The sequence below is a fragment of the Cicer arietinum genome, chromosome 3, assembly GCF_000331145.2.
Source record: "Cicer arietinum cultivar CDC Frontier isolate Library 1 chromosome 3, Cicar.CDCFrontier_v2.0, whole genome shotgun sequence".
Lineage (NCBI taxonomy): Eukaryota > Viridiplantae > Streptophyta > Magnoliopsida > Fabales > Fabaceae > Cicer > Cicer arietinum.
The window spans coordinates 5,761,195-5,820,913 of NC_021162.2; the positions used below are offsets into that span (position 1 = coordinate 5,761,195).

At 26.9% G+C, this 59,719-nt stretch overlaps 2 protein-coding genes and 1 long non-coding RNA gene across 5 annotated transcripts in view; all 3 read left to right on the top strand.

Annotated features, from left to right (window-relative positions):
• The first annotated feature begins 3,962 nt into the window (after positions 1–3,962).
• Positions 3,963–5,882, top strand: LOC101510215 (uncharacterized). The gene is made up of 3 exons (XM_004491837.4): positions 3,963–4,115; positions 4,593–4,681; positions 5,166–5,882. The coding sequence occupies exons 1-3, from the start codon at positions 4,092–4,094 to the stop codon at positions 5,311–5,313; spliced, it is 261 nt and encodes an 86-aa protein (XP_004491894.1). The 5' UTR covers positions 3,963–4,091; the 3' UTR covers positions 5,314–5,882.
• A 31,030-nt stretch (positions 5,883–36,912) lies between these two features.
• Positions 36,913–42,229, top strand: LOC101510551 (cytochrome P450 85A). Of its 2 annotated transcripts, XM_004491838.4 has the most exons (9): positions 36,920–37,597; positions 38,202–38,523; positions 38,828–38,977; positions 39,306–39,554; positions 39,644–39,730; positions 40,340–40,418; positions 41,062–41,168; positions 41,260–41,384; positions 41,858–42,229. In XM_004491838.4, the coding sequence occupies exons 1-9, from the start codon at positions 37,410–37,412 to the stop codon at positions 41,943–41,945; spliced, it is 1,395 nt and encodes a 464-aa protein (XP_004491895.1). In that variant the 5' UTR covers positions 36,920–37,409; the 3' UTR covers positions 41,946–42,229. The 2 variants fall into 2 exon arrangements, 1 of the variants encoding a protein (XP_004491895.1); XR_012162189.1 differs by lacking the exon at positions 41,858–42,229 and having other exon boundaries at positions 36,913–37,597; positions 40,340–40,429.
• Positions 42,230–59,197: 16,968 nt separating this feature from the next.
• The window catches only part of LOC101510873 (uncharacterized), a 2,895-nt gene continuing 2,373 nt past the window's right edge, over positions 59,198–59,719 (top strand). For both annotated transcript variants that reach the window (XR_012162412.1, XR_012162413.1), the window contains exon 1: positions 59,198–59,423. This is a non-coding gene — a long non-coding RNA (uncharacterized lncRNA). The remainder of the gene's footprint in view (positions 59,424–59,719) is intronic.

Sequence of the window (59,719 nt, forward strand, 5' to 3'; positions counted from 1 at the left end):
CTATTACTGGCTTGGTCCCGTGGTTGTTTACTTCTCACATTGAGAAGGTTTTTCCACGTTAAAAATTATTGTGTCATTTGTGATGGTGATTTTAGTTGCTGTGATTATTTGTTGATTGCTCCTCACAGATTCTTGCAAGTTTGGGAAATTGATTATCCGCTGCATATTGCTCTGTTAGAGTTGTTATTATATTTGTTGTTGAATTTCCCATCATAGAGATGAATAACAATTTTAATAGTAAAAAATAAAAATGGTATTTTGTTATTTTTGATAACTTATTTTTGGGATAAAAAATTGTCCCATGGTTTAGTGAGAAACGAGAATTCCTATTTTTATTGAGTCTCATAACCAATTTATGAATCAAATAGAGTACAAAAAATATTGTTGTCTCCATTCCCTTAGTTTTTAGCAAATCAAATGTATCTTTAGTTTTTCTTAAAAGGAGTGTCTTTGGAATCTGCTTGCCATGGTTCTGAGTTTTTAAAGTTAATTTAAAAAAAATATGTTTGTATAAAATAGAATTTAAATGATTTTTTCTCTTAATTTGAAAACAATTCTACGCCAAAATCTAAAACTATTAAAATAAATATAATTATTAATTTTATTTTAACTCTCACATGTCATCACCAGGAGACATCAACCACCACTTTTACTATCGCTGACCATCACTCCTTATGTCATTGACAATCACTATGTTTGTCACCTTCTACCAATTTAGACTTTGTTGACCACTACTTCGATCCACTCTTAACTACTCCCTCTAAACACCATTGCTGCCACTAATAAATTACACTCCACTTTTATCAAAAAAAATGATTGAAGTTGTTAGGTAGAATATCATATCTTAAAACTTAGCTCAATTGAAAATTGTTGAAATTATTAGGCAGAATACCATATCTTATATTCGAATCCAAAATCCCATAATTATATGCAATTTTTTTACCATTTTATTAAAAAAAAACATAAATAATCACTTATTTTGAATAACATTACTTTATTTATAAATTCACCATTTTTTTTATCACGACTATTAATTCTTAAGACTGTAATTTTCTCAATTACTACTACTAATTAATACAACAACACACACTATTTGGTTTGTTTACTTTGTCCAATATATAAACTACAACATGTCGTATTCCACAAGTATTATTTGGGGTTGAATGTTCATTTGTTATCTGATTTTATCTTTTCACTCTTAAATAAAAAGATTAAAGAATTAGATAAATATTCATGTTATTTAGAGTAGATGGTCCAACTCTTTTTATTTTTTTGAAATAGAAGGTCCGACTTTTAGAGCCCAATAAAAGAAGTACCATTGCGAAAATGGGTCAGTCCATTTCGATATTGCTATTTGCATCCTCATTTTTTTCCGAACGCACTTTGATGACTCTGATTTATTCTTTTCACAAAATGCTCACATTTTTATTGTTTGGGAGTAATACAATGAGTATCACATTTAATATAAAAAAGAGAGAGTATTATAAATAAATAAAAAAAAGACACAAGGCATAAAGACGAATAATCACTTAACTGATTTTTACAATTTAATTCTTTAACTTATTAAACTTATTAAATTTCATTCTTATACTGTCATAAGATCTTAAACTCGTGCGATGCATCGGAAATTATATTAGGATTAATAATTAATATTTTAATTGAAAATAAATTTAAAACTTGGTAAAACTATATAACTAAAAGAGATAAGCACCAAAAATTTGATACCGTTTAATGGACAAGATAAGATAGAGATAGAATATGATAAGAAATAGGATATAGTCAGGATATGATATACACATGATAAGAAGTTATCGTATCATTTGCTTGATGTGCACATGATAACAAACTTGATAAAATTAGTTTATCATATTTAATGTTTGATACACAACAAATTATAACCAAATGATATGATTTATATTATGATAAAATGACAAATATGTTTTTATAATCTATTTAATTTTTTTCTTTTAAAATAACATTCATATGATTTTTTTATAAATAAATAAAAAAGTTCTAAAAAAAATGTAAATAATTTAGGAAATAATTTTATATACTTGAAACATCAATCAAAGTTTATTATTAGTAACTATATAAAAAACAAATTAACATAAAACTCAAATATAAAAAATGATAGAGAAAAAGGGCAAATATGAACAACAACAAAACAATCAGAAATCCTCTAAATCAAAGTTTCTTTTTTCAACCTTTCAATATGAATACAATCACAAAACAATCATAGTTTTTATCCTATTGTAAAATAAAATAAATCATAAAACAACAAAAAATATCGACAAATATGAAAAGAGGAAAAAATGGTCCCTTGGAATAGGGCGACGGGTGGAGAGTACCTTAACTTTTTTTTAACTTTTATCATATGAAAAATGGATTATTTTAACCAAACCTTAAAATAAGAATTATGAAATAAAGGTGAAGCAGTATATGTACAAATTTTTTGATTAATGTATCATCTCATATTGCTGCATTAATTAAAAGATTAGAGTACGATAAAATAAGTGTACCAATCGAGAGATGGTATTCCTCTATATTATACTTTTTGTGAAGCAAACCAAATAGTGCATATATGTACCCATCAAGGTCTATATAACCAATTTATCCAATTGTGTTTTTTAGTCCTATGTTTGTTTATTATTTGATGATGGTTATTCTCTTACCAAATTATAGTGTTTTCTCACATATTTAGATTATTTTTTAAGTTGTTACTTTAAGTATCATTTGAGTTTGTAATTTACTGTGTTTCATATTTTTCTTCATTTTTACTCTTATTATATTAATTGAAAATTATTAAAAATTAAAATATTTTTATGTCATTTTATTAATTAATTTAATGTACTAACAATTTCATTAAACACTTCAAACTCGACCAACTAATTTATCTGTTATAAGTTAACTTATATACTATCTGTTAAAAGTTTATTTGCGGATATCAACTAACTTCTCCGTTATACGCTGTATTTTACTAAACATAGCTTAACTGTATACTAATCAAATTATTTAGACAATTCATATATAATGAAAAAAATAAAATAAAAAATACACCAAACCAATGTAAGAGTCAAAACCAAGGAAAAAAACTCTTCCTCACTTCAAACTCTTTAAACCTCTAGTCAAATTTGACATGACCAAGTTATACAAGTTGGCGTTTGAAAATAAAAAATATTCTTAGAAGAAATTTCCTGTCCATATCATTCGAGAATATTTTGGTTATCAAGAGTTTGGAATTTGTGGTGTATGAGGAAAAAATTATTTTCAATGAGGAAGTTGGGGAGACCAGCAGCGTCATTAAAAGAGTTAAAACCCTTGCTTGATATTGGTTAATTATTTTAATTAAATAAAAGTTTTAATTAATCTTTCTTTAAATAAAATAATTAAAAAAATTACATACAATTTTTTGAGTTCAAACTAAAATATAATATTTAGTATAATAATATTAATATTTTTCAATTAAATTAAATTTTACATATTAATTTATCCTTCTCTTATTGACTCAATGATCCACTAAAATGTGTATATAATGATTAAATTCTCTTGATGTAATAAATTAGAGTATTCCTTGTATTCTTATTAATAAATTTTGCTTATAGAAAAACACAAGAACATATTATATATAGGCTTCAGTCGGTAAAAATAAGCAAGAGTATCAGTTAAATAAAAAAAAATTAAAAAAAAAAAAAAAAAAAAAAAAAAAAAAAAAAAAAAAACTATAGTTGTCGTGAAGTTGACATGATGTTTGGTCATTTGTTTTTCCTAGATTAAAATAAAGAAAAACAAGTGGCTTGCCCCTTGTTTTTGCTACAAGTCAATACTTTAAATTTAATTTCCATAATGCTAGCCATTAGCCCATTGTAAAGGTTACCATATCAATGTATGCTAAGTCCTGTAATTAGTCATCCAAATTCTATCTTATCAATTACTTTACTATATATATACAAATAGCACACAGAATCATAGGCCATATAAGAAAATTAAAGATCAAAAAATCATTGTTTGTAGCAAAAGCGAAACACATTTTTTTTTTAATTCAAGAAGCTAACAACCCTCTTTTTCATAAAAGAAACAACTTTTCCAAATTAATGGGGCGCTGGATGAAACCAGAGGTACCATACTTTTAATTTAACTGTTTTAAAATCTCATGTTTATTTTTTGTCAAAAAAAAAATCTCATGTGCTTATTTATGTTATTAATTATGTGCATGTTTTTTAACACTTAAAAATAATATTCATTAGTTGTTACTTTTTAAGAGTTTAATTATATATATAAAAAATATAAAATAATTTATATTGTTGTGTAAGTCTAATTAATAAAATTTTTTAAAAATAACCATCAGATACTTTATCTATTTTTATTGATTGTCAATATAAAATTATTTTACGACGATATATATTCTTTTTTTTTCTTTGTTTAAACACTTTAATTTTAATTTTTCACTCTTATTAAATTAATGTGCTTAAACTCAATCTGATTTTATCAGTTTTTGTAAAGTTTATTTTTTATTTTTTATTTTGAGTTCTCTTTTATTTCGTTAATTAAATTTGCTTATAAATTTTTTTTTACTTTTATTATCATGTATGTAGGTTTACCCTCTATTGGCTGCAATGACCTTTGTGACAAGCATGTGTATCTTCCAGCTAACAAGAAACATTCTAGGAAATCCTGATGTTAGGTAACATTCACTCACATGCAATTAAACATTAAACTAGACTAGGCTCAAATTCGTGAATTGAATCTTATGAAGAAAGGAACATATGTGTACATTGATGCAATTAAGATAATCAAAAGAAAGACTCACTATCTTTTAATTAAATTTTAATAAAATTTTATATTTGTTAGTCATATTTTATGATTATAAAATATATTTATTTTACTAAAAATAAGAAAGGTATACACCTTTTAACTATTTTTTTGGAGGTCTATATTATTAAACAGAGCACATATAATTGAACATCTCTTAGTTTAAAAAGTTTTACGTTGTCGACATGTTTATAAATAGTTATTGTCGATGTCAAATTTTTTAATGATTATGATTGATTGAGGATGTATATGAATAACATCATACAATTAATGGATAAATATTGTGTGTCCAGTTTTTTTTTTTTTTTTTTGGTTTGATTTACTATTCTTTTTTATGTATTTGCAACTTACTATAGGATAAGCAAAAGTCGTCGTACTAAGGGAGTGTTTGATAACAAAGAAGAGGGAGAGAAATATGCTGAGCATGGTTTGAGGAAATTCCTTCGTACTCGACCACCGGAGATTATGCCTTCCATTAATCACTTCTTTAGTGAAGATAAATAAATTAATGAAGCTTTCTACACTAAAATAGTTCAATACATGAAAGAGTTTAAGTGTTGATTTGTGTCATATATATAGTAGTAGTAGTTTTATTTGCATACATGAGAATTTTCTCATCACGTGTTAATTAATTGGTGTTTGGCATCTTGTAATTGTAGCAATATCACATAAGAAGTAAAAGAAGCTGTTTGTAATACTCTTTTATGTACAAAATAAGTGTTTTAGGCATTCTTAAGAAAGAAGATAACCTTAGTATGAGGGTCCAATTGTTTGATCATGTTGTCGGGAGGTCGAGAGAGGTAAGGGTTGGATTTGAGAAGCCTCAAAGGAGAAGAAGTTGACATGCAAAAGTTGAGAATCTCACGTGCTAAGATCTTGCAAAGTTAATAGAGAAACATTATATAAATCAGAATTAGGTGGCTTAAAGGACCGTATATTGTACCCATTTTGGAGCGGCAACCATTATCCTCTCCCATATATTGTACCCATAGCCTACCAAGTACAAAAGCACTTTCAAAATTGTGAATGATGCAAAGAAAATTAAAATCATATGTAAGATTATTAGATAAAAATGAAGAACTTTATTTATCTATTTTCCTAATAACTTTTATTTTAGTTATAGGAAATAATCTTATTCTAATAAAAGACACATAGAGATTCCTAGTAACTCAATTAAAAATTGAATTTTTCTTATAAACATATACTAATGGTTAATATGTTAAGAGAAAAAAAAAGGTAATAATTCGAATCAAAACTCTGGAATTCATTCTTTGTATTCCATCAATATTCTAATCTAAATTGTTGGACTAATGACTAAAGAGGATGTTGGTGATTGTTATTTTAAACTTTTTACTAGATTCTAACTTCCTTTAATGTAAAATTAAATAAAATACTAATACATTATCGAATCTTAATTTTTGTAATATATTTGGAGCTGGTAAGCAAGCATGAAGACGAATGAGCAACCTTCAAATATGTTTATTATTATATTTGCAATGGTTATTTTTTTCTTTTCGATCTCATGAATTATATACTTAGGCCCATATATTATTAAGAATTAGATACATGGTCTTATTTTACACTTTTTTTGCCGATTGCCCATATCTCAAAAATCAAATTATACCCATTTCAATAAGCCCAAATAACCTAGTACTAAACTTGGACTTGCTGCACCTATCCATATTGATCATAGGACAAAAACTCCTCATTATATTAAAATACAATCCATACCTACAAACCTCTCCCCTCTGCCAATTATATTTTAAAAAAAAAAATCACACTTTACTGTCTACACTTTTCTTTTTCATTTGTTTTAATTGACAAAAGATTTTTCGGTTCAACCGTGGAAAAACATTTTAAAATTTTCATATTTTAGAGTTCTTCGTAATACAATTTATTTAAGAATGTCAAAAAAATTATTTTAAAAAATTTAAAATTTAAAATTTGAAAATTTCAAAACTTTTTTTTAAAAAAAAGTAATATTTTACCGATAAATTAAATTTCTAATTTTCTAAAACAAAATAGTAAAATTTAAGTTTGAGAGAATAAGAAAATTATTGTGAACAATGAACAGTGTTTGGTATTTCATAGGATTTGTGGGGTTAGAGGGATGTGTGTGGGGGGTTTGTCATTGAGTAAATGGGCCCAAATTGTCTTATCAAGCCCAGTGTTTATTTCTATACTATGTACAATTTTTTATTCGAACACCATCTATAGATTTTTTTTTAATTCCAAATTTAACAACAAAAAACCAAATTAAAATTAAGAATTTACATAAAAAAAAAGTTAAAAAATGATGGCTTCAGTGATGTCAAATAAAGTTCCACGTGCATCAGAACTTGCTGGGAAAGAAGCCCTTGAAACTTCATATAAAGAGAGCAATTGAAAATATATTTTGAATCCTAATTGTTTATGTTTATGATAATATTGAGATGCTTATCAATTATAGCTTAAGATACATTTTTATGCTTCTCCCATGTTGTGTTGTATGAATAATGGGCTGCAACTTAAGTATCTGATTTAAAGCAAAAAGTATATACATATATGATATATGAATATCCATTTCAAATCCAACACCATTTGCTGGCAATGGCCACTAATTTGGTTGCCCTATGACCCTACATAAAGGCTTTATTAGTTTTTAATATTGAAAATCATCAATGGATATGCTTTTTGTGGCTTAAATTGATAACAACTTAGTTGTATTTCACCATCCAAATCTAAGGTTTTTAGTTGTACTCTTATTAGTTTAGTTCCATCCTTTTTAGTGTGTTTTTCTTTTTCTATTTATTTATTTATTTATTTTATTTCTAGATAAAAAATTGAAATAATGTTGATCAAATGAAATACACTGAATGAGAGTGTTTAGATGAGATGGAAAGGTCTTTACTGACTTAATCAATAATCTTGCGTTTTGCTAAAATAATTGAGAGAAACATTTGCAACTATGTGATTTTTTATTTGATTTGATCAACTAGTGTTTACTTTTACATACATATATACTAATTTTATACTTAAAAAAGTGTAGAACAAGACCCAATTTAGATTCAAATGTAAGCAATGAAAATGAAAATAAATAATTCTCATTGTACCCTTTTTTACCAACAAGAAATTTTGTAATGTTTTGTTTTATAGTTGTATGTGTTTTCTCGCATTCTATGTTGTATGGTTATGATATTCTCCAATCTAGAACTTGTAAAGTTAGGTGAAAGTGTAGTTTTTAAGATTGTCATGAGTTTGATTCTTGAAGACTGTAATGTTAGACATTTTTTATGGTTATTGAATCGACAAACTCTTGATATTTTGAATTAATTGGATTCTTAACTTTTATTTCACGTCTACCATAAAATTAATCAGATAATTGATGCTTCTGCCAAATATTGTCGTCTTTATATGAATAATTCAAATATAATATTTAATGTAATATCTAATTTTATCTTCTTCGTTATGTTGACCGATAGGAGTTATGTTTTCTTTCTCAAAAGATTACTAGTCTTTTGTTTTGTTGTTGAAGTTTAGCCACATTTTTATGAAAAATGTGACCATGAAAAATAATGTAATTTGTTTATTTTCCAAACACACATTATAAGTTAGCTTTAGTCGAAGCCAATTTGATGCTCTCCAAAAGCAAAATTAAACATGCTAATAATTGCATGTGAAATATATAGCTTTCAATGAGTAATCATTTTCTACTTTGGATCAATCAAGCATGATGACTTGTGAGATATGCCTGATAATTTGATCGAAGAAACAAAATGAGTTGATAGTACAAGTTCTTTTTCAAATAACAATTTACGAACCAATGGACACTAATTTGTACTACAATTCGATTTAATTGGAAAGTAGCATTTGCAATTGAGCATGCCCAAATTTATTGGGTCCATCCCTTCAAAAGGTCTTTAACTTACATGTGATACTTTGGGATAGTCATTCTCATTCCTTTCATAATGTAAGCATGGAAAATGAAAAATTAGTGTATAGACAAAATAATCTTTTAAATTATAAGCTACACTTAAATTAATCTTCGAATTTTATAAATTGATAAATAGATCGTTGAAATTGTAAAATAGTAATCAAAACAATCTATATTTAAACTTTGAACATTTGAGATTATAATGTACTATGTTAATCGAATATTTGACCTCTTCACATTGAACTCATATCAATATCATCAAAACTCACTAATTTTTCTATGAAATTTAAATATTTCATGCACTAATTTGTCAATAAGTAGTCAATAGACAATTACAATTATCACAAATAAATTTGTGAGATGACTAAATTTCATTGGTAACTTTGTCTTAAAGAAGATGATATTGATGTAAGATGAAAGTTGCTAAGCTGCGTATGCAATTACAATGTCACATCAAATATTTAACAACAAAAGTTTACATATGAACTATTTTGATTAATATTTTACAATGTTAGATATGTATTTGTCAATTCACAAAATTTAATGACTAATTTGACCGACGTTCATAATTTCAGAGACTAACTTACATATTTATTCCATAAAAAAAAAATTAAATTAGATGTAATGTTGTATGTAGTCAAATGCATATCGACTATTTGATCAAAATCAGACAATTAAAATTTTATGATAAATATTTTTTTTTTAAATTCAATTATAAAATTTAGATAATTTAATCTTATTGAAAAGAACAAATTGATATCACTATGTACACATACCATAGATTCAAAATGCATCTACAATACAAACACAGAGAACCTTACAAGATTTTGAGAAAAAATAATGAGGAAGTCAACGCTGAACTTTGTGCATATACACTTATTCAAACACACATTTCAATGTCTATGACTTCAATTAGTACCAATAATATATAATCAACATTAACCTCGTCGGCAGTTAATTAGTTACTCTCCACCCTATGTATTTTGTTATGAAGCATGTGATTAGGTAGATTTAGAAAGTACCTTACACATGCTGCAATATTATATAAGAGTTGAAAAAACACAAAATATTATCTTTAAACTCTTAACTTTATTCTGAAATATACTCATAAATACAGGATCTGATGATTACCCTAATGTTTGCTTTCTTTTCCAAGATGATGCCATTGCTTTGTGCCAAAAAAGGGGCTTCATGTTATTAATATTCAAAGCATTATAATTTACTCCATAAAAGAAAGACAGAACAAAAGAGCTTATGAATGTGATTAAAAAATTTCAGAGACTACTATATGATTTTGAGTGATAATAAATTTTTTATTTTGAATATAATTTTAGTCTCGACAAATATTTGATTTATTTTTTATTTTTTTTTATAGATATGTAAGTTTACACTTTTTATTTTTGGTCTTTGATTTTTTAATTTTAATCTTTGAAAATATTTTTTTCTACTTTTGGTACATGTAAACTTGTTTAGTAGAACTAAAATCAAATATTTTTATATATTACAGAGACAAATTTCAATTCGAATAAACTTTACAAAAATAAAAAATGTAAATATCAATGACCAAAAACAAAAAATTATACATTTGTAGAGGTGAATGCATAGGTTTCTTAGTTTTTCTAATCTAGGTTTATCTTAGGTTTTGATGATTGTCCCTACTCATTTTGAAGGTTTGAATCAATTCATTGTTGATAAAAAAAAAAAATTCAAGTAAGAGAACTCTTTGAATTGATTCAATGTTTAATTGATCCAGATCAAATTTGAAATTTTCGCTCCTAAGATTTCTTTGAATCAATTTAAACATAGTCTGAATCAATTCAATTCGTTAGAAATCATATTTTTAAGTATTTTTTTCCATTGTTATTTTCTCAAATATAAATGCTCATCTCATAACTTTTTACAAATTGAGCATTCTAAAATTTATTTGTATATTCGTATACTCTCAAGTTAATTTTTTTTTTGTTCTTGAACTAAGAGTAGTGTGAATCTTTGTGGGTGAAAGAGATAGAAAAATATTTCTACTATTGGAGTGTTCATCTAAGAAGAAGCTGTTGGTGAGGGATGGGTTCACAAATTTTTCTTAAGTTGTGATTTGGGATTGAATTCTCAAGTGTCTACAAAGGATTTTCTAGAGGTAGTTGAATCTTTATCTTTTAATGAGGATTTTCTTTCTGAAGATTGAAAATCATTGATTTTGGAATTGTCCAAATCTTATATTAGAAGTGAGTGATTCATAAAAAAGAGGTTTTGTTTGTAATTGTAATATCTCCTACGATCTTGTAATTGTTGCACACATAATTAATGGAAGCAACTCTCATTCAAATTAGATGCGAAAAATATGTACCCAAAGCGATGACGTAATGGGAATTTATGTAAAAATTTGATATTATCTTTTTATTCTATCTTTCTTTCTTTAATTTTCGTACGTAATTAAATTGATAATTTTGTGAAATTCATGATTATCACGTGGTTGAAAGAATACGTGTTAAACATCACATCCTAATTTTACATGTTCACTCATGTCTTATTTAACATTTAAACTCAAAATCTTAATGGTATGTTACTCCATTTACATGGGATGATTCTTAAAATTTAGGGTTGATGTAATTCAATTTCTACAAAATTAACTTGTAAGATGGAGATTATCATCACCTATAAATATATTTTCAAATTTTTCATATCATATAATACGAGACTCTTAAAATAATCTCTTCAAACTCAAGACTAAACATATGGAGCGAAATCTAAGTATTTCGATAACAAATACTACTTTCATTCATTTTTATAAGAGGCATCTGACTCAAATATCTCTTATAAAAAGAAACTAAGATATCTAATAGTAAGTGGTCCAATTAATCTTAGATTGGTACAACATTAATTTAAAATTTAGATTAAATTTAAATCAACATTTACAAAAACGAATCATAAAATAAATGATGTTTTCATTGATAAACAACCTTTCATCTTTAACTTATCTAATGTAGGACTTCTCAACAATGCCAGTAATCAACTTAAATGATGTTGGAGTCCATTGATGGAGATGTCAACATCAAGGTCTAAACTTCAATTAATATATCAAGATTGAAGAGAAGAAATTATAGGATAGTATATGCATTTATTCTATTTAGAAGAAGAAGAAGAAGAAGAAGAAGGGGCTAATAGCTCAAAAGTTAAGTGTGTGGTACTTGTCAATGGGTTTGTTTTTGTACCAAGGGGTACAATATTCCCACGAGGGGGTAACATGCAATCAAACATCATTTTCAATTGTTGTTTATGTGACACAAAGAGGAAGCCCCACAAGTTTTTTTTTAGCTTCACTCTCAATGTGACCAAGCAAACACCGGATCACATGGGTTTTGGTACTCTTTTTCTAACATAAGGTTACCTAATGTGGGTTGAAAGCTAAAGAATGAAAGATTTTAAATACAAATTGCATTAGTGTGGAATGAAAGAAACAAAAGCTAAGACAAAAGCACCTCTTCAAGTATCAAACAAACTTATGGGGGGGCCTTCAACACATGGGGGGTGGGAGTGGGGTGTTTTGATATAATATAGTGGAGCCACCATCCATAAAGCTAAGAATAATATCTGTTGTAATGTTTAGATTATTTATTGGATGAGGAATATATATATGTGTCATATAATGAGTATATTTATAAAATAATTCTTGATAATTATATGTATAGCAACTCTAAAATTGGGTAGGATTACTTGAAGAACAAAATTCTCTCTTCAAAATTTTAACGCTGCTATATTTTCAATATTTTTTAGACCTTCAATTGAATAAAAAAAAATAGTTCTAAATATTTATTTTAAAAAAAATCAAAAAAAAAATCAAAAGTTATGCACTATATATTTTAATGTACAAAGTTAGTAATAAGATCGAACAATTCAGATTTTAATGGATTTAGAATACAAATTTAAAATATAGGTCATCCGTTTTAGATTAGATGGTCCAACAAACAACTTAAATCCATCATAGACTATCGGATTGCAATTTAATTTGCAACATTAACTTTTTTAAAATATTTATGCAATAACAATACTAAATTTTTTTATGTTTAGTTAATTACACTTTAAATTTTTGCTTCTACATTAAGTGAGTGTATGGAATTTTAGGACATGTTTAGTCACTCTATTAAGTGTGTCTTTATTTTATTTTTTTTCACAAACCGATTTGCTAATTAATATTGAGTTACTAATAAATTTTAAGTTACTATTTAAGTGGCTTTGATTAACATAGGTTTATGTGTCGTTACAACTCAAGGAATACATGAAGTACATTATGTCATTCATTTAATCGAGATTAAACGATCTAATTTTATGAACGATCTACCTTAAAATTTATTTCGTCCAATCTTTGATCGAACAACTGATATAAATTTAACAAATACTGCAAAATTTATTTTATTATATTTCAACAACATTAATTTTTTAAAATTTCATAAATAACTTTATGTAATTACATTACACTTGTTACTAATTAATATTGTCCTTAGAATTAAGTAAGATGTTATTCTATTTATTCATAAAAACTAAAAGTATGATGTTTTATTTTTTGACAACAAAAAAAGTTAGATGTCATTGGTCTTTGGAATAAATTGAAAGGAGAGAGGTTGCATAATAAACTCTAAGCTCTGCACAAAATCAGGTACCTTTGGATTATGGTCCACAACCGCACGTGAAACCCTTCAATCACTTTGCCACTTAGCCAAGTGCCAAAACATCGTAGTAAATATATAAATACTTTTGTTTTATTATATAGGATATCGCTCCTATAAAGTTATAATTTAAATGAGTAGATGAATTATTAATATTATAATTATGATTAATCATATATATATATATATATATATATATATATATAATTATAATCATATATTTGACGATTAATTATTTACACTATTAATTTTATTTTTTTAAATGAATTGTTTATTTTAGGTGAACCAAATCTAATTATTTAATGGAGAAATGAAAATTCTGATATCATATATGGTATAATTTTTCTTGTTTTTCCGTATGTTTTTAAAATGTATGTAATTTGTAAAATATTAACAGTAAATTTTTTGATGCAAATATTTAAAGTAAATGATTTAAAGAAATACTTCATCTGATAATAAGTATAATCAAAAATCAAAAAATATATTGCTTAAATTTTAAACTAAATACATCTTAATTTTTATTTATATTTGTTATCGGAAGAATTAAATATTTACGATATGTTAATTAAAATAACATTTATGATATTATATGTGATGTTTATATAATAAAATTATTTTCAAACACAAACAATCTAAAAGCCAAATTAATTATGTTATGAATGAATTGGACATTGCCTTCTATATAAAATTTATGCTAAATATCACCTGTGATCCTTTAACTTAATTTAGTTATGAGTTTTCTGAAATTTGCATTATATTGATAATTAATTTTATGGGTTTTGTTTGAAATTTTTGATGAATTTTTTGAATTTTTGCAAAACAAAAAAAAAATAACATTGTTGACATTTTAAAACATAAAAAATCAAATTGTCACTTAAAATTAAAATAAATCACCAAATTGGGAGGAAAAAAAAAAGATAAAAGACTAAAACGTTAACTGAAATTAAGTTAAGTGATCACATGTGCTATTTTGCCTAAAATTTATATTCTTAATTTTATTTTAGTTATTGTGCTTTTAAATTGCATTTGTGAGATCATAAAACCTAATTTAGTTTTCCATAAGATTCATGAGTATATCTCAATGTTAGAGCCATCAATATCTATTGCAACTCGAAAATAAATACATTTTAGTGAGTCTTGGGATGCAAAAATAAACATTCACCATGTCAGCAACATACAATTAGGGGTGGACAAAGTTCAGTTCTGAACTAGAACCGTTTTAAAATTAAATCAAACTGGTTTTTAGTTTGAAAAATTCGAACCAGACTGCTTTTCAGTTCAAAAAACTAAACCGAACTGTTTTATAAACTGGTGAACTGGTTTATTACTTTGAATCGAACCGAACCTGTTTAACTTACTTTTTTTGCTTATATAGACAAAGTTTTACATAATTACCCCTAATTAATTCTAAAAAAACAAATTTAGTTCAAGTTTTTTTAAATAAAAATTGGTTCGATTCAATTTTTTCGAACTGTAAATCAATTCAGTTTGGTTTTTTCAAACTGAAAATCAGTTCGGTTCAGTTCTAGTTTTAAAAAATCAGTTCAAAAACAGTTCGGTTCTCAATTTTTATAAATCAGTTCAATTCAAAAACAGTTCGGTTCAGTTCTGCAGTTTAGTTCAATTTTTTGTTTTTTTTAACACCCCTACACACAATGAGCTAGCCCACTCAATCCTCAAATTGAGATAGTTTGTTTAAAAAAGTCATTTTTTTTCTTTCTAAATCAACAATAAAGCTATTAATCATCAGGGAATGGTTACTTGAAAATTTATCTTACTAACATATTTTAGAGTCCAATTCCCACACTTTTCAATTTCCCTATCAAACCTTTTCAAAGATTTTGACATAATCTCTAAATCTATAATCTCTTACATTTTATCTCAATGTTGCAAATCTTCCCATTAAATATGTTCTAATTCATTCAAACATGGTAATAACTAGCTTATCTCTTTGAAGAAAATAGTTGCATCAAAAGACTCACGTGGATTACTTATAAATTAAACATATCACATATAGAATAAAAAGGAAAGGAATGCTTAAGTCAACTCTTTGTAGAAGAAGTTGCTAACCAGTCATAAGAAGCTTTATTAACCTGTTTTATCTGCAATATTTTCTCCTCTCATGCTTCAAAATATGTTGAATTAGCAGTTGCATCACCAAGCCCCTCAACAGTATTTTTCGACTAAATTTCTTCTTGAAATTGATATACAAATGCATCAAGCATAATCTATGTTCAATTCTCATAAGTTGTTCTTCAAATAATTGGACCCATCTATATCAGAATTCAAAATCAAATTAAATATTATAATTAAATTACCTACTGTTGGTCAAATATAAAACATTATCGTCTAATAAGCTAAAACTTATTTGTTTTTATAACTTTGTTTGATGTTTTTAATTCGTTTAAAGTTCTATTTTATTACTTTTTTGTGTTGTTTTAATTACAAGGAGAACTAATGGAATAAGTTAAGAATTTTGGTGCAAAAACCTCAAGTCAAGTGGTGCAATCGTTACCCATCAAGAAAATTAAATAAAATCAAGTTCCAACAAGAATTAGCGTCTAATCGTAATGATCATTACAACCGTAAGGGTTGGATGAGAAGAAAAAAAAGCAAGAATATGTCACTCCAATATAGCAATGATTATTGTTTGCAGTAACAGTCATTACGGCCGTAATATGTTCATCTTCTACTATTGAACTGTTTTGTTTTTGTTTTTTGTGAAATTCTAATGATTTATTGTAATTAAAACTCATGAAAGGAACTAGGGCTACAAAGGACAAAAATATTCAGTTTTAGACACAATTGCTACTCACAAACTTAAGTTTCTTTACTTTTGTTCTCGTAATTATCTTAGTAAATTTTTAGTTTTAATAATATTCAGTTTTTTAATTTTATTTTGTTCCTCTATATTTCCAATATCTATATATTTTAGCTTTAAATATATTATGATCATGAGTAAGTATAATTCCATTGTCTTGGGATTGTAGGATTTCCAATGATGGATCTCTAACAATTTTTATTTCTTTCCTTTTGTCGTGGGTTCTTTTAAGCTAATCTTTGTAAGAATCATGTTCATACTTGGATATCAAATAATATACCGAAAACTGGATTTGATATTTGACCCATAAGATTGGATAAGAGAATCAAATCATAAAAATAGATTTTGATTCTCTTGAAATCATGAAAGATATATTTTTTTAAAGAACTTTGCTACTACATTAATCATGAGGATAAATTGGTTATTAGTTTAAAATACACTTTTGCTCTTTGACAAAAGACATCAATTATAATTATTTATATGATTTTTAAGAGTTTAACACCCATAATCTAGAGAAGATTAGTTTTATTGTATACATCATTGTGAAAAACTACAATCTCTAATTTTTATTTCGAATTTTAATCAAAAATCACTATCAACATTCACCCTTTTAACTAATCATAATAGTAAAGAGAGAATGGTACTCATAATAGAGTCATTGTGGGAATAATAATTATTACCTCTTTCATGACTATTTCAATTTTTACATTAAGGACAATGTTTGATTCAAACATGGGGATACACTTTCTTGATTGTTTGCTTTCTTAGTGTGTTATTTTTTCTTCTTCTTGTTTTAAAAAAAAATAAACAAATAATTTCTCCTTACTTGAAAGGAAACCTTTTGATATCCTCGACAGAGAACCATACTTTTAGTGTGCGTTGTTGTTAAATTGACAATTAACTCACTTTCAGAAGCCACACTTTCAGTTAGATAAATGAGCATATTCCTTGATTGCATGTTTTCATTAATCTTGCTACTAAATGTGAGTTTTGGACTTATACAAGTGCTTGTGTTTCATCATCAAGTATTATGCTCTTTTCTTTGTTTTGAGTGATTATTCACCATTGATTGTGTTCTCTAGAACTTGATTTGTAACCATCTTAAGGCTAAATTTTTTTGTGATCATATTTGAAGAAGAAGCACTATAGGATCTTTTTTTCAGACCTTAAGACCTGTTATATTTTATTTTATACTTTCCACTAGTTGTCTACTTTGAGCCTTACATGAATTATCTTTTTTTATCCCTTGCTTTATTAATAAAATCATTTGTGGGTCATTTTTTAATATAGTGGAACAACTTAAATAATAATAATAATAATAATAATAATAATAATAATAATATAAATAAAAAATAAATAAAATAAAAAATAAGAGAATTTTTGTTAGTCCTTATTTGAAAGGACATAATAAAGTGGTACTCGGAGTAACATATTTGACTGATGAATGAAGTTTGGGCTGATGAGTGATTATTTGAATGCGATAAACTCCGATTATTCAAAAAGGTTACCTGCAATCATATGTTCATTTTTCCTTTTCAAGATCCTTTTTCCCCCCGCCTATTGTCCCTTGGCCCCGTTACAACCTTGAAAAGTAATTTTGATTCATATATGCCCTCATGAGATAGATAGTGGAGATTTGGTTAATAGTCAAGCCTATGTTACGAGACTCTATATTGGTGAAATTATGAGTGAATGCCCAATGCCCTGAAACACTGAAAGAATTTGAGAGTTGAATGTCCTATTGATGAGAATTATATTTTTAGAGGAGCTTAATTCACTAATTTGAAACCGAAGTTGGTTATCCTTTGGTTTTTGAATTTGTCTATTGTCTGCACTTGAACTGAATGTTGAGCTTCGTTGTCATGGTGTCTGCTTGTTCATAACTTTTACCTGAAGCAATTGCTTGAGGACAAACAATGACTCAAGCATTGGGTAAATTGAAAAGCTAGAATTTATCTATTTTTGTAAATTTGTTTAATAGGTTAATCTCATGTTTTTAATTTGGTTTTAGTTCTATTTTACTACTCATTTGTTTTGTTTTGATTGCAATGAAAAATGATGGAATAAGTGAAGATTTTTTGTGAAAATAGCCCTAAAGTCAAGTGGGGTAGTCATGATCCATTTTGATTAAGAAAATGAAATAAAATCAAGTTCCAACAAGAATTACCGCTTGGACGTAATGGTTGGACGAGAAGAAAAAAAAGCAAGAATTTGTCACTTAAAGACAACAAGGATTACTGTCTGGCAGCAATGGCCATTACGGCTGTAATCTGCTTATCTTCTACTGCTGAACAATTTTTCTTCTGTGAAATTATGATGGTTTCTTGTAATTAAAGCTCATGAATACACCTAAGGCTATAAAACATGGACGAAAATACTCTGTTTTAGACATAGATTCCAACTCACAATCTTTTGTTGCTTTTGCTTTTGCTTTTGCTTTTGCTTTTGCTTTTGATCTTGTGATTTTTTTAGAAAAATTCTAGTTTTAATAATTTCCAGTTTTCTAATTTTATTGTGTTCCTCTATATTTCTAATGTCTTTATATTTTAGCTTTGAATCTATTATGAACACGAGTGAGTAGATTTTCCTTGTCTTGGGATTGTAGGATTTCTAATGATGGATCTCTAACAATTTTTATTTCTTTCCTTTTGTCATGGGTATTGATCTTTTAATATAATCTTAGTAAGAATCATGTTCATACTCGAATATCAAATAATATATCGAAAGGTGAATTTGATATCTGACCCATAAGATTGAACAAGAGAATCAAAACATGAAAATAGATTTTGGTTCTTTTGAAATCATGAAAGATATTTTGTCTTAAAGGATTTTACAATTACATCAATTATAAAAAATAGGTTGATCATTAATTTAAAATACACGTTTCTCTTTGAAAGAAGACATTATTGTGAAAAACTACAATCTCATAGAAGGTTAGTTTTATTGTATTCATCATTGTGAAAAACTACAATCCCAATACTTTATTTTTATTTCGAATTTTAATCAAAAATCACTATCAATATTCACCGATTTAGCTAATCATTATAGTAAAGAAAGATTGACACTCATAACAAAATCTTTGTAGAAACGATAATTTTTACTACGCGATAATACAAAGCACTTGATTCTCTTATCATCTTCGCTCACCAATGTCTTCCAATAGTAAATTCATTAACCAGTACAATTTCCAAACCAGCAAAAAATAGAGGAATGTATTGATCATTTAAGTATCTTTCTACAACCATAAATAAAATTTCATCATACGTATTCTTCAAATGATATCCATTTAATCCTACAAAAGATATGCGAGCGTTCGCTATATCCTTTTTACAACAATCAAAATAGACGCAATACCATTGTTTTAGTGATGAGAATTCAATACCATCTTTGAAATTAAAACTTTTACTCATTTCATCTTCTTCAGTGAACCTCACTATTGGAGGTCTACGACCATCAACAACAAGAATCACTGAAATATGATTTGCATTCAAAACGTCATCAAAGCCATCATCCTTTCCTACCATCCTCTATTATGACACTATAATTGAGCGAAAATGGACCACAAATAATATGATTTAGTTATCATTTGAACGGAGATTTACGCCTAAAACCAATCAAATCCGTCTAATCAGTCCTGTTTAAAAGGGAGTATATGCTTGTACATCTAATGGTTGAAATTGAAAATTGATAATAATTATGTCTTTTTTTTATTCAATGTAATTTATAATTTTTTATTTGTAGGTAGTATAAATATATTATTTAATTTTTGTTTTTTATTCACTGCCACATGAAATCACCTATTATATATAGATGTAACAACAAATAACATAGTTACTATATTTAAAATATATATATATATATATATATATAATCATTATTTAAATTAAAAAAAATTAAATCGATCGAAAACAATAAAATTCAAAGTCTCTAAAATCGAAAATGATAAATTTGTCAATAAACTCATAATATCTAACTTAATAACACAAAACAACAAAATATCTATAAATATGATAAAAATAAAGTATTCGAAGTATCAATGTTTTAGAAACTGTAATGTTGTCAAAGTCAAAGTCATTGATTAAATATGACCACGATCGAAGTCAATATGAATCAAACAAGTATCGCTATAAGACATAAAACTAAAACAATGACGCAACAAGATGATAAACAAAAATCGTGATTTGCCATATTTTAAATGATGTGTTATACCATATTGCAATGAAAAATCATCTAGATGCATTAATTATTTATATATCATTAATTAAATTAAAAAATTGAATAATTTCATTAGTTAAAACTGAAATTTTTAAAGAGATTAATTATAATTTTATAGATATTAATAATTCGACATCAATGTATCAAATGTCATGCCGTGTAAAATATATCACATCACAATTTTTTAGATAAAAAAAATCTAACAAAGTGACCAAAATTGTTTGACTGTTATTTTTACAAATTGGTGAAAATAAAGAGATCAAAATTACAATTAAGAAAAAAATATATATAAACTAAACTCAAAATCCGTTATATTCTCTCTATTTATGGATAATACATGAGAAGTGTGAAATTACACTTGAATAGTTACACCGAAAATTACACTCATTTAATAACATAATTTCAACAACAACAAAAATTAAATCAATCATTTTCTATATCATATAGATCATAATCTACAAATTGGATATTAATCTATGATCATTTTCTATATAAGCAAAATTAACGTTATATACAATTACATTGTTAGCATTAATCATAACAAATCTTGTTCGCATAGAAAATTATTATCAATTAATCAGGTCCAAATTTGTAGATAATACAATCATTATTTTCAATTCAACGGTTGATTTTAAAATTACCCTCTCTAGTTCAATTTATAAAAAACAAAAGACAAAATCCCAAATTTTAAGAAACAATTTCAAACAAGTTAATGCTATTTTTTTTGCCAAAAATGCCCTTCATCATTAAATAAAATTTACTTTCATAAGAAAGATGATTTCCATGTGAAATAAAACCCACATTAATTTAATAGTATAAATGAAAGATTAATAATTAATAAACTTATAAAATGTACAATATTTCTTATATTATATTTATGATAAAAATTACTAAAATATCTCTTATAAATAGAATCATAAAACTTTTACCCAAAAATAAAACAACAAGAGATATTTATTTGATATAACTTTATTGAATTATTGTAACAGTTAGTGTAACACTTTTGAATATGATTTATTATACCTTCTTTATATATAAATATTTAAACAATCTTGCGGTTATTTTTTTATAACCAACCAAACATTATTTTTTTAGGCTAAATACCACTTGTGATCCCTTAACTTAATTTCAGTTAACATTTTAGTTCTTTATTTTTTTTCTCCCAATTTGGTCATTTATTTTAGTTTTAAGTGACAATTTAATATTTTATGTTTTAAAACGTCAACAATGTTATCCTTTTTTTACTAAAATTCATTAAAATTTTAAACAAAATCCATAAAATTAATTATATTTTGTAATATAAAACAAATTTAATCAAATTCGTAACTCAAATATTCAAATAAACTCATATTTGTCATTCTTTATTTGATGTTGTTGGAGATAAAAATATGAGTTTATTTAAATATTTAAGTTATGAATTTGATGAAATTACATTATATTGAGGATGATAATTAATTTTATGAGTTTTGTTTGAATCTTTTTATGAATTTTTGAATTTTTGCAAAAAATAAAGATAATATTGTTGACATTTTAAAATATAAATTATCAAATTGTAACTCAAAATTAAAATAAAAGACCAAATAAAAAAAATGAAAAAATAAAAAAATAAAAGACTCTAACGTTAACTGAAATTAAATTAAAGGACCATAGATGATATTTAGTCTTTTTTTAATTAAACCACTCTAAAAATAGGAAATGATAAAGGTAAAGTAATGCTTGCACCATTCGAGAAAAGATCTGGAAGAAAATAAATATATAAGCGAAATATATATCAAAAACAAAAAACGACAATATATCAATATCAGTGAATACAATCAGGTGCACGTGGATACGATTTACCGCACGTGTACTCAATCATCATATGATCGATTACTTATTTTACTATATATATATATTATACTATTTTCTCCTATTTACGAAAAGAACATCGATATTCAAGAATTCTCGTATAAAATACATTGATATTATTATATGTTGGTGAGGAAAAATTATATATTATACAATGTTGATAGTCAATATTCGATGTCCAAAAACATTTTTATAATGAAAATCAATTAATTTATAGAGCATTTCACACGAGTCCTCCAATTTTAATATTTAATTTTGCTATTTTTAGAATTTAATCTTGCTGTTTTAAAAAATAAAACTAGTACTAATACTCCCTTCATTCTTTAAAAAAATAAAAACTAGTAAAAAAATTTACGACATACCTTTATATTTATATTTTTAGTCTATATTTTATACAAATTATCTATTTTAGAAAATTTAAATTTTGTAATTTTTTTTCAAGTTTTCTAATTCATAAAGGTGCATGTTTTAAAAAAATTTAATTTTGTGTATCAGAATTTTTTTTAAAATTTTTTGAAACAAATTTATATACCAAAAACCTTAAAAAATATTTTATGAAATACAAATATGTTTCTAAAATATTTGAAAAAATATTTATCAGATCACAAATGTTTTCAAAAATTCAAATTTAATATTTCAAAAAACTTTTGTTTTACACATTTGTTCCAAAAAACTACATGCACCATAAAACATAGAATTTGACATTTTTTAGAAAAAATAAATAAAAATTCATTACAACGTAGTGTTGGAGTATAAATTTGGGAGTATAGAGTAAAATATTTAAACTAGTACTATTTTTCGACTCAACATAAATAACTTATTTATACTAATGTTTATTTATCTCAAAATATATATTTCTCTCTTTTTATTTTTTTATTTTTGGTCAAATAATCTAGCAGCTAGACTCACATTTGGAGAACTAAAAAATTGTAAGTTCGAAGAGAGGCCGTAAATATAACTATGTTCTTACAACTACCAATGGAGTTGTACTTTCGGAGCATATGTTTATTTATATTTCTAATAAAATATTAATTATTTTTATTAATATATCCTTATTAATTTATAGTACCTTAATTTATTTAACTAGTCGGTAAAAAATGATTCATCTAACTACTCTAATAATTACTACTTTTAATATAGAAATATTTTGATAAAGAAAATTTATTTTATCATAGAAATCAACATAATTAATTATTTTCTTAAAAAAATTGCTAAACTCAAATGTAAACTTATAATAAAATAAATTCAGTAACATATATCAATCTATTATATAATCAAATATCAACTATTTTGGTCTTGCATTGTCACATGTATAAGCTCTTGAATTACAAAAGTTTATCTAAATATGTCTTTTGATAATTATTTTGGTCATTTATTCTATTTTTAATAAGTTAGTTTAATCGTCGAATATATTTTTGTTAGTTTATTTTGTCTATAAAATTATTGAAAATATATTTGTAATTTTGATATATGTAGATATTATAATAATGAGATGTAACAAATTCAAAATCAAAATAACTAATTACCCCTTTTTCTTAAGCTATCACGTGAAACAATATTGACCATTTAATGTGTAAATTGATTCAAACAATTGTGATTTATGAGTCAATATTAAATATTCAATAGTTAATTTGTAAGTTTGAAAATAAATTGGTTTAAATTTATATATTTTTATGTAAAAGTAAATTGAATTATAAGTTTTAAGAGGAAAAAAAACTAAACCTTGAGTCTTCAAATTAGAATAAGTTTTTACAATAAAATCAATTTTTTAAAAAATAAACAAACATGTCAAAATTAATTTCATATATATAAGATCAATTTTGAATTTTTTAAAAGTAAAATTAAATGTACACTTTTTTTAAATACAATTCAAATGAAAAAAGTATTCAAAATTTCTAAGTATATATCTATCTTTGATGGTAAATTGACTTTCAAATCAATCATACACTTGTTTGAACATAATACAAAGATTACTTCGAATTAAAAATTTAACGGTCTGTTTGTTATAAATTATAAAAAAAAAATATTTTAATTTTTATTAAAACATAATCTTTTTTATATTTAAAAAAAATTAAATTGTTTTATGTTTATTTATCGTAATAAAATTATAATTTGTTTAAAAATAAATAAATTATAAAAATGATATTTTTCATAAGAAAGTGATAAAAAATTGATATGTTGTATGATTCATGAATTGATTGATCAAAATGAATCTGTAACAGTGAAAAGCGAGATCAAGCAGGGTACCACATGATTCAGAAAAGTTTGATAGCATCGGGATTGGTTGAATAAAACGGAATGGGATGGTTCATGAATCATCACAATCGAACAAAAATACAAACAATCGTGCATATTTTAAAGCAAAGAAAATAACAAAAGTTAACAATTATAGTACAACTATTCAATTAAAATGAAGAGCTTAAATTTTTTAAATTTCTAGAAAGGCACTAATCGATAGAATCAGCCAAAAATAGAGCCGTGATCAAAATGCCATGCATTGGCTTTTAGATAAAATGCTCTTACATGGGATCCAATACACACACATTCACGTAATTAAATTACGTACAAGTACATAGTACTAATAGAACCATCATGATAAGACTAAACTGTTATAACATGAAAAACTAAAAATTTAACTTTAATAAAAAAAAGTATTTATATTTAATGTTTACATACGTCCAATAAAATTATACTTAGTGGAAGAAATTTATAAGAATAAAAAATAAATTAATTACATATAAAGTGAGATTATTTATTATGTGGCTTTATGTGGAATTAGATATTTTGGTTAAATAAGTTTATAATTTTTATAAAATTTTGAAGTTTTGTCTGTAAAAAAAAAAACTGCATTTTTTAGTCTCTGCGTAATTTTCTCGCAAGTAGTTTTAGTTTTTATTCAAAAAATATATATTTAATTGTTCTTGAGTTTTTAAATTTTTGAATGATTTTTTATAAAAACGTTTAAAGCATTACAAAAAGGTTCTCCATAAAAATTTTAAATTTTTTAACTTAAAGTATGTTTGGATGAAAGAAGTTTTTGAGGAAATGTAATTTTTTAAGGGAATTCAAATCCTTCAATCCAAATTAAGTTGTTTGGATAAAACATTTAGAGAATTTTTAAAATGAAGGGATTTCATGAAGTATTTTGTCAAAATTAAATTAAGAGAAATTTAAATACCACCTTAAACTTAAGAATTTCAAATTTCATTTTTACTTTATAAAAATATGAATCATTAAATGGTCCATATGATTTTTTTAAATTTATAATTTTGATTCTATATGTTTCAAAAAAATTATATTCGTCTATGTATTTTTATTATTATTTTGCAAACTTGTACCTAAAATTTTTAAATTTTGCAAATTGATCCTTAAAAATTTGCAAATTAGTTCCTCAAATTTTCTAAATTTTAGTTTTGGCCTAAATTTTATTTTTATTTTTACCCAAAAACTTTTAAAATATATAAAAGTAGCCCAATTTAAAAAAAATTAATTTATTTATCTAAACAATAAAATTTATAAAAGAAAAAATAAATTAATTGAAACATTTGAATCGCTCACAATTCTAATTTTCCTAGAATTTTGAATTACTCCATCCAAATACACTCTTATAATAAATTAAATATGATTTTTTTTTAAATGTTATAAACTCATTATAAAAGTAACAAAAATATAGACTTAAAAATCAAACTTTAAATTCAATTTTTGTGGAAGAACATTTTACAATGTTGTAAACATATCTAAAAAAAATATTCAAAAATATACGTCGACATTATAACACAAACTAAATATGTTTGCATAATAACTTTATAGGGACTAAAAAAATGTTAATTTATTACAAAGATTAAAAATAAAAATTTCAAAATTTTAACATATTAAAAACTTATTTAACTTTAAATTTGATATATAATGAAATAAAATAAATGTTCAATAATTACAGTTTAGATGGTAAAATATATTGGGACATGACTTCGAACTTGTACTACTTGGGCCATATATTTAGTATGTGGGTTTTGTACATTATTAGACTTTTTGAAACCAAAAAACAAAAATGAAATGAAATGGAATATAATATTTCATTGTTTAGAATTTAAAAAAAAAAGTGATAAAATAAAATGGAAAATGACAACATCCACTAGATGAGTATTTTTCATTGTTTGGTATACCTTTATCCAAAAAAAACAGATACTTATCTATTTGATGAGTAATTTTTTTTAACTATACACATATTCTCTCTAATTATATGAACGAGAAGAGTGACTCGCAGGTCAACTCAAATCTAATCATTCATTTAATTAGATTAAGTTTCTATCATTACGTTTGTTTATTTTTGGTTAGAAACAAATATAACCAATTATTTATGAGCCAAGACAAAAAAGTGAGACAATCCAAGTTTTGTACACATCTAAGAAGAAAAAAATGAGAATAACTAAAATAAAATAGTTTATTATAATCAACATCTAAAATAAAATTAAAATTATTTGTGGATCAAAATGAGAGTTAACAGACATGTCAAGTTTTGTATGTCCCTTTACAATTGAAATTTTCCGCATTCACAAAGTTGAAATATCGTTGATCGTTTGGTGGAAATCGAATAGTCCAAATTTAAACCTTAATACTTTTAATTACAAAATGAAGTCATCAATGGAAGAATTCAAAGAGAATCAAAACTCCATTTAATGAACAATAATAATTAAGATAAAAATGTTGCCCCAATGATTTTATATAAACTTTGTGCAAAAAAAAAAATACGGGAGAAAATGAAAAAAAATATATTTGATAGCAATAAGCAAAATTTAAAACGATTGAGTCTCTTTGTTTAAGATTTTTTTTAAATAATTTTAATTTAAATTTTATATTTTTAAAAATGCTTTTTATGAGAACTTACTTAAAAATAATAGAAATTGTTTTATATTCATTTATTACTTATTAAAAAAAGTTGACATTCAATAACTTAGATATTTATTATTAAAGATTGTAACATAAAAAAAATCACATTTTCAAAAAAAATGGTATTGTTCAAAAATGATTTCTATGAGTAGCTTCTCAAAATCACTTTTTCATTTGAATCATTTTTTGAAATTTTATAAGCCAAAAAAAATTATATTAAATAGATAAAATACTTAAAATGATATTTAAGATAAACTATTTAAATCATTTTTTCATTTGAATTTTTATTTTTAATTTTTCTTAAAATGTTATAACAAAAAAAAAAGAAAATATTATAAAAATCATTTTAATTTTTTTTTTCTCAAACGAGTCTAATATCTTTGATTTTTGTTAAATACGGAGGAAAAAAAATATAGGTAAAGTTGATTTGAAGTCTTTTATTTTATTTAGCTGTAACACTATTTTTTTTATTTTTTATGTTGTTTAAGTTTTTTATCTTTTAAAACATGCACACGTTAATGTTTTTTTTTCTTCTTCATATTTTATTTAAAAAAATGTTGAAGTGGCAAACCATCATATTATTATTTTTAATAAAAAATGAAAAAAAATTACTAGCCTGTACACATTTTAATAATAAATATTTTAAATTGAATTAAACAATAAGTAGTAGATGTATTACAACCAAATAAAATAAATTATTAGATATAACTTTGCAAAAATATATATGTTTGAATAATAATAAATTTTTTCTGTTTGTAAGTTTGTAACTCAACTGAAAATTACTGATATTGTTAATTGGATGTCATTGTTCCAAATTCGAACTCCAAATCTCGTCGTTATATGTGTTTCTTGTGGAATGCTTATATCTCATCTATGGACAAAAAGAACTCTCACTTGTACTACTTGTTAGGGGTGTACAAATGATTAGTTAAATCGAATTTTGTGTAGCCCTTACTCGATTCCATCATTTGGTCGCACCGATTTTTAGACTATAATTTGTCCTTTAGCTCGACCAAACACAATGAGTTGTGAGTTCAATAAAAACGAAACAAAATAAAGACGAAATTAAATTGGTCACAAGAAAAGTTGTCAAATAATAATTTTAAATATTTTTTTAGGAAAAAAAATCAAACATAAATTAACTCATAGCATGTCACATATAGTTACCATTTATCAATTCATTCAAGAGTAGTAATTCATAATATTATTTTATAAACTACAAATTACAAAGTTAGTGATATGATTGATAATCTGTTAACAAAAAGGAAATCAATAAAACATAAAATAATCATTTATCTTTAAAATAATTTGATATTAGACAAATAACTTAAAAAATAACACAAATCTAATCTTTTTTTTTATCATGTTTTAATTTTTTTGAAATTAGATCACACTCAACTCATTACTTATAGTTCAAAACGAATTGTAAGAAGCATAAATTTCGGATCATTTACATAGGCTAGTTGTAAATGTGTTATGTAGTGAATGAATGAATTAGAAGATACGATTGCATATATGATAGGACATAGGTGGATGAGATAAGAGATTCACGGAACTGAATTATTGATAGGAAATAGAGAAGCACGTTATAGGGTGAAAGCAAGGTATCAATAATTAGTTTGGTTGGGGGAAAGAGAGAGAAAGAGGGGGCCCAAGCTAAGGTTGCAGAGGAGGTGAGGAATGTCTACCCACACACACGAATGAAATTCATTTATGCCCTTTTCTTTCTTTTTTATTTTATTTTATTTTATTTTATTTTATATTATGATTTAAACCAAACTTTGTGATGTACACTGAGGTATACAGTTTGCACGAGAGTTTCTATTTTGTTCTTTTGCGATTTTTCTCTACTAGAAACCACAAATTGTGTTGTCAAAATAAATAAACTAAAAACTGTGTTTTCCTTCATCAACCACGTTGTAATATTCATCATCTAATCGTTTAATATTTTTTTATTTTTATATATTTTTTTTGAATTAATTTAAATTTAAGTTAATTTTGTTTTTGAACTATTAAATACAAAATAAAACTTCAAAAATTTATTTATTTCTTAGTAATTACAATTCAAAAATTTATTTATTTTCTTAGTATTTATAATTGAGTAATATTGTGCTAAGCTTCCTTCTTGGAAAATATTAGTAAATATTCAACTTTGCTGGAAAAAAAACCAATGTCAAACTGCCAACTCAATTATTAATTCAATAGTGGGCTCAGAAGGTCTAAATTGTGACTTGCGAGATTACCTTAGAGTTGCATATAACTGGTCAAAGATTCTAATTACAACAAATAAAAAATTATACTTTGAAAACCATACAGAGTATCTGTAATAATTGACATCTTGCAAGAGATGTAATCATTTTATACACAATGATTTATAATCGAACATTTAATCACATATTTAAGATACACAATTCTATCTATAAATGTTGAATTTAATCACCCTTATTTGACAAATAATATGATTGAAAGATAATTAATTTTCACCTTTCTTCAATTACTTTACTTTGTTAAAAAATTTTGAAATTTACGATTTTAAATATTTATAACAAAATAATTTTTTACTATATTTTTGTAATAAAGCTGTATAAGATATTAAAGACACACATGAAATAAGGGTATAAGAAACTCACATGTTATACGTTTTCGATACATGTAAAACGTATTTTAGTATTCTCCTAAATGAAGAATCGAGTTTCTGTGAGACAAATATTATGATCTCGTCTTGGAGCTACACATGAAGATTTTCTCTTGTCTCTTATATAAAATATGTTGAGTTCAAATGTGAGTGTTTAAGACACACGTTGATTAAGAATGAATTAAATGTTAAAAATATAAGAGTGGTGATCCATATACCTAAAGTCTTAAGGTTTTAGATGGACATGTGGTGTCAAAGTGTCTCAGGGATCCTTGACGTTTTGCATATGCTGCTTTCGACGCTCCCCAAACTCCCCCACGATTGGTATCAGAGTCATGGTTCGACTTGGTGTGAGAGCGGAGGTGAATCCTGGTATTGAATCCTTGTATCAAAAGTCTTCCTAACAATATAGTCAAGAGACAAGTCTCATTGGTAACAACGACGATACAAATAGTAGGGTGGGAGACTCATACTTGAGATATAGATTGTTGGGTTCAAGGGTGAGTGATTAAGTCCCATATTGACTAAGAATGAGCTAAATGTGGGATATATAAGAGTGGTGACCTCATATATCTAATGTCTTAAGGTTTTGGATGGATAAGTGGTGTCAAAGTCTTGTAGAAATAAAATAACATGGAAACTCCAAATCCAGAGAAAAAATCATGATCGTTGTCTAATGGCAACCAAATAGAAACATTATGTAAAAACTGTTACAACACATATAATCTTGAGCTCCCAGTACACCCAAAATCTCAAAGAAAATATTCAAACTACTTCTTAGAACATTATATCACAAGAGTTGAAGAGAAAAGAATTAAATACAAACATTGAAAAACTAGAGCCATATATATAACCTTGAGCTCCCTTTTGCTACAAAATTCTAAGCAATGTGAGACTTCTTCAATATTCTCCAATTTCAACCAAACCCATCAAAATAAACTCTAGCCGTGGGATCTTCTATGTGGAGATATCTCCAAAGTGATATTTCCTTAGAGGTGCAAATTGACATTGCTATGTGACAAAAAACGTACAAGAAAAACTTATGTTAAAATATATTATTAGATAATTATGTTAAATACATGACTCTTTTAATATATTATTATTTTAAAAAAATACTTATGTTAAATATAGGACTCTTTTAAATTCTTGTTTTCTTTTTTATAAAACTCCACCTAAAATATCAACTGTGCAATTTATATTTTAACTGAGTTATCCATAATTATTGGATCTTTTTTAGAAATAAATATTATGGTGGAAGAGTAACATTAATTATCTCGTTTAAAGAGAAAATTAGTAGAAAAGAATTAACAAAATTAATACCATATTTAATGTATCTCATTAGATATTCGAAGCCTATTTAGTTTAACATATGTGTTTAGTATTTGGTTAAAGAAGACGTCACATTATATCTCAGGATCAACTTTGTTCTCCAAAGAAGGAAGAATAGTTAGGCATTAGGAGCTTATATGATGAAGCTATTATGGCAAATGATCACTTATTCCAACAAACTTTGGATGAGAATCTTGAAAGCCAAATTCTTCTAACATCCACATTGTTCGAACCTTTAGGCACTACCTCCACTAGTGTTTGGAGGATAATGGTTAATGCATGGGATGATATGGATGATCATATCTATTTGGTGATTAGAGATGAACACACAATCATGTCTATTGTGGATGATGTTGGTTGTTGTCATTCCTCGAGGGGAACATGAATTTTCCATCAAATTTAATAAAATTTATGTAATAACATTTCCCTCTTTAAGTGATATTGCTTTTCCTTAATGGAATCTTAGTTCAAATGAAGCTTTCACCATCAAATTAGCCTTTGAAGCTATTAAAATCCCCACATGATCCAACTGACTATCCTCTTTCTACTTATGGTGCAATTTGGAGTTGACCTAGGCACAATAGGTACAAATACCACATGAGAGTCGTGAAAGTTAGGTATTCTTGTGGCATCCACAATGTCCCAACCTTTAAGCATAAACCTTCATCCTCTAGTGTTTTGATGCTAATGTTTGGGATGAAATGGATATTCATATGTGTTGGGTGACTAAAGATGTGATCATTAATAGATTTTGGAATGACCCTAAGATCCAAGGTAAGTTTATTCCTTGTAGATAGATTGGTTGCTATCATTTTTCAAGGGGATCTTGAATTCCCCATTTCTCATTATGCAATGAATGAAACTTGAAATTGGAGGAGTATTCAGCGTTTGTTCCTGAATAGTTTTGGTGTTGTTGATTTTCCTTGTTTCAACCTTAGTTCAAATAAGGCTTTTACGATTATGTCATCCAAGAAAAACTTCTCACTAATGATGTTGGACATTCCCACAAAATGTCTAATTCTAATGCGTTCCCTAAGAGCCAAATGTATCATGAGACATCCATGCATTTTCTTAGAGACTACAAGAAAATCAATGACTTATAGGATGTTGTCATTAACTGAGAAGAACACAATACTTGTCTACAATTTAGACTTGTATTATTGGATTCTACTAAGATTTTTGTATATGTCGTAAGGAAAAAGGCTATAATCGCTACTATTTGATATAACACTTAAAAATTATTTAGAAAGATCAGAATTTGTTGGTCTTTTTGTTAAGGTAAGTGTGAGTGATTAAGTCTCACATTAATTATAATTGAGATAAATGTTGAATATATAAGAGAGGTGACCCATATATCTAATGCATTAAGGCTTTGAATGAAGATGTGTCAAAGCATCTTGTGATCTTGGAATATTTGTCCAGTTGTTGCTCTCGTACCCCTAGACTTCCCAACAAGTGATATCAGATCCATGGTTCAACTTGGTGGGTAGCGAGAATGGATCTTGGTATATGATCGTTGTATGAAAAGTTTTCTTGACGGTGTAGTCAAGAGGTATGTCTCGTTGAGAATAATGACAATGCAAGTATAAGAAGTGGAAAACTCACACTTGAGAAGGAGATTGTTGAGTTAAGTGTGAGTGGTTAAGCCCCACATCGACAATAAATAAATTAAATGTTGGATATATAAGAGAGGTGACCCATATACTTGATGCCTTAAAGTTTTTGGTGGAAATGTGATATCAAAATATATTGTAGTCATAGAACAATTGACCCGTTGTTACTCTTGTACCCCTAGACTCCGTAAGACTTTTCTCATCAACGAACTTATTGCAATTCCATGCTCTTTGGTGCAACAAATCATATAAGATTTATCTTTTTTTAAAAGTTTCTATTTTTCTTTGTGTAGAGTTGTAGATTATGTTCGAAATAGATTCAAAAATGACTATTGATGTCTTCTAATCAATCAACTCATGATGTCTTCCAACCTCTTTATCATGAGGTTGCTACTCTCCAAAAATTGTCCAACTAAAAAACATCAATTATCATTGTGCGGATCTTCTTGCTAATAAGGGTCACTCAAATTTTGATGGAGTTATTCTTGAATCATGTTTTTCTACTCTTAGTCTTTTTTTTATGTCTCTAAGTTTTATTAATTATGATGATGCAAAAGACATTGATTTACCACCTAACTTATTACAAGTTTATTATCCAAAAAAATTATGTAAGTGTTGAAGTAATAAAAATCCATATATTAATACGAACTCTAGTTCACTAAAGTAATAATATGACGTAATTATACACAATACGAAAATTAATTTGATATTAGATAGTTTAAATTATATTTACAAAATAAACTTTAACTAATCTCGTCCGTTGATTAAAATCGAACGGTTTAAAAATTGTGTATTTTAATACTACTATATGGTATTTTTTTTTTCTTTTTGCATAGACACGATTTATTTTATAGACAATTATTAATAATTAAGTTAACATCATTATACCTTAGTTTAAATTCTAATCTTTTGACTCTTTCATTGATCAACCCCTAGCCTTGCATGGACATGATTGAGACTTTTCTTGCTGTAATTGGTTTGTGATTTACCTATTCTGAAATGCCACTAGGCTGAACAGTCTAAAAAGTCAATAGTACAGTTAATGTTTCTCTTAGGAATTAAAGTTTCGTCACAATTTAAAAATAGCAACAAAGGGAGGTCTAAACTTTGAAACTTTGCACTTGGAATTTTAAATTGGAACCGAATTTTCATACATAGGATCCTCATGGTAACCGAAGGAAACTACTGTCGTTTGACCAAATCTTGTTGACAGACATGTGAAGAACTGGGGCTAGCTATTACTACATTTTATTTTAGGTTCTATGCATGTGCCTTTTCTTTAAAATTATTTACCTTTTCCTCTGTAGATTCAGGATATATTATGGATATCCTTTTCTATCCTTATATGATAAAATGGTAAATTAATATTTTAATCTTTAAAAGTGGAGAAGGATATTATTTTGATATTTGCTTCGTATGAAAAATGGTTACTCATTCGATGAATATAATATTAATGTTTAAAAATTGTTTAAAATTTTAACAAAGATCAATAATATTTTTAAAAATTAAAAATTTATAATATTTTCTATTCTTACAGTTGAGACATTAATCTAATTAACATTAATTAGATAAGTTTAATTTTGAAAAGTATATATTTATTTTTTTCTTATTTTTATGACTCATACATCACTCAAATTGTTATTTAAAAATTAAAAAAAGATTATAAACTTTTACTTTTATAAAATAATATATGTAGTTGAAATTGTAAACAATTTTAGATATCAATTCACAATATCCCATTTATTAAATATCCGTCCACCCTTAGAACTTATCATCATATTATAAATAAAATTTTATTAATGGAAACAGATCAATTAATGTCCAATAGATCAACACAAATACTTAATGTATTATAATTGTTTTAAACTTTTACAAAAAATTACAATACTTAATTATAATCGAACCTGATTATTTTGATCTCAAAGTTTCTTTTTCGATTAATTAAATAATTGTATCTTAAAAATTCAGCAAATATAGTTCTACGCCATCAATTTTATTTCACTTCAAACCCTTAAAAGTCATATTATTATTGAAATATTTTGATGTTTGATGATTTTTTTTAAATAGTATATTTTAATAATTAATTGTTAATTTTATTAAAGGTGAAAGTTGAATTATGATCTTCTTGCCATTTAAAGTCTTCTAAACCATCTTAGGATTCCTATTTGATGATGAATTTGAGTTATTAAATAATTGTAAAAGTTTAAAATGTATGAAAATAGATAAGATTTAAAAGATTTTGTAGTGTGTGAGATTAAATTTTAAAGAGAATTGTTTTTAGATTTATTTTTAACTTAATTATGTGAATTTATTTTTAGATTATTTTTTAACTTAATTATGTCGGTTTTTTTTAACTTAATTATTTTTAAAGAGATTAGATTTTAAAGAGAATTATTTTTAGATTTAGTTAGTGAGTTTTGTATAAAATAATGTTTAAACTAATTCAATATGTGAATTTTTTAAATACATTGTGAAAATCTGAGATTACCAAAGAAATGAAAAGCAACGAAGGGACTACTTAATTGTAACAATTAAAAAATTGAGAAACTAATGTATCTTCCAAAATAATTAGGGAGTTAAAATTACACATAACCTAAATTATTGGGGAAAAAGTATAACAAAGCCAAAGTACAAAACTAATCTATTATATTGACCTTTATTTTCATTTTAGGTGACATAAACATCCAAAGAATTACACATAACCTAAATTATTGGGGGAAAAGTATAACAAAGCCAAAGTACAAAACTAATCTATTATATTAACCTTTATCTTCATTTTAGGTGGCATAAAATCCAAATATAAGAATAAAAATAAAATTATAAAAAAAATAAAAATTAGTGAATATTTTTAATGCAATAATTTAGAAAGTGGTCAAATATTAATTTTATGTACATCTATAGAGTTTTTATAAATCTTGTAGTAAACATACAAAAAGTCAAAATATTTTAATAAATATATTTATTTAATATATATTTTTTTTGTAAAATTAATCATTTAACTTTAAAAGATATTTATATGGAGGAACAAACTTTCACTCTTAGTTATTTATAGGCTAAATTACATCTGTGGTCATTTAACTTAATTTCAGGTAACGTTTTAGTCCTTTATCTTTTTTTTTCCTGATTTAGTCCTTTATTCCTAAAAATATCAAATAAAGTATGAAAATATGAGTTTATTTGAAGATTTACATTACGAATTTGATGAAATTTGTATTATATTGAAGAATATAATTAATTTTATGAGTTTTGATTGAATTTTTTTTTGAATTTTTGTATAAAAAAGGATATCATTGTTGAAATTTTAAAACATAAAATATCAAATTGTCACTTAAAATTAAAATAAAGGACCAAGTCGAAAAAAAAAAAAGATAAAAGACTAAAACCTTACCTGAAATTAAGTTAAAGGACCACGAATGTAATTTAGCCTTATTTATATTATAAATATGTACACAAGTTATTGAACAAAAAAAAAAAAAAAGTTCTAACTTGACACCACAATTATATCTTGTTGACAAATAACGAGGTTATAAACTCATAATCTTAAATAAAAACTAAAAATATTCATATTAATTTTGATTGATTAGAAATTGTAACTTTGGGATTTGCAAGAGGTTAAGTAGTATAGTATTTCAGAAGAAAATAAAAAGTATATATAAAAATAATAGCAGTAGATGGTCATATTTTCGGGATGCGACATTCTATTAAGGATAAAAAAAATTTGCTTCACATCGTTGCATCTCTAGATTGCGATCAACAACCGGATCTAAAAATATATGACATTTCTGTATTATTTTTTCGAAGTTTGATATTTTGATAAAAGAAAATATAAAAAAAAAGTCACATTATTAAACTATTATTTGGATATTATCATGATGAATTGGTGATGTAATTTACTTATTTTTTCATTGATCAAGTAAGACTTTTGGCAATATACATATATGAAATATGTAGTTTGGTCCATTGTGAGTGTTTTTAAAAATAAAAGATGAATTAATCTAACACAAAAGATAAAAAAAAAAAAGTTTTGTTTAAAAATGAATTTGTTTGAAGCGAAATAGTTAATGATGAAAAAAGTGTTATTTTAATATATGATAGTGTGAATGATACAATACTAAATATGAAATTGTCCAATAGTTTTCATAGATAACCCCAACACCTTGTACAAAAAGAACAGGAGCAGTAAATAGCTTGCCGTATCTACTTCATTGAGCAATCATCTATCACCATCCATACAACCAACCCTTCACCCCATTTCTCTCCCTTCCCTCTCTATAAAAACCAATCAACAATATCATTTCCTTCTTAATTTCTTAAACTTTCCTATTTCCTTTTTCCTATATACCTCTCTACCAATTCTTTATATTATTAATACATTCTAAAATCTTTTTCTTTTTCTTTTCTCTACTTGTTTTCTGCACCTCCCCTCAATTCCTCCCCAAAAGCCAACTCCTTTTTTTCTTCCAATCTCTTTAATCCATTTTTGGGTCTTATTTTTTTATTTTTTATTTTTTTCAATCTCCAAGAAAACAATAGGGGGGATGCTACTACCCTTATAGAGTGGCAGTTTTTGTCCACTATCATGTGCAAATGGTAGCTCAAATTTTTTCCTATAAATATATATATAAATGTCTTATTGTATAGGAAACTGAATTAGTATCATCTTCAAGTTGAAGCAACAATGGCAATCTTCATAATAATTCTTGGTGTTGCTTTTGTGTTCTGTTTTTGCTCTGCTTTGTTAAAATGGAATGAAGTAAGATACAGAAGAAAAGGTTTGCCACAAGGGACAATGGGGTGGCCTGTTTTTGGAGAAACAACTGAGTTTCTTAAACAAGGTCCTAACTTTATTATAAATCAAAGGTCAAGGTAAATAACAACATCATCACATGTTTTATTTTTATTTTTATTTTTTACATCATCAATGTTTTTTCACTTTTGTGCATGTTTGTTTTATATGTCTTCTTATGTTCTTGTGTGATTTTTTTTTTTTTTTTTAATTTTCTTTCATTGTTAAAAGAAACTGTTTTATTTATCAACTCCCCCCTGCATGGCACTGTGATTTATTACATTAAATTAATTTTTTTGAGTTTTGAAAATCTTTTGGTTTTAGTTGTATAATTAGTCCTAACATCTCACATTTTAAGGAGAAAAAAATTGTTTGGAAAAATCAGACATAAATAGACAAACTAGAATTGCCAAATGAAAATGGTACCAATTCAATCCATCTCTAGTGTTGAAAAAAAAATTATAAGTCGATTTTGCAAGAATGAATTAGTCGAAATATAAAAATTTACAGTCTTTGTAGAATGTGATTGATATGAAAAAGGAATGCTTATTGGAAAACACATTTTGTTAATATGATTTTGTGAAACTAGTAAAAGTAAATGTGAGGTAAATACTGTTCATTGATGTATGTACTTTTAGTCAATTACCCTATTGGTTATAATTGTAACATTTTTATTATTGACAGGTATGGCAGTTTTTTCAAATCACACATATTGGGGTGTCCTACAATTATATCAATGGATCCAGAACTTAATAGATACATATTGATGAATGAATCAAAAGGGTTTGTTCCTGGATACCCTCAATCCATGTTAGATATCTTAGGAAAATGTAATATTGCAGCTGTTCATGGCTCCACTCACAAGTACATGAGAGGGACATTGCTTTCAATCATTAGCCCCACCTTGATCAGAAATCAACTTTTGCCTAAAATTGACGAGTTCATGAGATTTCACTTATGTGATTGGGATCACAAACTCATCAACATTCAAGATAAAACTAAAGAGGTTTGTAACTTTCTATTTTCATTTTTTATATACAAAGCATTAACACAGACATATGCACCAGACACGACTCTGATACTACTCTGATACTGACAAAATATATTGGTAATAATTTGAAAAATATGAATTAATTGACTATAACCATATGTGTCGGACACAAGACACGACATTGACACTAGACATACCTTCGATTAGAGGTATCAGTGCTACATAGGTCATTAGTATGTTATGTTAGTATCAAAGATGAAAATTTATCAGAAAATTTTCTACTATAAGTGCTAATTGTAAAATGGTTTTTTTTAAGCAGATGGCATTTCTTTCATCCTTGAAGCAAATTGCTGGTATGGAATCAAGCTCAATATCTCAGCCTTTCATGACAGAGTTCTTTAAGCTTGTTTTAGGAACTCTCTCCCTCCCTATTAATCTTCCGGGCACAAATTATCGCCGTGGATTACAGGTATAGATATAATTATAGCACAAAAAAAAAGTGTTGAAATAGACCTTTAAGTTGGTCCAATTCAAAAAAATGATATTCTAAGGCATGACAATTTAAGTTGCTTGAAAAATCGACTTAAAGTGTCATGTAAAAATCAACTTAATAGATCTTTTGTAACTTCTAATCCGCGGTGATTTTGGTGTTTTTTAAGCTCAAACTAAAATACATTTTTTTAAAATTTAGATCATGTGTTTTGTACAAATAAAGGTGCTTGATACATTTAATTTGTTGATGATGCTACTAATTTTGTTTAATTAGATAATAATATAAAGTTGATTGATTCTTGTAGGCAAGGAAAAATATTATAAGCATTCTAAGTCAATTACTAGAGGAAAGGAGAAAATCAAAAGATAGCTATGAAGACATGCTTGGTTGCTTGATGGGAGGAAATGATAATAAAAAATGCAAACTAAGTGATGAAGAACTTATTGATCTAATAATTACAATTATGTATTCTGGTTATGAAACTGTTTCAACTACATCAATGATGGCTGTTAAGTATCTCCATGATCATCCTAAAGTTCTTGATGAAATTAGAGTATGTGCAAAAGTTTTGGATTATTGTTTTTTTTATTGAGTTTTTCATTATTTTAAGACTATGGTAACATATGATATTGAAACTTGCAGAAAGAGCATTTTGCGATAAGAGAAAGGAAAAAGCCAGATGATCCTATTGATTGTAATGATCTCAAGTCAATGAGGTTTACTCGTGCGGTAAGTAACAAGTTTACTATTATTAATAACTTTTCGCTGTCGATTTGGTCCTTAAACTTGTAACACGATGTTACAGTAGTTTAGAATATATCAAAATTACAAAAATATATTTCTTCAAGAAAGAAATAGAGTATGATACATAACTTTTAAATACATTTTTGTTAATATATTTCATTCAAATGAAATGACTAAATACCAATACTTCTTTTTGTTAATCATTTAGTTATGGAATGTACATTTCTTTGTTATTTCCATCTTTAGATATGTATTCTAAATTTTATAATTTTAATATATTAGAAACTATAATTAGAATGTCTCACATGGTTAGAGATGATTTTGATTCGATGCATTGTAACTGAATGCAGTTACACATCTAGATTGTTCTATCAAAGATGTATCAAAATATATTTTAAAAAATATTTTGATTTTCTTAACAATAAAAATTTCAATTTTAAAATTTAAATTGTCGGATCTTCATCAAACAATTGAAATAGAGTCACCGCATGCGCTAACAAGCTTTATAAGTTCACATAAACATAATCAGTCTTCTAAATTTTGTTTTTGCATTGAAGTGTGTGGAAAATTAATCTTAAGCTATGTGTTTTGCAGGTGATTTTTGAGACATCAAGATTAGCTACAATAGTAAATGGAGTTCTGAGAAAAACAACACATGACATGGAACTAAATGGTGGGTTTTTTGTGAGTGGCCTATTTCATTTCTCTAGCACTTATGTTGTATTTATGATGTTTATGGGCTCAAGAAAAGAAAAAATGTTTACTAACTTTTTAGGCTTTATTTCAGCCACTTTTCCAACATCAATAAAGCTTCTTAAACAGTAACTAGAAAAAGAAATTCATCCCTAGGATAAGGTTTTATTGTTCACATGGTATTGACCACCCTTTCAATAACTCAACAAACCCTTTCCATTGTGTAAAAAGTTTACCATAAAAGTTGCATCTTTTCCAATATTACTTACATTATTTTAATAGGACTATGGTCATCTTTTTAGCATTTTCTATAGGAAAATTATAGTTGGTTCTACTAATATAAACAAAATTAACTTATTTTAACTTATGCTTATTTTCTATTTAATGATTGTATGTCTAAAATACCATTCATTTAAATGCCAACAAATTTAATTTTTATTAGAATTAAATTAATTAAATGTGATTAATAATCTTTCTTAATATATGTAATTAAATAATTTTTTTTACTTATAATTTTTATTGGGATTAAATGTGATTAATTTTTTTTATCTTTCTTAACATTGTATTTACTTGGTGCAATCAAGAGGGCTTATTGAAGTTTTTTTTGTAAATGATATTTTCAGGCTACATGGTTCCTAAAGGGTGGAGGATATATGTATATACTAGAGAGATAAATTATGACCCATTTCTTTATCATGATCCACTAACATTTAATCCATGGAGATGGCTGGTTAGTAATAACAACCTCTTCTTATTTAAATGATTTATTATGCAAAAATCTTGAAATAATATCATAATTAACAAGCAACTTCAAAATGCAGGGTAATAGTCTAGAGTCACAAAGTCACTTTTTGATTTTTGGAGGAGGTACTAGACAATGTCCTGGAAAAGAGTTGGGAATAGCAGAAATTTCCACTTTTTTGCATTACTTTGTAACTAGATACAGGTTAGAGAAATTATTTGTTTATTTATTCTATATCATATTAATTGTTATCTTTGAATATAAAATTTTATAATTGCATGTGAATTTTTTATTTACTAATTTTTTTTAATATTATAATACTTTTATTTATTCTATTTCAACAGATTTTACTAAAAAATATTTTTTAATAAATAAAATATTTTTATAATTAAAAATTAATACATTTAAAAGTTTACTAAAAAAATGCATATAATGTTAAATGACTGTTAATATGATACTGTTGAAGTTTGATTTTGTTTCAATTTATGTACTATATTGAATATAAGTATTATATTCTGTTGATTAAGTATTGATTGATACTGCACATTCTGTGCAAGAATTTTTAATCCTTTAACAACAAAATGTGACAGTTTGTCTGTTTTGAAAATCGAATATAGTATTAAATTAATTAATTGCACGAGAGTTTCTGACATATGATATTTAATGTTACATTGCAGATGGAAGGAAGTAGGAGGAGATAAACTAATGAAATTTCCTAGAGTTGTGGCACCAAATGGATTGCACATAAGAGTCTCATCTTATTAACTAGGCTTTTGTATATATCAACATTAACTAATGAGATAAGATTAAAAAGCACATAGTAGTAATAGGGTTTTGTTTTGTATCATAATGCTCTAACTAATTAGAAATTTAAGGAAATTAGCTTATTGTTCTTTTTGCATCATTTAAGACCATTCAACTATACTTTGAGCAGCATTAATTTATAAGGCTAATTAATGGGACATATTCTACCGTGGACCTGGTGGTCCATGATCATGTGTGGATTGATGTTTAAAATGCTTAATTATAGTTTGATTTTTCTTAATTAATTTAAAATGTTCATTCTCTATTGTAAATTATGATAGTATTAGTTTATTATATTAATTTTTTAACCTAAAAAATTTAGTTGTACGATATATTTTAAATGATATTATATAATATAATATGTGAAATGATTAATACAAATAAAATAATGATATAATTATGTAAAAAATTTAGTCTTAGTTTAAAAATTATTTATATTGTAACTTAATTAATAATATATAAATAATTATATTATGAGATTGTGTGTTAAATTATTTAAAATATATTATATTATAATTTTTTTAATATAAAAATATATAAAAATATCATAATTATATATATTTTAAAATAAATGAATCAATTGATCAAATGTTAATAATGACGAAGATTTATAGCAATCATCATCTTTGTAATTAATTGAGACAATAATTTATTTAATATTAATATTATTAAATAAATATAAAGAAAAACAATAAAGACTTTCACACACACCAATTAAATTGTTCTCATAAAGTAAAGAAGTAGAGAAACGTATGCTTTCTACCTTTGAATAATGTCATCGGTCATAGTGATAATTTAAAATAAATTTTAAACATTGATATATTGTATGGTCAATTGAAACATTAGTGTATTTATGATTGGAATGTGGGGTGCGAAGCAAACTGTAAGTTTGAAAAATTGAAGTACTTAATTTCTTGACTAGTTAAGAGGCCTATAGCATGTCAGTGCTATCAGACCTAGCCCACATATAATAAATATTCCATGTCTATGGACCAGACTAATACAGATTTGGTCAGTGCTAGAGTCTAGAGTATGGCACTCTCTAGGTTGCTGCTTTTTTTTTTGTTCAAATAATGCACACTTTGAGTAAATGGGCTCTTTAGGGACTTCAAGTTATTGAGCTGAGTGAGACTGAGACCCATATTTGATTTGTCAGGATTCAGAACCAAGTTTCTAATGGAAGATATTACTCTCTTTATACCTATTAATATATTTGTGGTTAAATTTATTTATAATCTATTACCTTAATTTCAGTTAACGTTTTAGTTTTTTATTATTATATTTTACGATTTGATTATTTATTTTAATTTTAAGTGACATTTTGATCTTTTATGTTTTAAAATATCAACAATGTTATACTTTTTTTTGCAAAAATTCATAAAAGATTTCAAACAAAACACATAAAATTAATTATCATCCTCAATATAATGCAAATTTCATCAAATTTATAACTTAAATCTTTAAATAAACTCATATTTTCATCTCTAACAACATCAAATAAAGAATAAAGGACTAAATCGAAAAAAAAAGATAAATAACTAAAACATTAACTGAAATTAAATTAAGAAACCACATATACAATTTAACCTTTATTTATTTATTTATTTATGGTGAAAGGAAAATATCCTATAACAAAGTAGGAAAGACTTTAACATTTATTAAACATTTATAATTTTTATTTATTTATATTTACCTCTTTTAAATGACATTAGTGAAGATCATACTAACAATCTATCATATTTAATATCTATTTTTTTACCATTAATTGTTGTCCTTATTTATGACTACATACCATGTGTAGTTTTTGCATGAATAAAACCATGTGTAGTATTTGCATGAAAAAAAAGAGTAGTTAATATTATGTTAGGACAACTTAATTAATAACCGCAACGATATTGATGCGTAGAAACTCTTCTTCGAATATGTATTCTTATTTCTATCTCTCCACACTTAAAGTGTGTTAGTCTAGCTACTAGATTACATGATCGAAAAAAAAATTGTTAATATGTTTAATGTGTTTCCTTTTATGTGTTAATGTTAATAAAATACTCTTTACAAATAAATGTTTAATGTAATTGTCTAATAATCTTTCCGTCGCAATTATTAGAATTATCATAAGCATTGCTGTTATTAGTAATAATTTTTCTTTTTCAATTTTTTATAAAAAAGCTTTTCTATAATATAATTTTTGTTAAAGAAGTTTTTCTATAATACAACTTTTTTTAACAAATATAATATAACTTTTTTTAAACTTTCAACAAAAAAATTACAATACTTAATTATAATCGGACCTGGTTAATTTGATATGAAGGTCTCTTTTTCTAATTAATCAAGTCATTGTGTCTTAAAAATTAAGTAAATATAGTTCTATGCCATCAATTTTATTTTACTTAAATCCTTAAAGTCATTTTTATTGAAATGTTTTGATGTTTGATTATGATGATTTTTTGTTGTTGTTGAAATAACCAATATCAATAATTAATTATTTATTTTGTTAGAGGTGGAAGTTGAATCATAATCTTTGTCTCTCAAACTCCTCTAAACCTCTAAACTACCATATGATTCCTCCTTAATGATGAATTTCAATTGTGAATCAATTGTAAAAGTTAAAAGTATATGAAAATAGATAGAATTTAAAAGATTTTGTAGCATTTGAGACGAGAGTTTGAAGATGATTTAATTTTAGATTTTTTTTTAAATTTAATATCTTAGTTAATGAGTTTTATATTAACTAATGTTTAAACTCATTCAAAATGTGAGTTTTTTAAATACATTGTGAAAATTTGAGGATTACCAAAGAAATGAAAAACGATGAAGGACTTAATTGTTACAATTAACAAATTGAGAAGCTAAAGTAACTTCAAAAATAATTAGGGAATTAAAATCACACATAACCATATTATTGGGGAAAAAGTATAACTAAGCCAAAGTACAAAACTAATCTAGCATATTAACCTTTATTATTTTTATTTTAGGTGGCATAAACATCCAAAAATAAGCATAAAATAACATTATAAAAAAAATAAAAAATTAGTGAATATTTTTAATGCAACAATTTAGAAAGTGGTAAAAAATTAACTTTATATACAATTATAGAGTTTTTATAAAATTTGTAGTAAACATACAAAAAGTCAAAATATTTTAATAAATGTATTTACTTAATAGAATTTTTCGTATAAAATTAATCATTTATCTCTAAAAATATTAATGTCGTGGAACCTACTTTCACTCTTAATACATCTATATTACAAATATGTGGACAAGTTATTGAATGATACACTATAAAAATGTTCCAATTCGACACAATTAAACTTCATTGACAATTAGGGGTGGAATAGATCAGGCCAGTCTATGCTTTAAAAGGCCTGATCTACGGCCTATCGTAGGTTTTTTATTCAGCCTGACCTTTTTAAAAGTCTGGCCTAGCCTGAAAGTCTATTTAAAAGCTTTATTCATATTAAAAAATTTAAATGTTCTACTCATACCACATGCTCTCCACATACCAATATCAATGTACATATCTATATATATTAAACAAAAAATAATTTTTCTAACAAAATAATTTAAAAAAAATCTGAAACAAACATCCTTTAAACCCTAAAACATAATTATTGGTTTTAAAGAATTTTTTTTTTTCTTGAAACAAATGCACCCATTATTATATCTGAATCAAATATGGAAGGACTACTGAGTTATTGAGTAATTGAATGGCTACCGAATATAGAAAGACTATCAAATATAGAATGACTACTGAATATGGAATGACTATTGAGTGATTGCTTAATTGATATAATTTAAAATAAAAAATAATATTATTAATATAACAATAAAAATAACATTAATAAATAATTAAATATATATAGACTGACCTATCAGGCCTAATAGGCTTTTTTATAAGCATGAACCTGGTTTATTAAAATAAATAGGCTTTAAAAATAGTCTGAGCCTAGCCTTTTTATTAAATAGTTCAGACCAGGCCATACCATAGGCCCCTGTTGGACGGCCTAGCCTATTCCCATCCCTATTGACAATGACGAGGTCACAAACTGTTGGGAAAAATCAGAGATAATTAGCGGTAACTATCTCAATAATGCAGAATATATTTTCCTCCACATGTGCGCATAGATGACCAAACAAAAAATACAATTCCACAAAGCAAAATTATTTGGCAGAAAATTAAAGGAGACAAACACAATTTTTACGTGAAAAACTTCCCTCAAATTGAGAGAATAAAAACCACGTGACCTAGTCCAGTAAAAACTTCCACTAACTGATAGTGTTTCAGAAAGTGTACTGAATCGTTGCAAGTAATAATAAAATGGTAGTACAGAATGTCGAACTCAAGAATTGCATTTTACTATTGAATTATATTTAATTACTAAAATTGAACAAAAAGTTCCCAAATTGGTTGAAATAATATTTAAAATTAACAACTGTAGTAAAATTGATCATTTATAATGAGAAAAATATGAGGGATGAGTTTCACTTTGAATCCAGCCTTGGTGTCTAATTTGATCCTAGTTATTGAATTATAACTGAATTCTCTTTATTATTCTTGCCCTAATGTCTTAGTGACAGAACCTTTAATTCCAAAGTAACCCCTAATTCCTTAGTGGATTTAAGATTAGAATTAAGTCTTACCGTACAAGAATTCTCTTTTTTAATTATTGCCTTTGCAACTAACTTAATTGGTTTCATGACCTGCATCTATCCCTAGACTACAAATTCATGAATTTCTCATCTCAAACATTCGTAAAGGCCACTCCCGTTTCAAAATTCGAATCGAAGAACATTTTAATGTTGATCAAGCAATAAAAAGCATTAAACACATAGATGAGAAAAATAATTCAATAAACTCATTCATATAAATCAAAATCAAATCAGAAAAATAAGGGTTTCATCTTGTTACACTCATCCCTAACAAATATGGTTTAGTTACTCATGACAGAGATAAAAAAGATAGAGATTAGAGAAGAATTACAAGAAAGATTCATGAATGATTCTTGATAAAATTGCTCAAATGGTGTTAGAAACGACCGTCTTTGAGTTTATATGCCACGTCACAAGTCTCCCAACTTCCCAATAGTCTAAAAGATCCCTAAAAAGTGAGAAAAACGCGTTTTTATACATTCAACAGCGTTTTTATCCCTAAAAACTATCAAAAGGGTGGAAATGCGCCATAGACGCAGCTATTGCGCTTCAGGCGCACAACTTATTTTGTTTGACGTTTTCTGCATTTTCCTCCTCTTTTGAGTCTGAATTAGGTTATGGTGTCTTCATAAAAGTTGTAGCTATGAGTCGTAGCTTTCATTTACACTTAGTTTGACTCCCATTGGACATCTAAAACTTCAGATATGTCTGAAATACTCCACATAGGTCATGTTGATTTCTCATCAAAATTCAGTAGTGCACTAAAACAAAGTAATAATGCAAAACTTCGAAAAATCTCTACTTAATAAAGGATATAATAACATAAATATTTCATTAAATCAAAGAACTAAAATCAACAAAATATATCAAATAACTCCTTAAATTAACTAATGGTTAAAGATAAATAAGACTAAAATCAATGAAGCATATGATGAAGAGTCATCACAACCCCAAACTTAATTTATTGCTTGTCCCCAAGCAACAATTAATTTCAAATTTAGTGCAGTTAAAAGCAAACTTAACTTAATTTCTCAAATCAAATCAAACTCAATTCTCAAAGTTCCAGCTACTACAAAACATTCATCATGCTCCTGATTGCTTATAAAAAAAACAACACACTTTGTATACTTCAGCATTCATTCATCAAGTTCAACTCTCTTTTCACACAATCTCACCAAAATTTATCTCAAGTGTTTAGCAAGGTTATAAATTTATCACTCAAATCATAGAGCATGCATCACGATGTCATAGGCTTGAAAAAATTCTAGTTAGCAATCACAATGCAACAAACACACACTATTTTGAAGGACTTTTGGGGTTATAATGGGGCATAGGTAAGGGTAGGACATTTTAGGATAGTAGGCTTTACTACTTTGAGTTAGACATACATATTCAAATTATTCTAGCACTTTTTATTTTTCTTCTCCTTTTCATTGTGGAGATTCTCAAACATTCACAAAAGAACCAAGAAGTTATTATTCATCAAAGTACACAAACTGAATTTTTTTTTCTTCTTTTTTTCTTTTTGTGAGAATCACCACCCAAACTTAAAAGGTTGCTATCCCATGAGCAACCCCAAACTTAGAATTTTACCAAGACAAGACAAAACTTTTCCTACCTAACTTCAAGTAAGGTGATTGAACTAAAGTCAGGTCTTTGCCTTGTAATGTGGCTAGTAACCGAAAGAAAGGGCAAGGCTCGAAGGGGCTAGCAAAGGATAAAATTTGCATAGGGTAGTTAAAAAGGCTCAACGACAAAAAAAAATTGCCTCAGTGTATGCATAAATTACAAGTGATGGAAGTCAAAATTAGTGCAAGTTTTGAAGGAATAACACATGTGACACCCTAAACCCCAAAATAATATTTATAATAATATATACTAAATTATTTGAAGAAAACTTGCAGTGGATAAAGAAAATATGTTAAAGAGAATAAAAACTTTAATATCTAATTTATGATATCACGTTTATCTAAATACATATGTAACAATTCAACTTTGTTCCTCAATTAAAATAGTACAATATCAATGAACTTGATTTAACTAGAATTTCCTGATTTAATTCCCAAAGACTTACTCGTACTAAGTTTTCATATAAAAAATCATTTATAATAACATAAGTAAAATACACATTACAACTCTTAATTCCCGGTATCACCAATCAGAGCGGAATTTCTCCCAAACTTGAACTTCGAGACTCATTAACCTATAATAACTGCGATTTTGCAAACGTAGGGCCAAACCAGTCAAACACAAACGACGAAGGAGGTGAGTTTTGAAATCATGTTAATAATATAATATAAATAAGAGGAACGCGCAATTAATCATCAATAAACCGTATCATTACACAAACATTCTTCAAGGAAAAACATCACATTATATAGTTAAAATAAAAAAAAATCAATACACTTCACTGTAACATCAAATCATCAAATAAATTATTATCACACATAATACATATTAATCACAACAAAACAATCACAAGAAAATGCAATGCTATGCATGAACTTAGACTCTACTTCACAATGTGGTACCACTCTAACTTTGAAGTACTTGGTTAGGAGGCTTGATACTATGCCACCATCCCGGTGGACGGACAATTCAAATTGGCCCTGTCCTCATAGATCCCCTCAACTCAACCTGAGACACATATATGTGACAGTCGAGGTAAACGTGTGTTGCATGGTAGCTCCCGACATTTGGAGTGCTACCTCCAAGTCACCTAGGAATTCCCCACCCGAATACCTCCAAGGTCTAACAATCTTGCCTTATGGCTCAACAGCAGACCGCCACGATCAGGCTCATTCAGTTGTACTTCCTCGGAATCACTAGGCTTGTCAGGCCCTACCTATATGATGAAAAAATAATCTCTACTTCACAAATTCTCAATATTTATTTTCTCCCCTCGTTGGCCTATGATACTCCACTAAGACCGTCATCTCAAATACAAATTGGAATCAAAATGATTTCACCAACTATGGGGTTACTTCAATATTCTCATCGCAAATTCACAATATCACTATCATTAATCATATCTCATCACATATTTATATCATAAATCACACATCATCATCAAATAAACTCACATTATACACTGCATTCACATAAACTCGTTTAATCAAATATATGCACCAAATTCATTTGAAATCAATTATCACAATGATATCAAATATCACAATAATGTCAAATATCACAATAATGTTAAATATCACAATAGTATCAAATATCACACATTTAACGAAATTAAATCAATCAACACCTTATAAATATTTCTATTCCATATTTTAATCTCACAATTTTCTTATTTGCACATTAATTAATTTATCACTCAAAGGGCTACTGCCATACGTAGCGAGCCCGGGATGAATGATTGAGAAATATGGTTTTCCCGTTCATCTCACAATATATTATACTCATGAATTTCGACGCTCTCTCACCCTTTACCTTATTTCGACGCTTTCACACATGAGTATGATTGCTTGAGAAAACAATCTTTTTCTTTGACTTTTTGTCCTTCAATCGATCTAACTCGACAGTTTATGGGTAAACGTCAAAAATAAATTATGATAAAATAATCTAAAAACTATATTTCGAAATTCGGTTAAGGAAAATTACCATAAATCAGAAAACCAATCAGTAGATAATATAGCCACTTTTTACACGATCGTTTTGGCGTTGGTTTCACTCAAATCGGACTTACGGTGAAGAAGAACGGTGCAAAATAATGAATTATGTAAACGGAGAAATCGAGAATTTTAGGGAGAAATTCGGGTTGTTAAAAATCTAGAAATTTGTGTTTAATTGAATAGTTAAATGAGTAAAACAACATACTGAAATTTGGACGAAAACGAAGAAACTTTTCTGGAACAGTTATCGATCACTGGTGCCAAACAATAGGTTGTTGTTGTTGTGTTTGTTTCAGCGGTGCCCGTCCAATCCCTTTTTTCTTTCTTTTTGGTTGTTTTATTTTATTAACAATTAGGGTTAGTAAAACCCATTGGTCCCTTTATTTATTTTTAAATAAAACCAACAATTACTAAAACTAATGTTTTAACATTTTGTTTTACCATAATTTAATTACTAAAATTTGCTAATATTTTCAAACTAATATTTTATAAAATAAAGTAATTAATCTTTTAAAATATATTAATAATGAAAACTCTCATATTCAAAATAATCACCCTAATGATATATTTTTTTAAATACTTACATTAAAATACTATCATCATTAGAGAATATTCAAAATTATAAAATAAATAAGTATAAAATCAACACTTTATATTAATTACTAAGTCATACTATATATAATCACAATATCATAATAAGTATATAAAAATAAAGAAAATCAAACACAATATTACCACTATCTCAAGATAATAATTTATAAAATAAATAATTAAAATAAAATATATTTAGAATCAAATAAATATAATTAAGTACACATTTAATATTAGTCAAACGCATAAAAGAATGTTATATTAATTGGGTGCACGAATATACACGTAAAATCACATAAAATCCGATTCTTCAAAATAATACACTAAAATACTATTGCTTTAAAAAATAATATATAATATAATAAAATAAAATATTTTATTATTTATATCGCTCATTTAATATAATGTGTATCAAACTAGCACATCATAGAAAACATCCATATAACGAAAATTAATCACAACAATTTTTAACATATATTTTATAATAATTTTAACATCAAATTAATTATTTAAAATCTTATTTAATTAATAAAACAGTTTATCATAAAATTTAGGGTGTTACAACACATGTCTGGATAATCACACAACAAAAAATTAAAGTATTTAAGCTTAAAAGCTCACGACTAGGACAATAAGAAAGAGTATGAACTATTTAAATGATGTCAAACATGCCACTACAAAATTTATTTAGTTTTTTTTTTTAAATGGCAAATGAAACTTTGACAACTGAGGAGTAATTAACAATGCATGCATTAGTGAAACTTATCGAATTGAGCAATGATATGAGCAAAGAAATAGAGTTTAAATTTCAAAATCTTAAACAGAAAACTTAAGACCAAATGCAAGTTGTTAATAATTATTCATCATCGTGGATGTTTACACACAATTAGAAAGAAACAAATTCAAATAACAAAAATAATACTGCAAAAAAATAAAAGTTACCTCTACCTGTGTGTTGCCTCCCACGAAGCGCTTCTTTAAAGTCATTAGCTTGACGCCTCAATTATTGTCAAGGTGGCATATATGACAGGAAGAACATGTGACACCCTAAACTCCAAAATAATATATATAATAATTTATATCATATTTCTATAAAATTTGCAGCGGATAAATAAAAACATGATAAAAACTTTAATTTTTAATTTAGGATATCACATTTCTCAAAAATCAAAAAGAACACTTTAACTTCTTTACTCCATAGTGCAATCTCAATAAGCTTGAATTAAGTATAATTACTTGATTTAATTCTAAAAACCTACTAGTACTTATATGGTTTTCATACAAAAGTCGTTTCAAAATAAATAAGTAAAATACAAATTACAACCCTTATTCCCGGTATCACCTATCAGAGCGGGGTTCCTCCCAAACTTGAACTTCAAGACTTATTAACCTGTAACAACTGCGATTTCGCAAACGCAGGGCAAAGCCAGTCAAACACAAACAACGAAGGAGGTGAGTTTCAAAATCATGTTAATAGTATAATATAAGTAAGAAGAACACATAAATAAAAACATGATAAAAACTTTAATTTTTAATTTAGGATATCACATTTCTCAAAAATCAAAAAGAACACTTTAACTTCTTTACTCCATAGTGCAATCTCAATAAGCTTGAATTAAGTATAATTACTTGATTTAATTCTAAAAACCTACTAGTACTTATATGGTTTTCATACAAAAGTCGTTTCAAAATAAATAAATATATTACAAATTACAACCCTTATTCCCGGTATCACCTATTAGAGCGGGGTTCCTCCCAAACTTGAACTTCAAGACTTATTAACCTGTAACAACTGCAATTTCGCAAACGCAGGGCCAAGCCAGTCAAACACAAACAACGAAGGAGGTGAGTTTCAAAATCATGTTAATAGTATAATATAAGTAAGAAGAATACGCAACAATCATAATAGACCGTATCATAATCACATTACGATATATCAAAATATTTAAGTAAATAGTATCATATTATAACATCAAATTCACTCAAGTAAGATAATCATCTCATTATAATATGCATCAAATCATCTAAGAGTAATTATTATTACTTTTGAAACACATCAATCACCACAAAACAATCACAAGTAAATGCAATGCTATGCATGAGCTTAGACTCTACATCACAATGTGGTACCATTCTAACTCTGAAGTACTTGGTTAGGAGGCTTGGTACTATGCCACCATCCCGGTGGACGGACAATTCAAATTGGCCCTTTCTTCATAGATCCCCTCAACTAAATCCGAGACACATATACATGACAGTCGAGGTAAACGTGTGTTGCATGGTAGCTCCCAACATTTGGAGTGTTACCTCCAAGTCACCTAGGAATTCCCCACCCGAATACCTCCAAGGTCTAAAAATCTTGCCTTAAGGCTCGACAACAGACCGCCACGATCAGGCTCATTCAGTTGTACTTCCCCGGAATCATTGTTATCACATCACATAAACTCATCTAATCACACATATATAAATTTAATTCGACACCCAATATCACAATAATATCAATATCACACATTCAAATAAATTAAATCAATGAACACCCTACAAATATTTCTATTCTATATTTTAATCTCACAACTTCCATATTTTCACATTAATTAATTTATCCCTCAAAGGGCTACTGCCATACGTAGCGAGCCCCAGATGAATCGTTGGAAAATACGGTTTTCCCGTTCATCTAACAATATATTACACTCATGAATTCAAACGCTCTCTCACCCCTTATCTTATTTCGACGTTTCATCAAACCCGGAAGTCAATGAGAGTTTTCAACGACAACTGCAGATTGACAACGTAAAGCACGAATCCAAAGATCGAAACGAGACTGAAAAATTATGCGGAGCATAAAAATAAATATTAAATAATTAATAATAATTTTATTTTTGGAGCAAAAATGGAGTCAAAACGACGAGAAGAAAATTGCAGAAAATGTCTCACCGACTCGTCGGAGCACCGGAAGGGTCCGACGTCAACTTCACCGAAAAATGCAAATGAGTAGTGTTTCTTGAAGGTTTTGATGAGGGAAATCCATATATGATATCCATTTTTCGGAAGGATGAATGTGGTTTCCAGAATATCCCAAAAGTAGTTTGTCCAAGGGACGAAAAAAGGTTGTTTACATTTAAATAGAGTCACGATCGGCCAAGGCAAGGCCAGAAACGAGTGCATAGGTGGATTTGTGTGTGAAGCCAACTATTCATCTATTTCCATAGCGAAATGGGAGAGAATTCAAGATTGATCGCATACGGCTACCATGGTGGTTTTTCAACGTATAAGGGATAATTAAAATAAAGTAACGGGTCTTTTAGTTAGAATCACATCTACAAAAACATGGTTACACTATACAAGTCAAATTGGATAATAGGTTTCACGTGGCTGAAGAGAAAAGAATTAAAATTTGGAGAGGGAAGGTATACATTGTGTGTTGCGCCGTTGGAAGAAAAGAAATAGACCAAGATTAGGTTTTAGGTACCTTAGAATCATTTGATAGTTTGCAAATAACTCATACCTAGGTTTCCCATAAATCTACTTGTGACACTTACAACATAAGAAATGTATAGTCTCGAGCATACCATAGAATACATTATGCTTCCTATGGCACTAGCATATGACATGTTGTTTATCTCTTCCATTCCCTTGGTCGTGTTTGGTGACAAAGCTGAAGAAAGTTTAAAGTCAGCTACAAGTGGAAAGCTGACTGCTTTTGATTCACCCATATTTAACCTATTTAGGACTTTTCCAAGGTAGTTCTCTTAGGAAATGACCAGTTTTCCTTGCTCCTTGATCCTGTGATTTTCATTCCTAGAATTTTCTTGGTTGACCACAAGTCCTTCATCTCAAATTCTTTCTTCAGCCGACTTTTCAACGGATTTATTTATTTCATATTTTTAGATGCTATTAACATGTCATACACATATAACAATAAGTAAATGTATGCACTTGATGATAATTGTTTATAATAAACATAACTATCAAAATTACTTCTTGCATAATTTTGACTAAGCATGAATGAATCAAACCTCATATACCACTATCTTGATGTTTGCTTTATCTCATAGAGCGATCTCTTTAGGGTTCAGGGTTTAGGGTTTAGCAGACAGACCTAGTCTTCATTTCCTTGAGCCCTAAAGCCATCTAGTTGTTGCATTAGAATTGTTTCATTGATATCCATATGTTCTAACTCCATGTCAAATTGTGCTACCTTGGCTAGGATTATTTTTATTGATGCATGTTTGATTACAGGGGAGAAAATATCATTGTAATCCATTCCTTCCTTTTGAGTGAATCCCTTTGCTACTAGTCTAGCTTTGAACCTATATTGCTCAACACTTGGAATTCCCTAATTCCTTTTGAAGATCCACTTGCTGCCTACAATTGTAGAGTTTCCAGGCTTAGGTATGAGCACTCAAGTGTTGTTCTTCTGTAGTGAGTTCAACTCCTCAAGTAAAGTTAAAATCCATTTTTCTTTTTCTTGACACCTAATAGATTCATGGTAGTTTCTATGATCTTCATGTATGATTTCTTCAGCAGCATGTAGTGCATAATTGACCATGTCTGCATAACCATATATTTAAAGGGGTTTTGATGCTCTTCTTTCCTTATCCCTGATAAGATTATAATCATCTAGTTCATATCATGTCGGATTGCCATGGTTTGAAAAAAATATCATTTAACATTGAGTTCGTATCAACTTTGTCTTGTTGAGCATGTTGTTGTTCTTTATCTTGTTTTGTAACTTGTTCCACCACAAGATCAAATTTCTCAGCTTCATGTTGATATGAGCTTTTACTATTAGACTTGGCTAGGGACTTATACAAGTCAACCTCATGAAACTTTACATCTCTACTAATGATACATTTCCTATTTAAAGACACCATATCTTATAGCCTTTGGCACCACTTGGATATCCAAAAAAATACCTTTTCTTGGCTTCGAGAACTAATTTTCCAGCATTTACCTGATCGTATGCAACACATCTAAATACTTTTAGGTAAAAATAAATGAATTTACGCTCACCCAACAAATAAATTTATGCTGATGAAGTGTTCTTGTAAAAACAAAAAAATAGTATTTGTAGATTTTTGTGAAAAAACTAGTAAAAATGTTGGATGAACATATACTAAATTGTTAACCCAGTTCAGAGTTAAACTCTTACATCTGGAGTACTAAATCCGACTTGAAAAGATCACTAATGGATAAAAGTTTACAAACTTTCTTTCTCTCTTGCCTTTCTCTTACACTGTTATGTTTTTCAACACTTTTCTTAATTCACAACTAACTAGACCTTATATACACAAGTTAGTTAGATTAGAGAGTAGTAGGAAGGCAATTATAACTAACTTATATCTAACTAAAATAGCTAGAAGTCAGTTTACTTATATCGCATGCAACCATCATTAGATGAGCTCTAAAGTCTTCAATTTTAAGTACCACTTATAAACTGAAACATTTCTCTTCCTTTTTTTAAGTCCACCCTTTGTTTTAACCTTTTTCAAGAGGTGGTTACTATATAGGAAATCTCATATTATTTACTCTTAAGTGTAACTTTTTGATACATATCAAGGTCATCAAATTTTGAGTAAAACATCTATATGAGGTTTCTAAGATAACTTTGAAGATTTATTGAATCAATCATCATTAAAATTTAATATGTATGGATAGTATCCAATTGTATAGCAATAGAAATTATGATGTATCTGGCTTGTTCATAGGCACAAGGTAGGTCATGAGTGGTTCAAATAGTGCATCAACAATTTTATTTATTGTTACTAACATATTTCCCACATGAAAATCGTTGGCAATGTGAATCAATGCATACATAGAAGCATGGCCGCACAAGTTGACATACAACATGCTACCGTGTCACAATTATTTTTGAAATACGCTTCTTCGTAAGGTGGTTTAAATTCATTTTTGGTAGAATGATTAGGCGAGAAACAACTTCCCAAACACTACATATATTCCCCATGTTATCTTTGAAGATCCTCTTTAAACTCAAATGCATAGACTCAACTTTATTTGATGTCGTGTTTCTTAATAACATAGTTTTGTTTCTCCATGCCTTAAAAAATTGTTCTTAATGAGGAGTCAATCCATCTCCTAGTTCATAATCATGAAAAATAGAATTATCAGAACAAATTCCTATTAATAATTTCAAATGTTGGCCACATATAGCTTCATCATAACAATATGCAACACCATCACATGGCTCCATGACCAATTTATGTTCGTTCTTTGGAAACAGTCTCATCATACACTATGCTTGACGTTCATTGTAAACCTACTTGATGATAGTTTTCAGATTCTTATCCTTAAATATCATCAATATAATTATAGGTTTAATCATGTTCTTGGTTATGTAACCAACTATACTATTTTCTTCAAAACAAAACCAATCCAGTAAGGTTATCCTCTGAATATCAATATACATTTTCATTAAGGTAATCCTCTGAGTATCAACACACACTTTCATTTTTGTGTGCGTGTAGCCCTCACAAGTGTAGGTTTCTATGAGGTCAAAACTCGCCGCTTCTTTCACATTCAATAATTAACTTTTTCTTTGTCATTAGTCATATTGTGGTTGTTTCACAAGTAAATATCACCGCAACAACACTATTTTTCCAACCCAATTTTTCTGACTCATTTAACTAAATCATTTCGTGAACCAAACTCCTACTGATATCTTAGATATTAATTATAAGAATAAATGAAATTAAATTGCTTTTCTAGCAATGAATACAACAATGAAATCCACTTATTGTGTACGTTCAGGTTTGACATAGTTGTTCCCAGCGTTAATAATTTCTTCCTCAATCTCCATTTACCGAAAGTATGTTAAGAAACTACAAACTAAATTAAGTTAGTATACGTGAACTAAATTAGTATACATAATACAAAATGTATATTGTGTCGGAACTCATGCGACATTTAATTTCTTACGCGAACTAAGATAATGTAACCTATAGACACATAGTTAATGTAACAGTAGAACATATATGAAATGTAATCGCATAGACTATATAAAATAGGTTAATGTATGCCTATGTAAACTTAATTATTAATGTATCACCTATGAATTTTTCATTTTAGTAATGAACATGATGATGTCAGACACATTTACGTATAAAATCTAAAATTTAGAAGGTACATGTACTACATTAATTATTTAAGCTTGGTTACATTTTAAATTTTGAGTTGCTCCTACATCAACTCAAATACTAAGCATTAAAAAACGCAAACACATAAAATCACTCAAAAGATAACATACCTAAGCAATGTAATATTACATAAAGAACTTTTGCTTCAAAGTTTAATATTCATTCATGTTTGTCAATAATCAAAGGATGTTTGTGAGATAGGCGAACTGTGAGTATATTTTAATAAGTGATTGAGGTTTTTTTTTTTTTTGTGTTTTAATTTTTTTAAGTTAAAATTAAAAATTGAAAACAAGTGGATGGGACCGAGCCGTTGGCCAGCATTGTCCATAATAGGTGGACCAGTCTTGATAAAACACAACTCCAAAACAAAGTGAATCGTGTCGAACTAATTCGTTTATATGTAGGGATTGGGTTGAGCCTACACATTTAGCAACACTAGGTTTTAACCATAAATGGAGCTATAACCGATTATTTTGCAAAATGTAACTAGAAAAATGAACAACACATGGCTCAAGTATTTGAATCAAGGTACCTTCTAGGGTGCACTATATGTGTATATTACACACCGTGCATGAGCACATATGACCAAAAGATATGAAAACAAAAATAAATATTCTTTTAAACTTTACAAAATTATAACCTTTAAAATTTAATTTCTAAATATTTCTTATTCAATTTAGTTTTAATCTCTATTTTGATTTTATAGAGACAATTTTTAGGGATTTAAAGTATCAATTTCTTATCAAAACTTTTAAAAATAGAAACTAAAAATGAATAAATTCTTGTTTAGAGACTTAAAGTTGAGAATTTTTTTTATAAAGAATAAAAATAAAAATTTAAAATTTTATAAAGACTAAAAACTTATTTTACCTTAAAAAACAATAAACTCATACTATTATGCAATCGCTTTATTATATTTTACTATAACCTGAAAGTCATTATAGACAAAAAGACATAACTCACACTACTAGAAAACTGCATTTTAGCTGCCATTATTAGCGTCGGCCCCCGACGCCGACACTACGCCACCAAATGTCAATTTTCAATTTTATTAACGATTAGCGTCGGAAGGGCCGACGCTACGCAAAATAAAACAGACGCTAGTTTATTAATTTAATTTTATAATTTTTTTAAAATACGTAGCGTCGGACGGACCGACGCTATCGTGAAATTAAAATAATAAGTTCTGTTAAGTTTTCATCTCTTGTCTAAATCCCTAAGTGTTGAACCCTTCCCTCACACACTTGAACCCTTCTTTCACACTTCCCTAAATCCCTAAATCCTTGGCTTCGAATCTGATTCCTAAATCCCTAAGTGTCGAACCCTTCCCTAAATGCAGTGAGTATCGCCGACCGAATCCATCACTTTCAGAGTCGGTCACCGTCGCAGCAGTGAGTATCGCCGTCGCCGTCCCTTTCCTGGTTTGTTTTCATTCATTTCCTGGTTTTCATTCATTTCCTGGTTTTCATTTCCTTTTTGGTTTTCATTTCCTGGTTTTCATTCATGATTTCCTGTTTGATTATCACCAGTGTAAATCACATGATTATTTATTTGTCTATTTGCTTTATTTTTCCTGCAATTCTCATCAAAGAAATCGAAAAGTCAGAGAAGCTTATGTTGATAGATGAAAGAAACAAAAGGAAGACCGAATGCACTGATTTAATTATTATAGGTTTCTTATTTACATTATGCAGTATGCGCACTGAAATAGCCACTT

Coding starts and splice junctions, on each gene's coding strand:
- LOC101510551 (XM_004491838.4), top strand. CDS start 37,410: ATGGCAATCTTCATAATAATTCTTGGTGTTGCTTTTGTGTTCTGTTTT. Junction 38,978..39,305: donor ATTATCGCCGTGGATTACAG/GTATAGATATAA, acceptor TGATTCTTGTAG/GCAAGGAAAAATATTATAAG. Junction 40,419..41,061: donor ACATGACATGGAACTAAATG/GTGGGTTTTTTG, acceptor TGATATTTTCAG/GCTACATGGTTCCTAAAGGG.
- LOC101510215 (XM_004491837.4), top strand. CDS start 4,092: ATGGGGCGCTGGATGAAACCAGAG. Junction 4,116..4,592: donor GGCGCTGGATGAAACCAGAG/GTACCATACTTT, acceptor TCATGTATGTAG/GTTTACCCTCTATTGGCTGC. Junction 4,682..5,165: donor CTAGGAAATCCTGATGTTAG/GTAACATTCACT, acceptor AACTTACTATAG/GATAAGCAAAAGTCGTCGTA.